At 41.9% G+C, this 72,089-nt stretch overlaps 1 protein-coding gene across 2 annotated transcripts; it reads right to left on the bottom strand.

Annotated features, from left to right (window-relative positions):
- Positions 1-41,937: 41,937 nt before the first annotated feature.
- Positions 41,938-68,707, bottom strand: LOC129548445 (solute carrier family 22 member 10-like). Of its 2 annotated transcripts, XM_055414967.2 has the most exons (10): positions 68,306-68,707; positions 58,260-58,363; positions 51,997-52,151; positions 51,727-51,895; positions 49,908-50,031; positions 49,225-49,340; positions 46,698-46,912; positions 44,095-44,203; positions 43,429-43,632; positions 41,938-41,998 (listed from the first exon to the last, which is right to left on the bottom strand). In XM_055414967.2, exons 1-10 carry the CDS (start codon positions 68,705-68,707, stop codon positions 41,938-41,940), a joined length of 1,659 nt encoding a protein of 552 aa, XP_055270942.2. The 2 variants fall into 2 exon arrangements, with proteins under 2 accessions (XP_055270942.2, XP_088688244.1); XM_088832118.1 differs by lacking the exons at positions 51,727-51,895; positions 51,997-52,151.
- Positions 68,708-72,089: the final 3,382 nt, after the last annotated feature.

The raw sequence follows: 72,089 nt of genomic DNA, 5'->3' as shown, positions 1-72,089 counted from the left end.
CGGGGATAAATGTCAGTTCTTGGACTCAGATCCAAAGACCCAGCTGCACATGGACGCAGTGAATGGGGGGGCGGGGGGAGAGAAAAGGCTTAGCAACCAACAGCACATGGGAGAAAAGTTGAGGGGTTTAAGCCGATGGAAATTTTGGTTAACATGAGCTGGCTGCCTAGATCAGCCTCGGGAAACCTGGGTGGTATTATTAGAGGCCTAATCCCTGGTGGCTCAGAGGTTAAAGCGTCTGCCTCCAACGCAGGAGACCCGGGTTCAATCCCTGGGTCGGGAAGATCCCCTGGAGAAGGAAATGGTAACCCACTCCAGTATTCTTGCCTGGAGAATCCCATGGATGGAGAAGCCTGGTAGGCTACAGTCCACGGGGTCCCAAAGAGTCGGACACGACTGAGCGACTGAACGGAACGGAACGGAATGCTCAGAAAGAGGGAGGCCATGGTGGTCAGCCAACCTCAACAAGATCAAGTGGGAATGAGGCCTCAAACCACACTGGGATGTGGTTGAAGGAGCCAGGGCACTGAGCCTGGAGAGAGAAGTCCATCAGGCCCACCTGGCAGCAGGTGTTCAGACCTCTCCACCTCCACTGGCTCTGGACAAGCAGTGACTGTTAGGTTCAGTTTTCTCATCTATAAACCGTGCAAGCCACAGGCTGGTGCCCGCTGGGCTCCTGGAGAAGAGCAGGACTGGGAGCCCGAGCCTCTCCGGACTCAGAGCCCCACCTGCCTCACTGGGCTCCTCCGTCGGTGGTTCCTGCTGGAGGGCGGCTGGCTGGGAAGCTGCACGTGGCCGGCGTCTGTTTCCTTTTGCAGGTTGGACGAAGGATGGCAGGGGTGACCCCTTCCACCCCGACCTCCTCTCTTTCCTCCATCTGAGGCCGATCCTATAGTTGAGTCGCTTTCCCCGCAGCCAGCTTACCTCTCCTCCGCATTTTTCTGGGTGTGGAATGTGCCTGCAAGAAGCGAAGCTGTATCCAGCCTGCTTTTCCCGCAACAAACCGCCAGGTGCCCGCGCAGCGCCCCTGCCTGGGAGGCTCTCTGTGCGCCCTCTGGTGTCCGCTTGTGGCATTGCGCTGGACTCAGCACCAACCACAATGGGGTTGGAATCAGACACTTTGATAGAAATCCTGGCCCTCCACCCACAGATGAATGGTTAAACACAGTGTGATGTACACGCCAGATAGACTATTCAGTTCAGTCGCTCAGTCGTGTCCGCAACCTTAAAAAGGAGGAGATTATGACACATGTTACAAATTGAACTTTGAAAACATTGTACTGGGAATATTTCCTGGTGGTCTAGTGGTTAGGTCTCCTGCTTTCTCTGCCGAAGGTGCAAGTTCCATTCTTGATGGGGGAACTAAGATCCTGCAAGCCCAGCGGTATGGTCAAAAAGAAAAAAAGTTGTACTAAGTGAGAAGAAAGTGCAAAAGGTGGGTTGAAACTCAACATTCAAAAGCTAAGATCATGGTATCCAGTCCCATCACTTCATGGGAAATAGAAGGAGAAAAAGTAGAAGCAGTGACAGATTTTATTTTCTTGGCTCCAAAATCACTGAAGACGGTGACTGCAGCCATGAAATTAAAAGATGCTTGCTCCTTGGAAGGAAAGCCATGACAAACCTAGACAGCGTATTAAAAAGCAGAGACATCTCTTTGCAGACAAAGGTCTGTCTAGTCAAAGCTATGGTTTTTCCAGTGGTCATCCTGTACAGATGTGACAGTTGGACCATAAAGAAGGCTGGACACCAAATAATTGATCCTTTCGAATTGTGGTGCTGGAGAAGACTCTTGAGAGTCCGCAAGGAGATCCAACCAGTCTGTCCTAAAAGAAATCAGTCCTGAATATTGTTGGAAGGACTGTTGCTGAAGCTGAAGTTCTAACACTTTGGCCACCTGATGCTAAGAGCCGACTCACTGGAAAAAACTCAGATGCCGGGAAAGGTTGAAGGCAAAAGGAGAAAGGGCTGGCAGAACGTGGGATGGTTAGATAGTATCACTGAGTCAAAGGACATGAATTTGAGTAAACTCCAAGAGATGGTGGAGGACAGAGGAGTGTGGCACGCTGCAGTCCATGGGGTCACAAAGAGTTAGACACAACTTAGCAACTGAACGACAACAACAAGTGAAATAAGCCAGGCACAAAAGAACACAAAAGATTCCACTTATAGGAAGTACTTAGAGGAGAAAATTCATAGAGCCAGAAAGAAGACCTCTATTATGGGCTACCAGGGGCTGGGGTAGGGGGACAGGGGAGCTATTGTTGAATGGACACAGAGCTTCTGTTTGAGATAAAACGATCTTGAAATGAATAGTGATGGTCATATAACATTGTGAACGTACTTAATGCCATTGAGTTGCACATTTAAAAATTGTTAAAATGTTAAGTTTTATGTTACGTATATTTTACCACAGTTAAAAAAGTACCCTCTGGAGAAGGAAATGGCAACCCACTCCAGTATTCTTGCCTGGAAAATCCCATGGACTGAGGAGCCTGGTGGGCTATAGTCCATGGGGTCGCAGAGTTGGACACAACTGAGCGACTAAGCATTAAAGTGCTTTTAGAGGTTGTGTTCTTTTTGCTTGCATTGAACATAGTATAAATGCCATAAGTCTTAATTCAGTACAAGTATTTTAAGTTATGATTTTAAATGTTTTAAGTATGTATTTATTAAGCTTATGTCATACCTGGGCTTACCAGGTGGCTCAGTGGTAAAGAATCCATCTCCCAAGCAGGAGCTGTGGGTTCGATCCCTGAGATACAAAGATCCCCTGGAAAAGCAAATGGCAACCCACTCCAGAATTCTTGCGTGGAGAATCCCATGGACAGATAAGCCTGGTGGGCTAGAGTCCACAGGGTTGTAAAACAGTTGGACACAACTTAGTGACTAAACAACAAATGTCTACAATCACAACTATTGTACTTAACATGGCACTGTAAAGTTTGATAATAAACATGTTTATATTGAAAAAAAAAATAAATAAATAAAAAGTACCTTCCATCCCCACCTCCTCCCCTGCCTCCCCCCAAAAAACAAATTCTGGACCTGCCACTTAAAGAAAGCTTGACCTTGGTCAAGTCACTTAAACTTCTCTGAGCCTCAGTTTCCCCATTTTAGAATGGGGGCAATAATGTCTGCCTCTGGGTACCATCTGGACCAAGCCACCATTCTCCCTTGACTGGAGGATTGCAAACAGCCTCCTTGATGGCTTCTGGGCTTCACCCTTAGCTCTCCCCTCAAGTATTTTTCTGGAGAAGGCAATGGCAACCCACTCCAGTACTCTTGCCTGGAAAATCCCATGGATGGAGGAGTTTGGTGGGCTGCAGTCCATGGGGTTGCTTCGAGTTGGATGCGACTGAGCGACTTCACTTTCGCTTTTCACTTTCATGCATTGGAGAAGGAAATAGTACCCCACTCCAGTGTTCTTGCCTGGAGAATCCCAGGGACGGGGGAGCCTGGTGGGCTGCGGGCTGCTGCTGCTGCTGCTAATTCACTTCAGTCATGTCCGACTCTGTGTGACCCCATAGACGAAAGCCCACCAGGCTCCCCCCTCCCTGGGATTCTCCAGGCAAGAACACTGGAGTGGGTTGCCATTTCCTTCTCCAATGTGTGAAAGTGAAAAGTGAAAGTGAAGGGCTGCGGGCTAGGGGGTCGCAAAGAGTCAGACACGACTGAAGCGACTTAGCAGCAGTAGCAGCAGGTATTTTTCACCTGAACAGCCAGAGGATCTAAAACTGTAAGTCCAATCAAGTCATTCTCCTGCTAACAATTCTCTCCAAATTGCTCCCTTGGCTGAGGGACCTGGGTCCTGACCACGTCTCCTCTCTCTGCACCTTAGAGCGCCTGCTGCTGTCTGACACGGTCTTGGCTTCCTCACCTGGCTGGTTTTCCAGGTAACTCTGTGTGAGCAGGAAGCCGCTTAATTTTCCTCCCACCACCCGAGCACTAGCTCTGTTGCATCTCTCTTCCCCCTCCTTGAAAACATTTCAACCAAATAGAGCTTTCATTTCTTTCAGGTAATAGATCCATTTCAATCTCAGGCTTTAAAAGGTCAGACTGTTCAGGAGATGTGCATTGAATGATCGAGGAGTGACATGTCGTGATGTCTGAGGCTTGCTTTCAAAGGGTTCAGTCAAACCAAGCCACATACACACAACATAATGTCAGCGATTTTTAAATCCAAGTGGTGAGTGTATGGGTTTATTGCTCTATTCTTTTGGCTTTTTTGTGAGTTTGAAAATTCCTACCAAAAATTGGTTTAAAAAGAAACTGTTTTTGCCAAGTTAAAAAACAAGCCAACAGTGACCAGGGTTCAGCAGGGCAGGGGACTGGATTCACAAGTCAGTTCATGGCAGGGACTTCCTTGGCGGTCTAGTGGGTTAAGTAAGACTCGCCCTTCCAATACAGGGGCCTTGAGTTTGATCCCTGGTCAGAGAACTAAGATACCATGTGCTGTGTGGCAACAACAACAACAACAAAAATCATGGCAAAGATAGGGAACAGACTTGTGGTGGTCAAGGGAGAGGCGTGGACTGGGAGTTTGGGGTTGGTTGATGCAAGCTGTTACATTTAGAATGGATAAACAGCAAGGTCTTAATGTCTGACACAGGGAACTATACTCAGTATCCCGTGACAGACCATAATGGAAAAAAATATAAAAAACAATGCAAATGCATGTATAACTGAGGCACATTGCCATAGACCAGAAATTGGCACAACATTGTAAATCAACTATGAAAGTGAAGGTTTTAGTTGCTCAGTTGTGTCCAACTTCTTGCCACCCCAGGGACTATAGACCACCAGGCTCCTCTGTCCATGGAATTCTCCAAGCAAGAATACTGGAGTGGGTTGCCATTTCCTTCTCCAGGGGATCTTCCCAACCCAGGGATTGAACCCAGGTCTCCCACATTGCAGGCCATCTGAGCCACTAAGGAAGAACTATACTTCAGTTAAAAAAAGAAATAATTAAAGTTCATGGCAAAGAAGCCAGATCAGCTCAGGTCCCTGGTCCTGCCTGGACTCAGCCTCACCCCTGCTCCTCCCACCCCATCAGAACCGGCCAGACCTGGTCTTAATTTTTGCTGAGTTGAGTCAGCTCAACCTGGAGGGTTAACCTGGAAAGGAAGATGGTCCAGAAAGCAAAGGCTAAGCAGAAGTGGGTGAGAGCACGTGTGCATACATGTTTGTGCACACGTGTAATGTGTGCGTGCGTGCGTGCGTGTGTGCCTGGTGTGCGTATGTCCTGCCATTGTGTCCATGGTGCCTAGTTTGCAGGGTCTGAGGCAGGGCTGGGCAGAGGGAGTGGTTTGAGGGGTAGTGAATGTTTGCTGTGACTGTGTAAGGGCAAACGCTAATTAAAAATAAGAAAGAGCTTAATTCTCCCTGAAGGGAAAAAAGGGAAAAGACTTCCACTCCCTTTTCTTAGAACATTCAGTTTAGAAACCTTATAATTGTAAGGTCTGCCTCTTTGAAATGTATGTAAATCTTTTCAAAAGCTAAATAAGCCCCTGGCCAGTTTACCATCCCAGGAATGTTTCTTCAGGGAAGTGGAAAGTGAAAGTGTTAGTCACTACTCTTTGAGACCCCATGGCCTGTAGCCCACAGCCAGGGTCCTCTGTCCATGGAGCTCCCCAGGCAAGGCAAGGAGCCATTTCCTTCTCCAGGGGATCTTCTGACCCAGGGATGGAACCCAAGTCTCCTTTCAGAGTCTTTACCATCTGAGCCATCAGGGAAGCCAAAGAATACTGGAGTGGGTAGTCCATCCCTTCTCCAGGGGATCTTCCCAGCACAGGAGTCAAGCCAGGGTCTCCTGCATTGCAGGCAGTTTCTTTGGTGGTGGAGCCACCAGGGAAGCCCTCAGGGAAGTGGATGCCCTCTGTTGGAAATGGAGTTGTCCAGGAACTCAGCAAAGCCACCTTCCACTTTCTGTGGAAGAGCAGAGTCTAACTTGAGCTAGTGCCTGGTTCCAGGTTGCAAGCCTACCTCCTGTCCTCAAGACAGGAGCAAGCAGTTTTCCTCTGCATAAATGCAATTATTAATAGCAAACACAGGTGGCCACTGGCATTGCCAGGCGAATGTAGCAGGAGCCTGACAGTGGTGCTGTCCAGACCTCCTGCTGGAGGGTTAGCTGCGGTTGATCTTGAGATGTGTGTGAGGGTGGTTATCTGCCTGGCTGTGTGAAAGGATGGTTGGATGGCATCACCAACTCGATGGACATGAGTTTGAGCAAGCTCTGGGAGTTGGTGATGGACAGGGAAGCCTGGCGTGCTGCCTTTCATGGGGTCGCAAAGATTCGGTATGAAAGGGTGAGAGTTCTTTGTAACCTCTTAGTGAATCGCCTGTGATGTGAAGCAGGTTCTGGTCCAATGCTTATTCCATATAAAACAATTCTTTCCCTCCTACTTTTTCGGAGGGGTTTTTCTGGGTTGGCAGATCTTGTGTCTAAGTTTGTACTTCCCCAGCAGGTGGCTGGGCGCCCTCCAGTTTTTGGTCCATGCGTGTGCATCTTTTCCAGACAGAGAGGTAGCAGGAAGTCTCCCAGTCGGCCTGGGCCCCCTGGACCACTGGGGCCTCCTGGGGTCAGCCATCCTGGAGGCAGGCACCTCTCTTGGAGGGGATGAGGGGCACCTCGTCCAAGGAAAGGGGGCGGAGTCTGAGGATTCAGAGCGACCGCAGCTGACCCTCGGCCGGCCTTGGGGCCCCGGAGAGCACCCGCTTGTGGACTCGCAGAGACTGAGCGGCGAGAACGGCAACCTTGCAGCCTACGTTGGGGCGCCGGCTGGGGAGGGCGCTTTGCTCCAGCCTGAGCTCCAAGCCCGCAGCCCCGCCTGCATTCGGACCCGCCCCGGGCTGGCTCCACAGCGACGCTGTGTGGCCGAGAGAGGGAACCGCGGCGGGAATGCTGCTTCTTCCCGCTCCGGAAAGCCAGAGTGACAGCCGCCCTCGGTCCGCACAGCGTCAGCCTTTGGGAGGAAAGAAGGATGAAGGCAATCGGGGGCTTGGTCAATCGTCTGGGGGAAAATAGAAGTTATCGTCTAACAGTTCCCGAACACCGACGGGTTATAATGCAGCAGGCACCCCTGAGCCGTTCTTCATCCCCGATCCCCACCTGGGTATGGGTCAGGGGTAGGGAAGGCAGCAGGGTGTTTGTTTCCCACATTATTATTTCTAAAGGCTTTGAGTCTTTTATTTATTTTATTTTATTTTTTTTCACAGCAGTACTATTTATTTATTTTTTTTTTAGGTTTTGAGTTTTCTTTTATTTTTTTTAAATTTTATTTTATTTTTTTATTTTACAATATTATATTGGTTGGTTTTGCCATACTTTGACATGAATTCGCCCTGGGTTTACATAAGTTCCCCCTCCTGAACCCCCCTCCCACCTCCCTCTTCCCTTTATCCTCCCTCTGGGTCATCCCCGCATGCCAGCCCTGAGCATCCTATAACATGCATTGACCCTGAACTAGTGATTCGTTTCACATATGACAACATACGTGTTTCAATGTCATTCTCCCAAATCATCCCACCCTCACCCTCTCCCATAGAGTCCCAAAGACTGTTCTATACATCTGTGTCTCTTTTGCTGTCTCGTATACAGGGTTATCATTTGCATCTTTCTAAATTCCATATATATTCGTTAGTATACTGTATTGGTGTTTTTCTTTCTGGCTTACTTCACTCTGTATAATAGGCTCCAGTTTCATCCACCTCATTAGAACTGATTCAAATGTATTCTTTTTAATTGCTGAGTAATACTCCATTGTGTATATGTACCAAAGCTTTCTTATCCATTCGTCTGTAGATGGACATCTAGGTTGCTTCCATGTCCTGGCTATTATAAACAGTGCTGCAATGAACATTGGAGTACATGTGTCTCTTTCAATTCTGGTTTCCTCGGTGTGTATGCCCAGGAGTGCGATTGCTGGATCATATGGCAGTTCTATTTCCAGCTTTTTGAGGAATCTCCACACTGTTCTCCATAGTAGCTGCACTAGTTTGCATTCCCACCAACAGTGTAAGAGGGTTCCTTTCTCTCCACATCCTCTCCAGCATTTATTGCATGTAGACTTTTGGATAGCAGCCATTCTGACTGGTGTGAAATGGTATCTCATTGTGGTTTTGATTTGCATCTCTCTGATAATGAGGGATGTTGAGCATTTTTTCATGTGTTTGTTAGCCATCTTTATGTCTTCTTTGGAGAAATGTCTGTTTAGTTCTTTGGCCCATTTTTTGATTGGGTCATTTATTTTTCTGGAATTGAGCTGCAGGAGCTGCTTGTATATTTTGGAGATTAATCCTTTATCCGTTGCTTCATTTGCTATTATTTTCTCCCATTCTGAAGGCTGTCTTTTCACCTTACTTATAGTTTCCTTTGCTGTGCAGGAGCTTTTGATTTTAATTAGGTCCCATTTGTTTATTTTTGCTTTTATTTCCAATATTCTGGGAGGTGGGTCATGGAGGATCCTGCTGTGATTTATGTCGGAGAGTGTTTTGCCTACGTTCTCCTCTAGGAGTTTTATAGTTTCTGGTCTTACATTTAGCTCTCTAATCCATTTTGAATTTATTTTTGTGTATGGTGTTAGGAAGTGTTCTAGTTTCATTCTTTTACAGGTGGCTGACCAGTTTTCCCAGCACCACTTGTTAAAGAGACTGTCTTTTCTCCATTTTATATTCTTGCCTCCTTTGTCAAAGATGAGGTGTCCATAGGTGCGTGGGTTTATCTCTGGGCTTTCTATTTTGTTCCATTGATCTATATTTCTGTCTTTATGCCAGTACCATACGGTCTTGATGGTTGTGGCTTTGTAGTAGAGCCTGAAGTCCGGCAGGTTAATTCCCCCAGTTCCATTTTTCTTCCTCAAGATTGCTTTGGCTATTTGAGGTTTTTTGTATTTCCATATAAATTGTGAGATTATTTGTTCTAGTTCTGTGAAAAATATCGTAGGTAGCTTGATAGGGATTGCATTGAATGTATAAATTACTTTGGGTAGTATACTCATTTTTACAATATTTATTCTTCCAATCCATGAACATGGTATATTTCTCCAGCTATTAGTGTCCTCTTTGATTGCTTTCAGTAGTGTTTTATAGTTTTCTATGTACAAGTCTTTTGTTTCCTTAGGTAGATATATTCCTAAGTATTTAATTCTTTTCGTTGCAACAGTGAATGGAATAGTTTCCTTAATTTCTCTTTCTATTTTCTCATTATTAGTGTATAGGAATGCAAGGGATTTCTGTGTGTTGATTTTATATCCTGCAACGTTACTGTAATCATTGATTAGCTCTAGTAGTTTTCTGGTAGAGTCTCTAGGGTTTTCTGTGTAGAGGATCATGTCATCAGCGAACAGTGAAAGCTTTACTTCTTCTTTTCCAATTTGTATTCCTTTTATGTCTTTTTCTGCTCTGATTGCTGTGGCCAAAACTTCCAGAACTATGTTGAATAGTAGTGGTGAGAGTGGGCACCCTTGTCTTGTTCCTGACTTTAGGGGAAATGCTTTCAGTTTTTCACCATTGAGGATAATGTTTGCTGTGGGTTTGTCATATATAGCTTTTATTATGTTGAGGTATGTCCCTTCTATTCCCGCTTTCTGGAGGGTTTTTATCATAAATGGATGTTGAATTTTGTTGAAGGCTTTCTCTGCATCTATTGAGATAATCATATGATTTTTATTTTTCAGTTTGTTAATGTGGTGTATTACGTTGATTGATTTGCGGATATTGAAGAATCCTTGCATTCCTGGGATAAAGCCCACTTGGTCATGATGTATGATCTTCTTAATATGTTGTTGGATTCTGATTGCTAGAATTTTGTTAAGGATTTTTGCATCTATGTTCATCAGTGATATTGGCCTGTAGTTTTCTTTGTTTGTGGGGTCTTTACCAGGTTTTGGGATTAGGGTGATGGTGGCCTCATAGAATGAGTTTGGAAGTTTCCCTTCCTCAGCAATTTTCTGGAAGAGTTTGAGTAGAATAGGTGTTAGCTCTTCTCTAAATTTTTGGTAAAATTCAGCTGTGAAGCCGTCTGGACCTGGGCTTTTGTTTGCTGGAAGATTCTTGATTACATCCTCTAGTTCCATGCTTGTGATGGGTCTGTTCAGATTTTCTGTTTCTTCCTGGTTCAGTTTTGGAAAGTTGTACTTTTCTAGGAATTTGTCCATTTCTTCCAGGTTATTCATTTTATTGCCATATAATTGCTGATAGTATTCTCTAATAATCCTTTGTATTTCTGTGTTGTCAGTTGTGATCTCTCCATTTTCATTTCTAATTTTATTGATTTGGTTCTTCTCCCTTTGTTTCTTGATAAGTCTGGCTAGTGGTTTGTCAATTTTATTTACCTTCTCAAAGAACCAGCTTTTGGCTTTGTTGATTTTTGCTATGGTCTCTTTTGTTTCTTTTGCATTTATCTCTGCCCTAATTTTTACAATTTCTTTCCTTCTACTGACGCTGGGATTCTTCATTTCTTCCTTTTCTAGTTTCTTTAGATGTAGAGTTAGGTTATTTAGTTGACTTTTTTCTTGTTTCTTGAGGTGTGCCTGTATTGCTATGAACTTCCCCCTTAGCACTGCTTTTACAGTGTCCCAGAGGTTTTGGGTTGTTGTGTTTTCATTTTCATTCATTTCTATGCATATTTTGATTTCTCTTTTGATTTCTTCTATGATTTGTTCATTATTCAGCAGCGTGTTGTTCAGCCTCCATATGTTGGCATTTTTAATAGTTTTTCTCTGGTAATTGAGATCTAATCTTACTGCATTGTGGTCAGAAAAGATGCATGGAATGATTTCAACTTTTTTGAATTTACCAAGGCTAGATTTATGGCCCAGGATGTGATCTATCCTGGAAAAGGTTCCGTGTGCACTTGAGAAAAACGTGAAATTCATTGTTTTGGGGTGAAATGTCCTATAGATATCTATTAGATCTAACTGGTCTATTGTATCATTTAAAGATTGTGTTTCCTTGTTAATTTTCTGTTTAGTTGATCTATCCATAGATGTAAGTGGGGTGTTAAAATCTCCCACTATTATTGTGTTATTGTTAATTTCCCCTTTCATACTTGTTAGTAATTGTCTTACATATTGCGGTGCTCCTATGTTGGGTGCATAAATATTTATAATTGTTATATCTTCATCTTGGATTGATCCTTTGATCATTATGTAGTTTCCTTCTTTGTCTCTTTTCACAGCCTTTGTTTTAAAGTTTATTTTATCTGATATAAGTATTGCTACTCCTGCTTTATTTTGGTCTCTATTTGCATGGAATATCTTTTTCCAGCCCTTTACTTTCAGTCTGTATGTGTCCCTCGTTTTGAGGTGGGTCTCTTGCAGACAACATATATGGGGGTCTTGTTTTTGTATCCATTCAGCCAGCCTTTGTCTTTCGGTTGGGGCATTCAACCCATTTACGTTTAAGGTAATTATTGATAAGTACGATCCCGTAGCCATTTTCTTTATTGCCTTGGGTTCGAGTTTATACACCCTTTCTGTGTTTCCTGTCTAGAAAAGATCCTTTAGCATTTGTTGGAGAGCTGGTTTGGTAATGCTGAATTCTCTCAGCTTTTGCTTGTCTGTAAAGCTTTTGATTTCTCCTTCATATTTGAATGAGATCCTTGCTGGGTACAGTAGTCTGGGCTGTAGGTTATTTTCTTTCATCACTTTAAGTATGTCTTGCCATTCCCTCCTGGCATGAAGAGTTTCTGTTGAAAGATCGGCTGTTTTCCTTATGGGAATCCCCTTGTGTGTTATTTGCTGTTTTTCCCTTGCTGCTTTTAATATTTGTTCTTTGTGTTTGATCTTTGTTAATTTGATTAATATGTGTCTTGGAGGATTTCGCCTTGGGTTTATCCTGTTGGGGACTCTCTGGGTTTCTTGGACTTGGGTGATTATTTCTTTTCCTATTTTAGGGAAGTTTTCAACTATTATCTCCTCAAGTATTCTTTCATGGTCTTTCTTTTTGTCTTCTTCTTCTGGGACTCCTATGATTCGAATGTTGGAGCGTTTAACATTGTCCCAGAGGTCTCTAATATTGTTCTCATTTCTTTTAATTTGTTTTTCTTTTTTCCTCTCTGTTTCATTTATTTCTACAATTCTATCTTCTAGCTCGCTTATCCTGTCTTCTGCCTCTGTTATTCTACTGTTTGTTCCCTCCAGAGTGTTTCTGATCTCATCTATTGCATTATTTATTGTATATTGACTCTTTTTTATTTCCTCTAAGTCCTTCTTAAACCTTTCTTCCATCTTCTCAATCCTTTTCTCCAGGTTATTTATCTGTAACTCCATTTTGCTTTCAAGATTTTGAATCATTTTCACCACCAAGATTCGAAATTCTTTATCAGGTAGATTCCCTATATCTTCCTCTTTTGTTTGTGTTGTTGGGCATTTATCTTGTTCCTTTACTTGCTGGGTATTTCTCTGCCTCTTCATCTTGCTTATAATGCTTTGCTTGGGGTGGCCTTTCCCTCTTCTGGCCGTTTGTGGAGATCTCTTTATTATGTAGTTTCCTCTCTGTGTGTGGGGTTGGACAGGTGACTTGTCAAAGTTCCCTGGTTATGGAAGCTTGTGTCCGTGTTCTGGTGGGTGCAGCTGGATTTGTTCTCTCTGGAGTGCAATGAAGTGTCCAGTAATGAGTTATGAGATGTCAGTGGGTTTGGAGTGACTTTGGGCAGCCTGTATATTGAAGCTCAGGGCTAGTTTCCTGTGTTACTGGAGAATTTGCGTGGTATGTCTTGCTCTGGAACTTGTTGACCCTTGGGTGGTGCTTGGTTTTAGTGTAGGTATGGAGACGTTTGATGAGCTCCTATCGATTAATGTTCCCTGGAGTCAGGAGTTCTCTGGTGTTCTCAGGATTCGGCCTTAAGCCTCTTTCCTCTGGTTTTTGGTCTTATTCTTGGAGTAGCCTCTAGACGTCTCTATCTGTCATTTCCAAGGTGGTTCCCTCTGTTTTAGTTTCTGTTTGCTGGTCTCTTCAGTGTCTAATTTCCGCCCTGATACTAGGGGGTGGGTGGATACTTTTTAAGGCTCAGTTGTTCAGTCCTGTTCTGGGAAGGGAGGAACGCTGCAGACGAATATCTCTGGTGTCTGTGGGGAGTGCTCGCAGCGTCTCGGCCACACTGGGTTTGCCCCCGCTCATAGCACGTATGCTGTCCCAGTCTATACTGCACAGGCTCTAGGTTGCTCTGCTGGGAGCTGTCCGTGCCCGGCGCCGGGTTGTATGCACTTCCCAGGTCTGAGCGGCTCAAGTTCAGGTTCTCAGGTACTCCACAAAGGCGCAGACTTGGTTGGGCCTGCGTTTTGTGCCTTCCCCGGTCCGAGCAGCTCAGGGGTCCAGGTGTTTGGCGAGCGCGGTCTCTGCGACTTATCGCCTCCCCAGTCCCCGCCACTCAGTTTTCTGGGTGTACAACCGGCGCACCTTCTCAGGGGGATATCGACCGGCCCGAGCCCAAGAAGTCCTGTATAGCAACAAGCCTGTCTGCAGTTTGTATCAGATGCCTTTCTGGGGCCGCGGTTGCCCGCTCCGGCTCTGGCTGCACTCCCTGCCTATCTCGGCGGGGAATGGGGGATGGGCCAGCCGCAGCCGGCTCGCTCTGCTCAGTCCTTTATTCTGTGAGCGGGGCTGGCCGAGTCATAGGTTAGAGCTTTCCGCCTTTTCGTGGGGAAGCTATCCCACAGTCTGCTTTGCTCTCCCCAGTTCTCTCAAATTGTTCTCGCGGCATTCAAGCCCAGTCCTCTCTCTAAGCAGTTCAGCCGGCTCCTCCCTGCTCAGCCCCCGCTTGCTAATGGCGTATGCAGGCGTCTGCGCTGCTTCTCCGCTGGGAGTTACCATTTGGCGGGTAATCTGTGGGTTTTTAAAAAATCTTAGAAAAAAAAGAGGGTTATGTGGCCCTCTGAGCTTCCAAGGCTCGCCACAGATTCGCCAGTGAGAGTGTTTCCTGGTGTTTGGAAAGTTCTCTCTTTTTAAAGCCTCCCTTCCCGGGACGGAGCTCCGTCCTTACTTCTTTTGTCTCGCTTTTTATCTTTTATGTTTTTTCCTACCTCCTTTCGAAGACAATGGGCTGCTTTTCTGGGTGCCTGACGTCCTCTGCCAGCATTCAGAAGTTGTTTTGTGGACTTTACTCCGTGTTCAAATGTTCTTTTGATGAATTTGTGGGAGAGAGAGTGGTCTCGCCGTCCTATTCCTCCGCCATCTTGTTCCTTCCTACTTCAGGCTTTGAGTCTTTTAAAAAATATTTATTTTTTTTTATTATCTTTTTAAATTTATTTAACTGTGCTGGAACTTAGTTGTGGCATGCAGGATCTTTAGTTGCAGCATGTGAAATCTAGTTCCCTGACCAGGGATCGAACCCCAAGCCCCTTGCACTGGGAGTGCAGAGTCTTAGCCACTGGACCTCTAGGGAAGTCCCCACATTACTTGCTAGTAAAGATGTAGATTGTTTAGTGGCTTGTCTCTGAGGCTGTGTTAGAATGTCCCTGAGACAATGTGGCAGCATCTCACACCCACTGGCTGCATCAGGAGTCCAGGAGCTTCCCAGGCAGCTCACCCTCTTCTCCACTCCCCCTCCATCATAACTGGTTCTTTCTCTGTCATTTTTCCAGGAAGCACCTTGCACACAGAGAGTCAGGGAAGTGGGACCCCTGACTGGGTAATGTGGTGGACCCTAGGGACACAGGCAAGTGAGGGTTGGACCCGCCCAAGCAAGAGGGTTCTTCTGATGTGTCCAAAGAGCAGAGAGCAGATATCTCTTCTGGGTCCAGAGAGCAGATACTCATGGCACAGGGATGACACATGGGTAATACCTTGGGTACTAGTTCCTGTCAATTAGTGCATGTTGGGAAGGATTCCCTCATGATGCTTGGGTTATAAGGGCAAGAGTCGCTGATTGATTACTGTGTGTTTCTTATTGTACTGCAACAAACTACTCAAACTTAGAGGCTTAAAGCAACACGAATTTATTATCTGGAGGTCAGAAGTCCACAGTGGGTCTCACTGGGCTTAAATCAAGGTGTCAGCAGGGCTGATACTTTCTGGAGGTTCTAGAGGAGAATCTGTTTCCTTGCCTCTTCCATCTTCTTGAAGCTGCCACATTCCCTGGCTTGTGGCCCCTCTCCATCACTTGCCTTGCTCTGACCCCTGTTTCCATGACAACATCTTCTCTGACTCAAATGCCACCTTCTTATAAGGACCCTCTTGATTACACTGAGCCCACATAGTTCATCAGGGATAATCTCCCCATCTCCAGACTGGCACAATTCTCTTTTGCCATGAAAAGGAGCAGGACCCTGTGATCCATGTCCTCTGCCTGCCTTTTGTCTGTGGGAAAACTTTAGCCAAGAATAAATTTAAGCAGAGAAGTGAGAAAATGAAGAAACAAAGGAAAATAATGCAAAACTAAAAATAGTTTAATCAAGGACCTTCAGTTCCTTCTCAAGGGCTCTAGATAATATTCTGAGCCATATCCTGTGAGCTAGCTCATAGATACTGAAACCTCCATCAGCTGGAAGACGTTAATCACACAATGACCAGATTGTAGCCATGACATAAGCTGCCTCAAATTCTGAGAACTGGTCTCAAAGAAATGGGAACAAACTGACCCCAGAACTGAAGATAAACTGTACTTGAAACAATCAAGATGACCCTGGTCATACCACTGATAACCAGTTTCAAGATGACTGGCAGAGCTGACTGTGCTGTTTCTGCACTTAGCCCCCTCCCTCTGCCTGTAAGAGCTGATGTCCACTGATTGTGGGTAGGAGGGGAGTTGGCCTTTGGGCAGAAATATGCCCCCCTCCCACCTCTGGTTGCCTGTATCCAAAGTAAAGCAAACTTTCCTTTCTACCAGGTTTGCCTCTTTGTTGGCTTCTGAGTGACAAGCAGCTGAACCCCACTTCCAGTTATGTTATTGAGCCCAAACTTGCTCTGCTGGCCACATAATAAATCACTGAATCTGAGATGAGGTGTTGGACTGGGAAGGGACTTTATTCGGGAGCCAGCTGACAGAGAAGGTGGCAGGCTAGTGCTTCAAAATAACTATCTTGTCAGGGCCTGGATGTCGGATTCTTTTATGGATCAGAGATGGGAGGAGGTGTGGCAACAAAGTAAAAAGACCATTTAATTCCTGCAAATTTCTCCTAGAATGCCAAGCCTCAGGTAGGGGGATGTGTTAGTTTCACTTCCTTGCAGTCATTTCACGGGTGTGAAATGGAATATCTCTTGTCATATCAACCAACAAAGATGTCGCATCTATCTGTGATTCAGGCCTCCCCAAATGTGAATTTCTGGGCTGCTCAGATAAGCAGTAGTTGAGGGGCACAGAGTTCGAGAACGTCACCGTCCTTCACAAGCGGGCAGGGTCAGGTTACCTCCCCAAGGCAGGCTTGTTCAGTTGCTCAGTCTCATTGGACTCTTTGTGACCCCCTGGACTGTAGCACGCCAGGCTTCCCTGTCCTTTGCCATCTCCTGGAGCTTGCTCAAACTCATGTCCATCAATTCAGTGATGCCATCCAACCATTTCATCCTCTGTCGACTCCTTCTCCTCCTGCCTTCAATCTTTCCCAGCATCAGGGTCTTTTCTAATGAGTCAGCTCTTTGCATCAGGTGGCCGAAGTATTGCAGCTTCAGTTTCAGCATCAGTCCTTCCTAAGAATATTCAGGATTGATTTCCTTTAGGATTGACTGGTTGGATCTCCTTGCAGTCCAAGGGGCTGTCAAGAGTCTTCTCCAACATCACAGTTTTAAAGCATCAAAGGCAGGCCATTATGTATGCCTACAAAAGCGGCAAGATAAGGGTTAAAGTCACAGAAGCAGATCCAGTGTAAATTCAAAATTAACCCTTCCTGGTTACAGTTACATCAACATATTCACAGGTTCTGGGGACTGGGATGTAGCATGCATGCACACACATAAGTAAGCATGTTGATCCTAAGATGAAGGTTTGAGTGCAAGTGGTTTATTCAGGAAGTGATCCCAAGACACCTAGAAGGGCAGTGGGGAAGTGGCATAGGGAAGGGAAGGGAAAGGGGAATGATAAAGGACGTATCATCAAGCCAGATGCCCCTGTGGACAGTTGGAGCTGGACCTCACTGGGGAGCTGAGGGAGACAGGATTGAGCACACCCCTCATCCTGGCTGGGGGAGCTGGAGTATTTTTACTTGAACTCTGGGCAGCCATGGGTTGAGGGCTGTTGTGCAGTGGTTAATTCTCCTGCACTTCCAGCCTGCCATGCTTGGGCAGAGCAGAATCTAGTGACCAGGAAAGACCATTGGTAAAGAGATGCAGGTGCTCGGCGTTAGGATGTCGACTTAAAAAATATTCACAACCTAGAAGTTTTTTATTCGGTGGGAATATTTCAAGCCCAGGAGGCAGCATCCCAAGTAACCCTGAGAGAACTGCTCTGAGGAGGTGAGGGGAGGAGCCAGGTTGTAGATAAGTTTTGCAACAAAGGGCAGGTAGTCTGAAAACCAAAAGATTATTGTTAATTAAAGAAAACCAGATATCCCAAGTAAAAGGAATTCAGCGCTTTTCTGTGTATGGGAAGATGCAAGAGTTTGGGCTCACTGAAATAATTTATTTCATATGCACCTCAGTTCTCTAGGGCCAGCATCCTGTTTTCACATCTTGAGTTTCCCTTCCTTCAGGCTGACCATGGCGAATAGCTATGGTCTGATGGCTGCTAGATAGCAGGTATTCCTCTCTTTCTTGTGTTACCTTAGGGCTCACAGGCTCACATTGGAGGGCTGTAACTCTGATGATTATGGCATCCTTGTTTACTGATATGGCAGGAAATATTCCACTTCTTAAGGAAGTCTGGTTGTCAGTCACTGAAATGGTAAAGGCCAGTGGGATGTGGTCTGGAAGTTGACAGCCTCTGCTGCTCCATCACAAGTATGGGGGGAGGGGGTAGTGACAGCATAGCAAGTTCTTATCTTTCTCTATTAAGGGCATGTGGCCAGGGCCATTGGGCAATCAATCCACCTGCTTTGCTTAACAGGTGGATGGCTAGCCAAGGGCACACCACCTTCCCCTCCCTCAGCCTGGACACAGCCACATTCTCCTTGGACCTCCTAGGAAACTGAGAGCCCTGATATTGTTACAGGGAAGAGCCAATTATGACTCCAGTTTGGATCTGTTACTTTAAATTTGCTTCCCTTTGCTTTTGTTTACTAAAAGGATACTGTTCATACATAGTAGCCTGTTTGGAGAACCCTGCCCCTCTGTCTGAATGTTAAACCAAAGTGCCTTTTCTCAGAACCATGTCACCTGTGTGTGGCTACAGGAAGACAGAAATTAACAATTCCCTGCCTGAGGCTTGCCATTCTAGGAGATATTTCCTAGATTGATGGCCTTTTTGCCTTATTTTCTCACCTCCCCCATCTCTGTTCTGTAAAAGAACCTGGCATCCAAACGTCATAAGATGGTTATTTTGAGACATTAGTCTGCCATTTTCTTGGTCATCTGGCTTTCTGAATAAAGTTATACTACTTGAGTCAACCCCTCCTTGTATTTAAGCTTGGACTTGGTGTCAATATGACTTTTGTTCACTCAGAAGTCAGGGTGAAAAAGCTTCTCTTCTAGGACCCAAGGTAGGAGGGAGGGAGTCTGGTGGTGGTGGGGGAATGTTGTGGAGAGATGTGTGAAGAGGTTGTATTGCTGGTTATGAACAGGATTTCTGAGAGTGGGGAAGCTCTCCCTGTCTGTCTGTGCTGTGCTATGCTTAGTCGCTAAGTCATGTCCAACTCTTTGTAACCCCATGGACTATAGCTTGCCAGGCTCCTCTATCCATGGGGATTCTCTAGGCAAGGATACTGGAGTGGGTTGCCATGCCCTCCTCCAGGGGATCTTCCCAACCCAGGGATGGAACCTGGGTCTCCCGTGTTGCAGCAGATTCTTTACCATCTGAGCCACCAAGGAAGCCAAAGAATACTGGAGTGGGTAGCCTATCGCTTCTTCAGGGGATCTTCCCAACACAGAAATCGAACTGGGGTCTCCTGCATTGCAGGTGGATTCTTTACCAGCTGAGCTATGTGTGTGTGTGTGTGTGTGTGTGTGTGTGTTTAGTTGTGTCCAACTCTTTGCTATCTCATGGACTATTGCCCCCCAGGCTCCTCTGTCCAGGGGATTTGCAAGTCCATGGGGTTGCAGAAGAATCAGACATGACTTAGCAACTAAATGACAACTATATATATAATATATGCATAGATATATTCCTTTTCATATTCTTTTCCATTATGGTTTATCCCATTATATTGAATATAGTTCCCTGTACTATTACAGTAGGACTTATTTGTCAATTCTATATACAATAGTTCGTACCTGCTAATCCCAAACTCCCAGTCCAACCCTCTTTCCCTTGGCAACCACAAGTCTGCTCTCTGTCTGTGAGTCTATTTCTGTTTCACAGATAAGTTCATTTGTGTCATATTTTAGATTCCACGTATAAATGATATCATATGGTATTTGTCTTTCTCTTTCTGACTTACTTCACTTAGTGTGATAATCTCTGTATAATAATCATATGCAGAAGTTTATTCTCCTACATTATGGAGGCCAGAAGTATGAAATCGAAGCGTCGGCAGGGCCACACTGCCTCCGGAGGCTGTACAGGAAAACGAATGCTTTGCCTCTTCCAGCTTTTGGAGCCTCGGGGCATTCTTTCACCTGTGGCTGCCTCACTCCAATTTCTTCTTCCTCCTTGTCTGCCAGTGGAATTTCCCTCCCTCTCACTCTTTTAAGGACACTTGTCAATGAATTTAGGACCCACCTGGATAACCCAGATAAGCCCTTCCTCTCAAAATCCTTAACTTAATCACATCTTTAGTCATACAAAGTAATATTTACTCTTTTAAAAAATACGTTTTCTTGTCTTTTTAAAAATTTATTTATTTCTGGCTGCACTGGGGCTGTGTTGCTGCGTGTGGGCTTTCTCTGTTTGTGGAGAGTGTGGGCTACTCTCTGGTTGCAGCGCGTGGGCTCCTCATTGCGGTGGATTCTCTCGCCGCAGCTTGCGGGCTGTAGGGCATGCCGGCTTCAGTAGTTGTGGCGGGACAGGGAAGCCTGACATGCGTCAGTCCATGGGGTCGAAAAGAGCTGGACGTGACTGAGTGACTAAGGATACATGTATATGTATAAATGATTCACTTTGCTGGACACCCGAAGCTAACACAACATTGTAAATCAACTATACTCTGATAAAAACTTTAAATAAATAAATATGTGCTTTAAGTCATTACATTGGGGGTAAATTTGTTACAAATAGCCTGTCAGACTCCTCTGTCCGTGAGATTCTCCAGGTAAGAATAATGGAGTAGGTAACCATTCCCTTCTCCAGGTGATCTTCCCAATCGCGGGATCAAATGTGAATCTTTACCATCTGAGCCAGTCTTTACCATCTGAGCTCGTACATATACATATATCCATTCTTTGTAAGATTCTTTTCCCAAATAAGCCATTACAGAATATGACATGAAGTTCCCTGTGCTATGTAGTAAGTCCTTATTAGTTATCTATTTAATGTATAGCAGTATGTATATGTCAATCCAATATCTCAATTTATCCTTCCCCCACTTACCCTCTGGGAACCTCTACAAACTTATATAACTCTATTTCTGCTTTTTAGATAACTTCATTAACCACCTTCCTTATTTTTAAGATTCCACATCTAAGTCATATCATATGATATCTGTCTTTCTCTGACTTGCTTCACTAAGTATGACAGTCTCTAGGTCCATCCATGTTTGCAGATGGTATTATTTCATTATTTTTTATGGCTGAGTAATATTCCATTGTGTATGTGTACCACATCTTCTTTATCCATGCCTCTGCTGATGGACATTCAGGTGGCCTCCATGTCCTGGCTGTTATAAATAGTGCTGCCATGAATATTGGGGTGCATGTACCTTTTTGAATTATGATTAAGACACATATTTATTAGCTCACAGTTTCTGTGGGTCAGGATTCTGGCTTAACTGGGTGCCTCTGGCTTGAGGTGTCTTATGCTAGGGCTAGGGTCTCATCTGAAGGCTCTACTGGCGGAAGGGATTGTGATTCTACATGGTTGTTGTCAAGCCTCTGTCCCATGACAGACCCTGCACATAGTGCTCTCACAGTGAGGCAAATGACTTCCTCCACAGTGAGTGATGAGAGACAGAGAGAAAGAGACTCAAGATGAAAGCCACTGTCCTTTATCACCGAATCTTGGAGCGGTTGCTTACCACTTTTACTGTTTTACTTTTTAATTATAATTTATTAAAATTAATAAATAATTTTATTGACTTATTTATTTATTCTTGGCTTCACTGGGTCTTCATTGCTGTGTGGGGTTTTCTTTAATTGTGGCAAGTGGGGGCTTTGTCATCTTGTGTCATCGCCACAAGATCTGGGGGATATTTCAGAACAGTGTTTAGAGGGGAGGTGTCGTAACACTTCATCTAGACATATGAGGAAGAGTTACTTATGGGAAGCAAGAGGAAGTTGCTTCAAGACAGGAGTTTCAGCCTATCTCAAGACACAGAGAGAACAGCACTGCCAGCCTTTGCCGCGGCTTCTGTGTTACGTTCCCGCTGCAGTCAGTGAGCCAAAATCTTGCGGGTTCCCACCTTGATTGCTGTGCCCCACATGCATGTGTGTGTGCTAAGGTGCTTCAGTCGTGTCTGACTCTGTGTGACCCCGTGGACTGTAGCCCACCAGGCCCCTCTGCCCACGGGATTCTCCAGGCAAGAAGACTGAAGTGGGTTTGCCATTGCCTCCTCTAGGGGATTTTCCCAACCCAGGGATCGAAGTGGCGTCTCTCAAGTCTCCTGCACTGGCAGGCGGGTTCCCGGGTGCCGCCTGGAAGTCGTGCCTCGCATGCCTCCTGTGTCCCACTGTAATAAGAACGCATTTCTAGAAAACCTGGGTGCTTAGTGAAGTGGCCCCGAATTGTATTAAGAAATAACTGTGGCTATAATTTGGCCATTTGACCTTGTGAAAACACTCTTTAGAGGTAATATTTGAAATCATATAAGGAAACTAATCTATAGACCTCAAGTGTCATAATTTCTGATATGAGCGTTTTGGCTTATCCTGTGCCTGGCACTGTCCACCCTGAAGTAAGAGACAACCATGGCAGCCAGATACTCAAGTCTTTCATAGGTGAAATGGGAGACTCTAAGTAACATTTATCCCCTACCCCTCCAGGTGAAAACTGTGAATGCTGAATATATCACCCTGAGTGTGATTTGTAAACTATATCAGAGTCCGAGTGTTCACGTTGACCAGTCTTATGACTGAACCCTTTGTAATGATTCATGATAATGCTAATTGATCAGTTTAGATGCACATAGGGTAATAGATTTTTTTTCAGTTTCTGTGAAGAAATGGGATTATGACAGATGTCGAGAATAGAAAATTTGGTGAAGAAGAGGGAGATGTATACCTAACCTAAAGATTTTGAACTAAACATAGGCAAAAAGCTTCTTATAGCTAAGAAGAAGAATTATAGATCGACATAATTCCCAATTCTTTATTTTACTTTCATTGACTGTGCTTTTGTGGCCAAGGTCAATGTCCAGAATATTTCTTCATAGCAAAGTAAGTGATCAACAAAAGGAAATGGAAACCTACAGAATGGGAAAAATATAGATTTAATATCTGAAACATACAGGGGACTGCTGCAACTGATAGGAAAAACTCACAAATAACCTACTCAAAAATGGCAAAGGAATTCAATAGGTATTCCTCCATAGAAGACATGGAAATTGTTAACAGGAGTATGAAAATGTGCTTAATTTCACTAATTATCAAGGAAATACAAATCAAAACCACAATGAGATATATCTTCATGCCAGTTTGGGTAGCTATTATATAAAAAATCATCTTTAAGACTGATGTCAGGGAGTTTTTCCCTAGGATTTTTAGCGTTTCATGGCTAATGTTTAAGTCTTTAACCCATTTTGAGTGAATTTTTTTGAATATTGTCGGTAGAGTACAAATTCATACTCCTGCATGTTCTCATTTCATTTTCCCAACATTATTATTGAAAAATTGTATTGTCCCCTCTTTAATATTACTGGTTTCTTTATCAAATAATATATATCAAGGGTTAATTTCTTGAATCTTGGTTCTTTTTGTTGGTTTATGTATCTTTTCTTAATGTCAGTACCATACCATTTTGATCCCTATTGTTTTGTAGTATAGTTTGAAATCAGAAAGTAGGGTGTTTCTAGATTGGTTCTTTGTCAAAATTGACTTTGCTTTTGGGGGTCATTTGTGATTTCATATAGATTTTGGGATAGTTTTTTTTCTATTTCTGTGAAAAATGTCATTGGAATTTTAATAGGGATGGCATAATTGTAGATGGGGCTTCCCTTGTAGCTTAGTTGGTAAAGAATCTGCCTGCAATGCAGGAGACCCAGTTATGACTCCTGGATTGAAATCCTAGAGAAGGAAATGGCAATCCACTCCAGTATTCTTGCCTGGAGAATCCCATGGACAGAGGAGCTTGGAGAGCTACAGTTGGCGGGGTCACAAGAATCAGACACAACTTAGCAACTAAACCACCACCAATCAATCTATAGATGACTTTGCGTAGTATGTGCATTTTGACAATACTAATTTTCCAGTCCATGAATATGGGTTATTTTTCCATTTATTTGTATCTTCTTCCAGTTCTTTCATCAAAGTCTTGTTTTCAGTGTCCAGATCTTTATCATCTCCTTGGTCAAATTTATTGTTGTTGTTTAGTCACTCAGTCATGTCCGACTCTTTGCAACCCCATGGACTGCAGCACACCAGGCTTCCCTGTCCATCACCAACTCCCAGAGCTTGCTCATATCCATTGAGTCAGTGATGCCATCCAACCATCTCATCCTCTGTCATCCCTTCTCCTCCTGCCCTCAATCTTTCCCAGCATCAGGGTCTTTTCCAATGAGTCAGCTCTTTGCATCAGGTGGCCAAATTAATGTATGACTATATCTACTTGTTTTAAGGGCTTCCAAAATGGCTCAGCAGTAAAGAATCCGCCTACCAATGCAGGAGATGCAGGAGAGGCGGGTTCAGAAGGTCCCCTGGAGCAGGAAATGGCAACCCACTCCTGGGAAAAATTTTTACCTGGGAAATTCCATGGACAGAGGAGCCTGGTGGGCTACAGTCCATGGTGTTGCAAAGAGTTGGACACGAGTAAGTGGGCACAGACTCACACTTGTTTTAAACTGGTAGTCGTTTAAGTACAGACACATTCTAAAAGTTCTGCCTTTTAAAACCCCGTTCATCCACGTTTTGTATTTTTGACATTGTATTTTAAATCTTCATGTTTATGCTCTGTTTTTTCTGTCTATAGTAGCTGTTACAGTTTCTTTTCATCTTGTAATCTATGTACTGGCTTATTTAAGCAGTAAATCCTCAGCCCTTAATGTATATTTGCCTTTTCTAGTGGGCTTTTACCCTCTGCCACCCCCACTCTGTTGTAGAACAGCTCCACAGGGCTGCTGTGGCCTGTGAGGACTCTCAGCAGGTATCAGGTGGTTAGCTGTCGGGAGCAGCTGCTGTCAGGGATCTGGGAGGTTTCTGAGGTGTCGCCTGAGTAAGTGTCAATGATGGCTGCTCCACCCCACCCAGGCTCTGCCCTGGGACCAGGTTGCCTCTGTGTCCCATGGTCAAGTCTTTCTCCTGGTTGTGGATACCCCGGATCCAGTGCAGGGCTATGGTGTGGGTGAGTGGGATGGGAGAGTTCCCTCAGAGCTGGGATGTGCAGCAAGGCAGCAGTGGGAACCTGGCAGCCTCTAGGGAAGCTCCCTCTATGCCCTGCTGTGGAGGCTAGCCAGCACACACGTGCTCCCCACAACCTGAGCCCAGGCTCCCCACAGTCCTTCAGTTATTCCCAGCAGTCCAAGGAGATCAAACCAGTCAGTCCTAAAGGAAATCAACCCTGAATATTCTTTGGAAGCACTGATGCTGAATCCGAAGCTCCAATTCTTTGGCCACCTGATGCAAAGGGCTGACTCATTGGAAAAGACCCTGATGCTGGGAAAGATTGAAGACAGGAGGAGAAGGGGGTGACAGAGGATGAGATGGTTGGATGGCATCACCGACTCCATGGGCATGAGTTTGAGCAAACTCTGGGAGATAGTGACGGACAGGAAAGTCTGGGAAGCTGCAGTCCAAGGGGTCACAAAGAGTTGGACGTGACTGAGAAACTGAACAACAATAAGTCCTCCTACCAGCCACAGGGGATTGTTCCCTTCACATATGCCCCAGGACTGGGATGCCCAATCTGTGGCCTGACCTGCTCAGTCCCCAGGGTAGGTGTCCTCCTATGTCATCTCCCTTTTCCTCTGAGTCCTCTCCCAGGAGTGCAAGTCTGGACCTGATTGTGTTTCCTTCCTTCCTACCTGATTACATGTGTATCTTACATCCTTTGTTTACATAAGTCATTCTGCCAGTTTCCAGTTAGTTTTGGTGAGAATTTTTCCATATATGGATTTTTTTTTAATTAAAAAAATTTTTTTTGGCTGTGTTGTGTCTTTGTTGCCGCATGTGGGCTTTCTCTAGTTGCGGCAAGTGGGGCCTACTCTTCATTGTAGTGTTCGGGCTTCTCATTGCAGTGGCTTCCCTGGTGCAGAGCATAGGCTCTAGGCCCATGGGCTTCAGAAGCTGTGGCACCTGAGCTTAGTTGTTCCATGGCATGTGGAATCTTCCTGGACTAAGGATTGAACCCATGTCCCCTGCATTGGCAGGTGGATTCTTATCCACTGCACCACCAAGGAAGTCCTGTAGATGTATTTGATGTGTTAATGGGGGAAGGTAAACTCCATATTCTTTTACTGCCTCATCCAGATCTTTTCCCAGGGTTATGGTGGTCTTATATTCTGTTCTCCCCTGGAGAAGGGAATGGCTACCCACTTCAGTATTCCTGCCTGGAGAATTCCATGAACAGCGGAGCCTCATGGGCTACAGTCTTTGGGATCGCAAAGAGTCTAACACAACTGAGTGACTAACACTTTCACTTCATATTCTGCTCTAGATAAAGCACATTGCTTGAGGCCTATAAACTCAGATTCAACAAAGACTGACCCTTACAAAAACCTTCAACAACTTTGAGTATTGTCCCACTGATCTTCTGCAACAGTTTAACCTTGCCTGTCTGGTCCTAGAGACCCAAGTACACTTTCAGCTCTCTTGTGTTCTGGACACAGTACCGACTCTCTACTATGCTAAATACATATGTTAGTATACTGGGAGCTTATAGTATATTACAGTTTCCAACACTGTAATTTCTTTTATATGATATATCACTTGGTGTCAAAGTCCAAGTGATCAGAGGGTAAAGTTTTGGTATTAGTGTATATTGCAGACAAGGAGTACTACTTTGAGGAGATCTCCATCGTTGATTTAGCTTTTGAGTTTTCAAGCTTCCAGGTTCAAAGAATCACTTGGAATCTAGAAAGACAGTACTGATGAACCTATTTGCCAGGTAGCAACAGAGACAGACACAGAGGATGGACTGTGGACACAGTGGAGGAAGGAACGGGTGGGACGAATTGAGAGAGTAGTCTGGAAACATATATATTACCATATGTAAAATAGAGAACCAGTGGGAATTTGCAGTGTAACTCAGGGAGCTCAACCCAGGGCTCTGTGACAACCTCGAGGGGTGGGATGGGGTGGGAGATGGGAGGGAGGCTCAAGAGGGAGGGGACGTATGTATGACCGTGGCTGATTCATGCTGATGTATGGCAGAAACCAGCACAGTATTGTAAAGCAATGGTCTCCCAATTTGATGTTTTTGAACTGTGGTGCTGGAGAAGACTCTTGAGAGTCCCTTGGACTGCAAGGAAATCCAACTAGTCCATTCTAAAGGAGATCAGTCCTGGGTGTCCATTGGAAGGACTGATGCTAAAGCTGAAACTCCAATACTTTGGCCACATCATGCGACGAGTTGACTCACTGGAAAAGAGTCTGACGCTCGGAGGGATTGGGGGTGGGAGGAGAAGGGGACGGCAGAGAATGAGATGGCTGGATGGCATCACCGACTCGATGGACATGAGTTTGAGTGAACTCCGGGAGTTGGTGATGGACAGGGAGGCCTGGCGTGCTGTGGTTCATGGGGTTGCAAAGAGTCGGACACGACTAAGCGACTGAACTGAACTGAACTGATCTCCCAATAAACAATGTATGGCAAAACTAATACAATATTGAAAAGTAATTAGCCTCCAATTAAAATAAAAAATAAAATTAGTAAACTAAAAAGCCAAATCATAAAAAAGGACAAAACCATTATGAACATTAAAAAAAATTTCTCTATTTTTCAGAGTAGGCTTTGTTTTAACCACATTAGACTGCTCTCACAGTCTAATCTGCCTCTCTGTTTCTTAGGTTTGGGCAGAAGTTGATTCTCAGGTGCTGTTTGCTCCAGCTCGCCATCTCTGGGACCTGTGCAGCCTTTGCTCCCACCTTCCTCATTTACTGCTTGCTACGCTTCTGGTCAGGCTGTTCTGCTGTGGCCATCATGTCAAATAACAGTATGCTCAGTAAGTCGACAGTTTTAGGCTTCTCCATTCTCCAAGTCCGGAAATTGGCCTTGAAATTTCACGCTTACCTGACAATAATATCCCAATTGGATTTTCTTTCAGTTGTACAGTGGATAAGGTCCCAGTCAAAAGCCACGGTAATCACACTGGTATCCTGTGCCCTTAGTATTGGACAGATGATACTGGGAGGACTGGCTTTTGTCTTTCGAGAGTGGCGCACCCTGCAGCTGGTGGTGTCTGTACCTTTCTTTGTCTTCTTTCTCTCCTCAAGGTATGAGCCTTCTCTCTCACTCTCTTGTGGGAATCTGGGATGAAAATGCACATTGTATCTGAATATATTCATTTTTTTATTCCTTAGACCCTTTTTTATTGTTTGAACTTAAAACCTTTGTTTATCATCTGTTGCTCTGTGCAATTTGTGAAATAGAACATTGACTAACAGTGACCCTTTTCCTGGGAGTTCTAGGTATTTTCTGCCATCTTTCTTCATAGTCTTACTTAGTATAGTGGTTGGAGGGCTATTCCAACATGATTTTTGTTAATATAAAATATAGACTCAAATATTTTGAAAAGAAGTAACTTTAATTCTTTTTTTGTTTTTGGAATGAACCAGGTTATGGCAAAATTTTCCATGATTTTCATTGTTGTAGGTGAATTGAATAAAGGGAAGATGCAGCAACTTTATTCATAGAATAATCTGACAAAATAGCCATGTTCAAGATGGGGAACACATGTACACCCGGGGCAGATTCATGTCAATGTATGGCAAAACCAATGCAATATTGTAAAGTAATTAGCCTCCAATTAAAATAAATAAATTAAAAAAAAAAGCAGAAACATTACTTTGCCGGCAAAAATCCATCTAGTCAAAGCTACGTTTTTTCCAGTAGTCATGTATGGATGTGAAAGTTGGACCATAAAGAAAGCTGAGCACTGAATAGTTGATGCTTTTGAACTGTGGTATTGGATAAGACTCTTGGGAGTCCCTTGGACTGCAAGGAGATCCAGCCAGTCAATCCTAAAAGAAATCAGTCCTGAATATTCAATGGAAGGACTGATGCTGAAGCTAAAACTCCAATACTTTGGCCACCTGATGTGAAGAACTGACTCATCTGAAAAGATCCTGATGCTGGAAAAGATTGAAAGTGGGAGAAGAAAGGGACAACAGAGGATGAGATGGTTGGATGGCATCACCAACTTGATGGACATGAGTTTGAGCAAGCTCTGGGAGTTGATGATGGACAGGGAAGTCTGGCATGCTGCAGTCCATGGCGTCACAAAGCGTCAGACATGACTGAGGAACTGAACTGACTGACTGATCTATTTTATGTTTTTTTGGCTGTGTTGGGTCTTCATTGCCTCATGCAAGCTTTCTCTAGTTGTGGAGAGTGGGGGCTACTCTCTAGCTGCAGTGCATGGGCTTCTCACTGGAGTGGTTTCTCTTGTTGCAGAGTGCAAGTCTCTCAGTCGTGTCCGACTCTGCGACCCCATGGACTATACAGTCCATTGAATTCTCCAGGCCAGAATACTGATGTGGCTAGCCTTTTCCTTATCTGTGGGATCTTCCCAACCCAGGGATCAAACCCAGGTCTCCCACATAGCAGGCGGATTCGCTACCAGCTGAGCCATCAGGGAAGCCCAAGAATACTGGAGTGAGTAGCCTATCTCTTCTCCAGCAGATCTTCCCGATCCAGGAATTGAGCCAGGTTCTCCTGCATTGCAGGTGGATTCTTTACCAACTGAGCTACCAGGGAAGCCCATGTTGAGGAGTACAGGCTCTCAACCCTAGGGCTTCAATAGTTGTGGACGGTGGGCTCCAGAGCACAGGTTCAGTAGTTGTGGGGCACAGGCTTAGTTGTCCATCAACATGTGGGATCTTCCAGGACTAGGAGTTGCATCAGTGTCCCCTACATAGCAAGGCAGATTCTTAATCACTGGACCACCAGGGAAGCCCACTCATCTACTTTTTGCTATTGACTTTAGACATGTAAATATATTACTGTAATATACTTTCACAGTCTAAAATAGTTGTTTCATACATTGTTTTTTCAGTTCTCAATGTGCATTTAATGAAAGAGCCCAGATGTAGTATGCTTACTCTATCTTTCCTAACATCAGAGCCATCCTCCTCTCCTAAGGAAAGCTCTGTACCACAGCAAACTAGTAATATATATTTAATTTTAGTATATAAGGTGTATATATGAGTGCCTTTTAAAAGCTGTTTTCTGTAGATAATTAAGTTTTTAAAAAGATAAAGTAAGGAATAGGACAAAAAGAAAGTGGACAGGAAGCAGAGAAACACATAAAGTTTGGTACTAGAAAGAAAAAGCAGATGAAGAGGGAGAAATTATGAAACCAATGGAAGGTGGACACTTAACAGAACTCATTGAGTGTGTCTTATAGAACAGCAGCAGATAAGGGAACAACTTCTCACAAACCCCTCTGCTTGTAACCTGCCTTTACTGATCAAACCTACTTTAGTTGATTTTCCCCCTTTCTCTAATTCATATTCTCCAAACTTCATGAACCCTAGGTAATTTATCATCAGATTTCTAACCATCCCTATAGACCATGCTTCTGATGCATGAGTCACTGCAGTAATGGGGGCTTAAGTTGTTTTCCAAAAGTTTGGAATCAACTCCTGCCCAATACACCTGGCTAAAACTAGTTGAGCCCACTAACCCTAAACCTGGGCCTGCAGAGAAATGAATGACCTCACCTCACCTCCAGTCCCCTTTCCAAATGCCTGAGACCACTCTGCTTCTTTGTATCATAAATATCTCAAGCCTTTGGCCTTTGAGGATGCAGTTCTGAGATCTGTTCTGTGTTCTCAGTTGGCTGCCTCATGAAAAAAATCGTTCTCTGTTGGAAACCTCAGTGTTTATCTTTCTGTGATAATAAGCAAACAAGCCTGGTTTGTTTACAGACTTGGTCAACAAGCTAGGAGATAAGTCCAGATTTGCCTGTGCTTCCTTAACCCCTTGCCAATATTGATAGCCTGTTAGTGAGTCCAAATGGCTGTCTGATATGCAGCCTCCTGGATGTTCTGAGGCCCCAAAAGATCAGTGTTTCCAAGTATCTTAGGTGTATCTCAAAGAAGTTTTCAGGAGTAGAAAAATATTTAGCACCCAAGAAGTTGAAAGTCACAATGCTTGCCTTCTGTCAAAAATTACCAAGTAAGTAAAGAAAATGGGATCTATGATGAGGAGAGAAACTATTCATAAAGACATAAACTAAATAGTCTCTATCTATTTCCAGTGGCTCAGTGGTAAAGAATCCTGCCTGCCAATGCAGGAGACACAAGAGACACGGGTTCGATCCCTGGATCTGAAAGATCTCCTAGAGAAGGCAGTATTCTTGCCTGGAAAATTCTGTGGACAGAGGACCCTGGCAGGCTACAGTCCATGGGGTCTCAAAGAGTTGGACTTGACTGAGTGACTAAGCACACACATGGCATAAGTTTTTTTAAATTTAAACATTCTCCCACAAAGGAAACTACAAGTATCTTCACTGAAAATTTTCACCAAATACTTAAGGAAGACATAATTCTAATTTCACATACTCCTTCAGGAATAGAGGAGAAAATGTTTCTTAACGTTCTATGTGGGTAACATCACTGGGATACCAATGCAGATGAAGATAAACTGAGAAGTAATCTAGAGAACAGCAACTCTCATTAACATAGATTCAAAGCTTCTCACTAAAATTTTTAGCAAATCAAATAAAACTATGTGTTAAAAAAGGTTACTGTATCTTGAATGTGTAGGCTTACCATAGTGGCAAATCACTTTAACACCGTAAAATATATCAATGTAATTCACCATTTCAACAGAGTAAACAAGAAAAACTGTCTGTTATCTCAATATATTAGACAAAATCTATTGGGAGAAGCAAAGAATTGTAGAACTGCAAAGTGGACAGGAACAGAGGATGCTCTTCAGGAGACCTAGTAATCTTTTTGAGCAGAAAAACGAAAGCCCCTTCTTTGATATCTCACCTCTAACTCTGGCTTTGTAGAAAGAATTTTGATGCCTCAGATGGAGAGATTTTGAGATAGATGCACTCAAAATAATTCTGGAATCCTGCCAACTTAGAGAGACTTGAGCGTCTATGTTAAAATCACAGACTTGTAGAAAATCATAACATGACACCTTAACTGCATTTGTGAACTCTCTTATAGTCTGATTTTATGCTTTTTGTCTCATCAAATCTATCCACAGGAACAAGTCAAGTCCTTTGTATGTTATATATGCACAACAAGGGTTTGCTGAACAAAAAGTGAGATAAAACTCTTAATATAATGTCAGCTGTTTTGGGCAGCTTCACAGAGCATGTTTGATTTTTAAAAATTATACCATGTTTTCATGTATACGATTGTCCATTGCAGTGTACCCTCACCCACAATAAGAATTATTAGTACTTTTGAGTCTGTTGTTTTTAAAGTGAAAACTTACATTTCAAACTGGGTTTGTCTTAAATTATTATTAACAACTTATCCTGTTTGAATTAGCTATGACACTTGGAATATAGCTTTCCCCCCCCCACTGAATCATACAGTTTATTATTAAAATTTTTTTTATTGGAGTATAGTTGATCTACAATGTTGTGTTACTTTCTGCTGCACAGCAAAGTGAATCAGATATATGGAAAAATACATTCACTCTTTTTTTGAATCTTTTCCCGTCTAGTTCATTAAAGAGTAGTGAATAGATTTCCCTGTGCTGCTATACAGTAGGACTTTGTTCAGTTCAGTTCAGTTCAGTCGCTCAGTCGTGTCCGACTCTTTGTGGTCTTAGTTATCTACTTATACATAGTAGTGTATATATGAACTTATTTACAAAACAGAAATTGAGTCAAAGATGTAGAAAACAATTTTATGGTTACTAGGTAGGAAAAGGGAGAAGGAATAAATTGGGAGCTTGGGAGTACAGCTTTTAATTTGTAGTGATTTTACAAAATGCACACACATTTTGAAGTTGCATATCCTTCAATTTTGATGTCTTAAAAATGTTAAAATTATATATGGTAATTGTTGAAAAAATGAAAAGAGAAAATTGCAAAGTAATAATCTCTTGAAAACACACCATTAAATGGTCACCATTGCTATAATTTCAATGAATGATTTCCAAAGATTACATGGTCTTTGTATTTGCAGATTATTTATGATGTCAAGAACTTCCCAGTTGGCTTGGTGGTAAAGAATCCGCCTGACAAAGCAGAAGCTACAGGAGATGTGGATTCTATCCCTTGGTGGGAGGGTCCCCTGGAGTAGCAAATGGCAGCCCACTGCAGTATTCTTGCTTGAAAAATTCCATGGACAGAGGAACCTGATGGGCTATAGTCCATGGGGTAGCAAAGAGTTGGACAGGACTGACTGCGCCCATGCACGGGGGTATGATGTCAAAAGTATCATGTTCAGTTCAGTTCAGTCTCTCAGTCATGTCAGACTCTTTGTGACCCCATGGACTGCAGCTCGCCAGGTTTCTCTGTCCATCATCAACTCCCAAAGCTTGCTCAAACTCATGTCCATCGAGTCAGTGATGCCATCCAAACATCTCATCCTCTGTCCTCCCTGTCTCCTCCTGCCTTCGATCTTTCCCAGCGTCAGGGTCTTTTCGAAGGAGTCAGTTCTTCACATCAGGTGGCCAAAGTATTGGAGTTTCAGCTTCAGCATCAGTCCTTGTATCTAAGCATATACATATTGGGTTTCTGTTTCCAGATTTCTTTCAACGTCCAGTTGCATATGTTATGCTGTTAAACATCTTTTCATGTGTTTGTTAGCCATCTATATGTTTTCTCTGGAGAAATATCTGTTTAGGTCTATTGCCCACTTTTTGATTGGGTTGTTAATTTTTCTGGAATTGAGCTGCATGAGCTGCTTATATATTTTGGAGATTAATTCTTTGCCAGTAGTCTCATTTGCTATTGTTTTCTCCCATTGTGGGGGCTGTTTTTCACCTTGCTTATAGTTTCCTGCGTTGTACAAAAGCTTTTTAGTTTACTTAGGTCCCATTTGTTTATTTGTGTTTTTATTTCCATTGCTCTGGGAGGAGGGTCCTAGAAGATCTTGCTGTGATTTATGTTAGAGATGTGATTAACTTTCCGTTATTGCGGTTTTCGTTTTGCAGGCAGTGGGACTGTATTTTTTCTTGCTTCTTCTGTCTGCCCTCTGGTGGATGAGGCTAAGAGGCTTCCTTTTTATTCTGTTGATCATTTTATTTGCTGTGCAGAAGACTTTTGGTTTTACATAGTCCCCTTTGCCTATTTTTGCTTTTGATGTCAATTCTCATAAACTTTTTACCTATTTTTAGTTTAAAATACTTAGCTTAGCTACAAGGTTCTCTCGTCATCAAAATTTCCACTCTTATCTCCTATCCTAACTCACATAGACGCACAGACACACCCATCTGTTACTCTATGCTCATCTAAATTCATCAATCAGCATTTTATTGTGAACCATCATAAAAGGCTCAGACTGGTCAATACGAGCACTCTGAGCATGAAATCTTTAATGAATTACATTCAGGTGATATATTCAGAGTTCATAATTTTCAGCTTAAGGTTAAATGATATTACACTTATAGATGACAAGGAATATTTTAGGTTTCTCATTTCCCCTATGAGAGACTTGAGTGTGTAGCTGCGTTTTTTGTTCTCTTACTTTGAGGATTACCACTGACAGGCCCAGGACAACCCAAACTTCTCACAACACAAATTGAAACACGAGGCCTATAGATTAATTACTGTATATGGTTGCAAGTATTACCCCTAATTAGGTTTTTTTTTTTTAAAGACAAAACCGTAAACTATGTTACAGCTGTAATGATTTCTTAAACTGAACTTCAGTACCATCTTACAAATCATGCAGGTTTCATAGAAATGAATACTAATTACAGTGAGGTTAACCATGACATGAGGACCAAGGTGGGAACCTGAAAGTATTTAGCTCACTGAATCTGTGAGGGACTTAACATAGAATTTATGACGAAGGGCTATAGTGCTGTTTCTTCAAACAGGCTGAATCGCCTACTTTGAGGCACTTTTTTCTTATTACCCAATGTGTTCATTGGAAGGACTGATGCTAAAGCTGAAACTGCAATACTTTGGCCACCTCATGCGACGAGTTGACTCACTGGAAAAGACTCTGATGCTGGGAGGGATTGGGGGCGGGAGGAGAAGGGGACGACAGAGAATGAGATGGCTGGATGGCATCACTGACTCTGTGGACATGAATTTGAGTGAACTCCGGGAGTTGGTGATGGACAGGGAGGCCTGGCGTGCTGTGATTCATGGGGTCGCGGAGAGTCGGACACGACTGAGCAACTGAACTGAACTGAACTGAACTCCTCAACTTTATAAATTAATTTTTCCTGTAACTTGCCTCTAAAAACTTCTCTGCAATACCCCCAGATCTTAGGTAGATGTCATTTCTGTAACCAGTACAGAGAACTCTGTGGAAACAAAATCACATTCATCAAAATGAGTCTAATTCTGCATTTCCATCTATAGCTCCCTGGGAATCAAGGCAACCACCAACAGTATAAATCACATACTGGAACTCAGTAAAGACTTCTTCATGAAATAATTAAGTACAAACTGTGAAAATACTACAGAAGAAGGGTAACAGTGATGTGGAAACACTTACCTGTCTGCAAGACGGCCATATATGAGGCCTCCCACCAGCATTCCAGCCATGAATAGGGACTGAACCACTGATTTCTGTCATTAATAATCACATGCAAGGTCCCACTGGAAGAGAAGGAAGTCATAACAGAGCAGCTTCACACCATCTAACAGCCCTCAATGTTCACTCACTTCAATAGCCCTCAGTGAACACACTCTCTGGTTTCCTTTACCACATTTACTCGTCTGTATCATTCAAGTCTCAACTTCAATAGCTTTCTCTAGAAGCCCTCAGCTAACTCCTTTAGGTTATATCAGGGCCAATCCTCATATTCACTTAGAACTGCATTCCTTGGTGGTTCTAAATCTTTGCCACACATTAAAAACTTAAGGACGTTTTTCATTAATGAAGTCTGGGTGTTACACTTAGAGTGAAATGCACTCTGATATGTTTCTCTGAGAAGTAGCCAGGACATGGAAATTAAAAAAAATTAATACCACTATTTAGAAGTAAGAACTATTCCCTAATAGTTCTTAGCCTACTAAGAACATTAAGAACATTTGACCAAGGATAATTTTTCACTCATTACATATTGTGTAACTGTAAACCTTAACACAATTTAAAGTTTTGTGATACTAAGATTTATTTCCAGTTTGTTTTTCCACTACACTCAATTGTAATGAAAAATAAAGTGCTTGGTAATTAAAAAGATAACCACTACTTACTAAAAGAATGAAAGGCAGCTGGCTACACTATCTACTCAGTAATTGAAAACTTGAGCCCTGTTTAATTTATGTTATTCTAAATGGATGGAGGAGCCTGGTAGGCTGCAGTCCATGGGGTCTCTAAGGGTCAGACACGACTGAGCGACTTCATTTTCACTTTTCACTTTCACACATTGGAGAAGGAAATGGCAACCCACTCCAGTGTTCTTGCCTGGAGAATCCCAGGAACGGGGGACCCTGGTGGGCTTCTGTCTGTGGGGTCACACAGAGTCGGACATGACTGAAGTGACGCAGCAGCAGCAGCAGCAAACATAGAGATCATATAGTTACAAGAGGTAAACGAGGCCTTTATCTCAGTCACAATGGTGGAAGAGAACAAGCTGAGGTCATAACCCAGCTGTCCACACAGGGTTCTGTGTTCTGCTCACTCATGTTGGGGAAGGTCCCATTCAGGTGAAGGAGCTGCCACTGGGGGTGGAGTATGTGATGACATTTCTCTGGCTTCAAGTTAGAATCCAAGGGGATGGATATTCTCAGGAGGACATCAGGGCTGAGGATCCCAGTGTCATTATCTGAGACAGTGGCATTATCAAGAATGTGGACCCAGCAGCGATGACCAGGAATAGCTGCAGTGAAATTTTTCAACAGCATATGACAGACTACTATCATGAGAGAAGGGAGAATTAAAACCATTTGAAAAAGTAAAAGTTACTCAGTTGTTTCTGACTCTTTGGGAGTCTATACAATCCATAGACTTCTCCAGGCCAGGATACTGGAGTGAGTAGCTTTTCCCTTCTCCAGTAGATCTTCCCAAACTAGGAATCGAACCAGGGTCTCCTGCATTGCAGGCGAATTCTTTACCAACTGAGCTATCAGGGAAACCATTTAAAGCATCTGGAATTTCCCTAGGCCACCAATTTCATCCAGGAATTCCTCAAAGGCTATTGGGAACAGGTGGTATTCAAGAGGAGTCAAAATGACTTTATGGAGAGAAGTTTAAAGAAAGGGAAATATTTTCTTTCATTAACTCACAGTACATCTATGTGACCTCATGGCAGTTTCTCATCCATGGGTCTAACCCACTTCACTACTGCAACAGATCAAAGGAATCAGTTTCCCTAGTTCCTTTGTGAACATGGGGGTGTTTGTTTTCATAAAGTCAGAGAGAAAATTATTTACCAAAAATACTTGTATCTGATGAACATTAAATCTGTTTAAAGATTTACTGTCTGAATGTGTTTGTCCTCAATGATTCTATGAAACCAGCATAGGACTTTGCCATGTACTTGACCTTTGAGTAATCTATAATAAGCCTGCTACACAGTCTTCAGTCATTTACAGAAAATGGAATTTGAGAGACGAAAGGGTAGATGCCCTGTGATTTTTCTGAGAAAAGAACAGAAAGCAAGTGTTTCATTGTTTGTACTGTAACAACAAATAATTAACAAAATACAATCCTTTGCTTTTAACTAAAGCAAAGTGGAATGTGGTGCATTTTCTGTTTCCAAACTGGGAAAGGAGACAAGGCTGTATATTGTCACCCTGCTTATTTAACTTATATGCAGGGTATATCAGGTAAAATGCCAGGCTGGGTGAATCACAAGCTGGAATCAATTGCTGGGAGAAATATCAACAACTTCAGTATGCAAATGATACCACTCTAAAGGCAGAAAGTGGAGAGAAACTAAAGAGCCTCTTGATGAGGATGAAAGAGGTGAGTGGGAAAACTGGCTTGAAACTCAGCATTCAAAAAACTAAGATCATGGCATTCAGTTCCATCACTTTATGGCAAACAAGGCGAAAAAGTGGAAGCAGTGACAGATTTTATTTTCTTGGGCTCCAAAATCACTGCAGGTGGTGACTGCAACCATGAAATTAGAAGATGTTTGCTTCTTGGAAGGTAAGCTATGACAAACCTACACAAGGTATTAAAAAACAGAGATGTTACTTGGTCAGCAAAGGTCAATATAGTCAAATCTATGGTTTTTCCAGTAGTTGTGTATGGATGTGACAGTTGGAAAGAAGGCTGAGCACCAAAGAACTGATGCTTTGGAATTGTGGTGCTGGAGAAGACTGTTGAGAATCTCTTGGACGGCAAGGAGATCAAGCCAGTCAATCCTAAAGGAAACCAACACTGAATATTCATTGGAAGGACTGATGTTGACGTTGAAGTTCTAATACAGTGGCCACTTGATGCGGAGAGCTGACTCACTGGAAAAGATTCTGATGCTGGGAAAGATCAAAAGCAAAGGAGAAGGAGGCAGCAGAGCATGTGTGATGGTTAGGTAGCATCACTGACTCAAAGGACATGAATTTGAGCAAACTCCTGAAGATAGTGGAGGACAGAAGAGCCTGCATGCTGTAGTCCATGGAGTCAGATACAACTCAGTGACTGACCAGCAACAAGAACAACAACCCAAGGATGTATTATGCAACATGAGAGAATATAGCCAATATTTGGATTATAATTCTTGGAATGTAAATTTTATGTTCTTTGTATCTTCAGTTCAGTTCAGTTGCTCAGTCATGTCTGACTCTTTGTGACCCCGTGGACTACAGCACTCCAGGCTTCCCTGTCCATCACCAACTCCTGAAGTTTGCTCAAACTCATGTCCATCGAGTCGGTGATACCATCCAACCATCTCATCCTCTGTCATCCCCTTCTCCTCCTGCCTTCAGTCTTTCCTAGCATCAGGGTCTTTTCAAATAAGTCAGTTCTTCCCATCAGGTGGCCAAAATATTGGAGTTTCAGCTTCAGCATCACTGCTTCCAATGAATATTCAGGACTGATTTCTTTTAGGATGGACTGGTTGGATCGTCTTGCAGTCCAAGGGACTCTCAAGAGTCTTCTCCAACACCACAGCTCAAAAGCATCAATTCTTCAGCACTCAGCTTTCCTTATAGTCCAACTCTCATATCCATACATGACTACTGGAAATACCATAGCCTTGACTAGATGGACCTTTGTTGGCAAAATAATATCTCTGCTTTTTAATATGCTGTCTAGGTTGGTCAGAGCTCTTCCTCAAAGGAGCAAGTGTCTTTTAATTACATGGCTGCAGTCACCATCTGCAGTGATTTTGGAGCCCAAGAAAATAAAGTCTGTCACTGTTTCCATTGTTTCCCCATCTATTTGCCATGAAGTGATGGGACCGTATGCCAAGATCTTAGTTTTATGAGTGTTGAGTTTTAAGCCAGCCTTTTCAGTCTTTCACTTTCATCAAGAGGCTCTTTAGTTCTTCACTTTCTGCCATAAGGGTGGTATGCTCTGCATGTCTGAGGTTATTGATATTGAATCTCATCACTGTAAAATGGAATCAGAAAAATGGGCAAAGGAACTGAATAGGCATTTCTCCAAGGAAGAGAAACAAATGGCTAACAGGTGTATGAAAAATTGCTCAACATCATCAATCATCAGAGAAATGTAAATCAAAACTATACTGGGGTAGGTCACACCTGATGGAATGGCGATGATGTAATAAAATTGTTTTTTTTTTAAGGCTGGACTTGAAAATTGAAGCATAGCATATTCCTGGCTCTTAATTGGTCCCTCCTTAATGTGCATCTATGTTAGACATTAACCAGACCTTCTCTGTGGTTTGCATGCTCAACCAAATCGGGGATGCAAGCTCAACCGAAATGGGTCATGGTGATCCATTCTCACTTGTCACATTCAGAACTGGACAAATGTCATTGTGACACCTTGATATATGATTCTTTTTCTTAAAGCATTTATTATTTTGGTTTCAACTTCTAACAAACAGAACAGACTTCAGAATTTTCTGGAAGTCTGTCTTCTGGATTATAATGACCAGGTTGGCTTGAAAAGATGCTCCGTTTCTCCTTTTGATTGACTATTGGTTTTCATCCATAGCTATCATCAAGAAGATAATAGATAATAAGTACTGGGGATAATGTTGGGAGAAGGGAACACTTGTACACTTTTAGTGCTGATGTAGATTGATGCAGCCATAATGAAAAGCAGCACTTGGGGGCTTTCTCTAGTGGTAGCGTGTGAGGGCGACTCCTGGTTGTCATGTGTGGGCTCCTCATGCATGGCTTTTCTTGTTGTGGAGCACAGGCTCTGTGTGCCCTCACTTTAGTAGTCTCAGTGCAGGGGCTTTAGCTGCTGCTCATGGACTCCGGAGAGGGGATAGCCCACCCATTCCAGTATTTTGGGGCTTCCCTTGTGGCTCAGCTGATAAAGAATCCACCTGCAATGTGGGAGACCTTGGTTTGATCCCTGGGTTGGGAGGATCCCCTGGAAAAGGGAATGGCTACCCACGCCAGTATTCTGGCCTAGAGAATTCCATGGACTGTATAGTCCATGGGCTCACAAAGAGTCGGACACAACAGAGTGACTTTCACTTTCACTTTTCATGCACAAGTGTTTGCTGAACTAAAAAATTGAGTAGAACTCTTAACATAATGTCAACTGTTTTTGGCAGCATTAGAGCATATTTGCTTTTTAAAACTATATCATGTTGTCTTGTATATGAATGTCTATTGCAGTGTACCCTCAACCACAATGAGAATTGTTATTACTTTTGAGTCTGTTCTTTTTAAAATGAAAGATTATTTTTCAGACTTGTTGTGTCTTAAATTGCTATTAACTTTTCCTATATGGATTAGCCATGACACTTGAAATACATTTTTTTCCCATTGAATCATACATTTTGTTATTTTAAAAAGTTTTTATTGGAGTATAGTTGATTTACAGTGTTGTATTATTTTCTGCTTCACAGCAGAGTGAATCAGTTATACATACACATATATCCAATCTTTTTTAGATTCTTTACCCATCTAGATCATTATGGATTATTGAGTAGAGTTACCTGTGGTATAGAGTAAGTCCTTATTAGTTACCTGTTTTATATTTTGTAGTATGTATATGGAGCTTCCTGGTAGCTCAGCTGGTAAAGAATTCTCCTGCAGGGCAGGAGACCCCGGTTCAATTCCTGGGTTGGGAAGATCCCCTGGAGAAGGGATAGGCTACCCACTCCAGCATTCTTACATGGAGAATCTCCATGGACAGAGGAGCCTGGGTGGCTACAGTCCATGGGGTCATCTAGTTAGACACAGCTGAGCAACTAAGTACAGCACAGCACAGTGTGTATATGAACTTATTTACAATTCAGAAATTAAGTCGCAGATGTAGAAACCAGTCTTATGGTTACTGGGGGAAAGAAGGGGAGGGATAAACTGAGAGACTGGGAGTATAGGTTTTAATTTGTAGTGATTTTATTAAATACATACACATTTTGAAGTTACTTATACTTCAATTTTGATGTCTTAAAATACTAAAATTATATATGCTAATTGTTGAAAATACGAAAAGAGAAAATCCAAAGAGAAAGTAATAGTCACTTAAATCCCGCCATTAAAAAAGTCACTATTATCATTTCAGTGATTGTATTTTCAAAGATTGCTTCCCAGGTGGTGCTAGTGGTAAAGAATCAGCCTGCCAATGCAGGAGATGTAAGAGATGTGGGTTCGATCCCTGGGTCAGGAAGGTCCCTGGAGAAAGAAATGGCAATCTGCTCCAGTCTTCTTACCTGGAAAACTCCATGGACAGAGGAGCCTGGTGGGCTACAGTCCATGGGATCACAAAGAGTCAGGCATGACTGAGCTCACACACACCAGATATTCAAGGATCACATAAGCTTTCTTTTGAGGGAGATTTATGATGTCAAATGTATTATGTTAAGCATATACATATTGGGTATCTGTTTCTGGATTTCTTTCAGTGTCCATTTGCATATGGTATAGTGTTCTGATTTTTGTAAATTTTTTTAGAGTTCACCATATGCTGTTCCATATATCAACCAGTCAGATCCTAATTCCATGGTGTTTTTTTGTTTCTGAATCATCTTGTCTATTAATAATTTATTGATAAATTCAAAACTTTTAAAACTACTTCTCCCCAAATTGAACTGTTCATGAAATTATATGTTCCAATAAAGTATATGATAAAGTGCAAATTAATATAATGATTGTAAATGAGATACATTTTCCAGTATATTTTCTTGCTAGTTGTGGATAAAAAGGAAAATTCATATTTGTTCTTCATATTTTTCTTTTCTTCACCAATAACTCCTTAAAACTTTGTCACTTTTATGTAGAAATCTTTTTCACTTACTTTTCTTGAGAATTTTTTGCTGGAAAAACAAGACAGAAACAACCAATCCACCAACCAATAAGTAAATGAAAAACAACCTTTGAAAAATAAAATGTGAAAATAGGTTTGTGTGCCCTCCATATATAAGTACAAATTGTTCCTCTCCATCATCTTTTTTAATTCAACAAAATCTATGGGATTGACACTTATGCTGGAATACGCTCTGCTGACTGTGGAGATTCTAGAAAGTTGCTACTATCTTTTGGTCTCTTTAGAGGTCTGGCCAGTGATGGAAGAAAGGCAAGAGGTGGACTGAAAATCCTAAGGGAGTTCCCCATTTGTTATGGGTTGAGTCATGTCTCTCCTAAAATTCATGTGTTCAAGTTATAATTCTTAGTACCTCAAATGTAAGGTTGCCATATTCGGAAACAGGGCAGTTGCAGATAAAATGAATTAAGATGAGGTCATATTGGGCTAGGATGGGCCCCTAATCCAATGACAGGTGTCTTTACACAGAGGGAACATCAGGACCCAGGTGTGCAGGGACATGCTGTGTGAAAATTGGAGTTATGCTGCCACAAGCAAAGGAACTATTGAAATGTAAGAGAGACCTGGAACAGACCCTTCCCTAGAGCCTATAGCGAGGACATGGCCCTGCCAACAACTACAGCTCAGACTTCCAGCCTATATAATTGTGAGACAATAAATTTCTGTTGTTTAAGTAACTCAGTTTGAGTCACTTCATTATGGAAGCTGTAGATCAGTAATGGGCTTCCTAGGTGGGGCAGTGGTAAAGAATCCACCTGCCAATGCAGAAGACATAAGGATTTGGAGTTCATTCCCTGGGCCAGGAAGATCCCCTGGAGTAGGAAATGGCAACCCATTGCAGTATTCCTGTGTGAAAAATTCCATGGACAGAGGAGTCTGGTGGGCTACAGTCCATGGGGTTGCAAAGAGTCGGACATGACTGAGTGACCGAGCTTTTTTCTTATTTACAAATATTTTTTACCATTTTCTTGTTTTCCTTATCCTCAATATTTCCATTATTTATGGCAGCAAAATTGCCTAGTCTTATAGGCACCAATATAAGATTTATCTCTCTAGTATCTTTTCAAAGAAAGACTTTAATTTTTATGGATCTGAAGACCATGAAACATGATCAACAATGTATGTCTCTCATGAGGGCAGGTAAGATGTGCCCTAAGATATTAGTAGAGCTAATATCTTCTCTTCAGCACTAAAACTACCAAAGAGAACAGGGCAGAAGGGATCCCTGCAGTCTAGATTGAAATTCACTTTGAATAGAAATGACCTTGCTACTTATGAAGGCAATGGGCCGAGATGGGAGTATCCCTGGCAAGGTTCAGCCTCCCCAGTGATCTGAGGGACCCACGCGGTGTGTTGCCTTTCTCACCCACAGATCCAAAGCACACAGTCCCTCCCAGGGGGATGGTTAGAAGGTTTACTCACTTATTTTCCACATCCTGGATGGTGTCAGGCAGAGGCAGATTCCTAGTTTCGGGTAGGAGAAGGAGAACAGGAGCAGCAATGATGGGACACACTCCATAGATGATCCAGGGCAGAGTGGGTAGATACACCACTACGATCATCAGCAGGGGAGCCAGTGCTGCCCCACACCTATTAGCCAAAAAATCTAATCCTGCAGCTTTTGCTCTGAAGGGTAAATGACAATATATAATAATCCAGTTAAATTCTGGACTTTGATTTATGATCTATTATTTTGACTTTATTTTGAACCAGAAAACTCCACAAGTATTAAATCATGAACTTGATGAAAAAAGTCTTGCTTTTTGTCATTTGCTCTGTGATTTGTTAGATGTCTTTGTCAAGGTCAATATGAATTACTCTTTAAACAGAGTGTTATATATTGTGACTAGTCTGAAAAATCTTCTAAAAAGTTAAGAGAAGATGCATTGAAGTACTGCTTAGCATGGTACATGGCACAAAGTCAGCATTTGCAGTAATTTTGGTTATAATTATTTTTAAGGTACTATTACAAATACTGATAACAGCTTTATAATTAACAGATCTTATTATGTTTATTCCCTTGCATAAGCACTAGCTAGCTGGGAAATTTCTATTATGGGCCTTGGCAGAGTATTCATAAACTCATACCTGACAATAGTTGGGAGGAGTTCAGTTTGGTGGACAGAAAAACAGGTGTGAGAGGCAGCAACACAGCTGATTCCCACACTTGCCAAAATCACACGCAGGGTCTGCATATCTGGAAATGAGAAGATCAGTGAGATTAAAAAATCTGGGCTGAAGGAATCAACACCCACAAAATTTAGTCAGTAAAAAAACTGTATAGGCTGTTTGTATTTTTGAAATATATTGTAGATTTATCTCTGGGCTTTCTATCTTACTCCAGTGATTTATATTTCTGTTTTGTGCCTGTACCATACTGTGTTGTTTACCATAGCTTTGTAGTGTAGTCTTAACTCAGGGATCATGATTTCTTGAGCTCCATTTTTCTTACTCCAGGTTACTTTGGCTATTGGGAGTTCTTTGCGGTTCCATACAAATTTTTTGTTCTAGTTCTTTGAAAACGCCATCGGTAATTTTATGGGAATTGTATTGAATCTGTAGATTGCTTTGGGTAGGATAGAAAGTCCAGACATAAACTCATGAACCTATGGTTACCTAAACTTTGACAAAGGAGGAAAGAAGAAACAATGGAGAAAAGACAACCTCTTCAATATGTGGTGCTGGGAAACCTGGACAGCTACACATAAAAGAATGGAATGCGAACATTTCCTAACCCCATTAAAAAATAAAATGGATAAAAGTCCTAACTGTAAGGTCAGACACTATAAAACTCTTAGGAAAACATAGGCAGAACACTCTTTTGACATAAATGACAGCAAGATCCCCTAGCTGTACCTCCTAGAGTAATGAAAATAAAAAAGAAAACAAACAAATGAGACCTAATTAAACTTAAAAGCTTTTGCACAGCAAAGGAAACCATAGACGAGATGAAAAGACAACTTTCAGAATCTGAGAAAATAATTGTGAATGAAGCAACTGACAAGGGATTAATCTCCAAAATATACAAGCAGCTCATGCAGCTCAATATAAAAGAAACCCAAACAGCCCAATAAAAAATGAGTGGAAGACCTAAATAGATATTTCTCCAAAGAAGACATAAACATAGAGATGGCCAACAAACACATGAAAAGATGATCAACATTGCTCATTATTAGAGAAACGCAAATCAAAACTACGATGGAGTATCACCTCACACGTCATAATGGCCATCAACAAAAAATCTATAAGCAATAAATGCTGGAGGGTGTGTGGAGAAAAGGAAATCCTCTTATACTGTTGCTGCTGCTGCTGCTGCTAAGTCACTTCAGTCGTGTCCGACTCTGTGTGACCCCATAGACGGAAGCCCACCAGGCTCTCGAGTCCCTGGGATTCTCCAGGCAAGAACACTGGAGTGGGTTGCCATTTCCTTCTCCAATGTGTGAAAGTGAAAAGTGAAAATGAAGTCGCTCAGTCGTGTCCGACCCTTAGCGACCCCATGGACTGCAGCCTACCAGGCTCCTCCATCCATGGGATTTTCTAGGCAACAGTACTGGAGTGGCTTGCCATTGCCTTCTCTGTATACTGTTGATGGGAATATAAATTGATACAACCACTATAGAGAACTGTATGAAGGCTCCTTAAAGAACTAAAAATAAAACTACCATGTGCATGCATGCTCAGTTGCTTCAGTTGTGTCCGACTTTTTGCAACCCTATGGAAGGTAGTTCACCAGGCTCCTCTGTTCCTGGGATTTTCCTGGCAAGAATACTGGAGTGGGTTGCCATGTCCTCCTCTGGGGCATCTTCCTGACCCAGGGATCAAACTGGGGTCTCCTGCATTGCAGGTGGATTCTTTACCAGCTGAACTACCAGGGTAGCCCCATCATATCTGGTACTGAGCCAAAACAGGGTGAGTGACCATACTATGTTTTCACCTGGGATATAATTGCAAGATATCACCCCTCCATCCTTGTTATTAAAAGTGTGAATGGCAACTGAACAAGTCCTGTCCTAGAGGAACTGTTAGGACTAATGGTACCAGTTTACAGACAACTTTCACTACATATTGATGATAAATAGATGTCTGAACTGCCACTTGTTGATCTCTGGTTCTTTTTCTAAAATCTTATTAGAATTTCTCATAAAGTCTTTGATTGGTTTGGGTAGGACTTAGACTTTAATTGGGCTTCCCTGGAGCCTCAGTTGATAAAGAATCCACCTACAGTACAGGAGAGTCTTGTTTGATCCCTGGGTTGGGAAAAATCCCCTGGAGAAGGAAATGGCAACCCATTCCAGTATTCTTGCCTGGAAAATTCCATGGACAGAGGACAGGGGAGCCTTATGGGCCACAACATGGGGTTGCAAGAGTCAGACATGATTTAACAACTAAACCACCACCTGTTCCATAGACAGAGTGTGGCTGTCTCTGAAGGCAAGAGTTTCGGCCCCAGGGTTTGGGGTCATGGTCTCTGATAGGGCACTGCACTGGGAGAAATATGCTCCATAGACAGAATGCTGTCTGATCTACCTTAAAAGGCCCTGAGGTGCAGGGGTGGTTAGTTTTTTGTTTTTTTTTTCTTTCCCTTTAATTGAGACCATTCTTTACAGCTGGCTCCAGACAGTATGACCCAACACAATCCATGGTGGTTTGAAAAAGACATTTCCTTTCCCCAAATTCCAATCTTCTCTCACCTTGAGGCACAAACATGTTGATCAAAATGGAAAGTCCCACCAGGAACATGAAAAACATCTGGGTTGGTCGACGGCCCACATTGTTCAGTGGGTAAAGTGCAAGACATCGGACTAAGGTAGTGAGAGCTCCAAAGATAACCTGGAACAGGAAAATATTGCTTCCAAAGTGCTGTAGATTGATGATGATGCCAAAAAGGGATATTGAGCTTGCAAATCTGTAGTGAACAAAAGAAGACACAAGCAGTAAGATTAGAGCCCACTGCTGTCATTGATGATTATGTTGACCCAGGCAGTCAATGGTCAAGGTTAAAGAATAAAGGCCCAGTCTGATTTCTATAATACTTCATTTTAAGGTGATAAAGATACAATAAAAAATTACTTGTCTGTATATGAAAGTGAAACTCCCTCTGTCATTTTTTTTTTCTGAGTCCCTAAGCATAGAGTTGACAATGACAGGAATACATAATCTGGCCCAGCCCACCAAAGTGGACTGGTTTAGAGAAATTGAATACAGAATGATTAAGACATAAATTGGAGAAGGATTTCTTTTTGTGGGTTGTCTGTATAAATGTACGTATGTATGTATGAATTCTGTGAATCCTCCCTCTTGTCCCCCAACACCAGTACTGGGAAGAATTCCCTTTTTCTCAACTATGATTGAAGTTGCAAAGAGATTACCAGTGTCTCCTGGACCTGGGAACAGTATCCTGGAGTCTAACGGAATTCTGGGGAATTTAAACTTTGTATATGATTTCTTAGCACCAAGAGAAAATGGAAGAATTCAGAAAGCAAATGTGCACCAACTGTACCATCAGAAATGTAATGAAATATTGCCACCGGGGATCTACATCTTACACAGAAAGCATCTAGACCTGAGTCCACTTTAAAGATCTACTACTGGACACTAAAAAAAAATTAAAAAAATAAATAAAGATTTACTACAACCAGAGATGGTGGCTCAGAGGTTAAAGCGTCTGCCTCCAATGCGGGAGACCCGGGTTCGATCCCTGGGTCGGGAAGATCCCCTGCAGACGGAAACGGTAACCCACTCCAGTATTCTTGCCTGGAGAATCCCATGGACGGAGAAGCCTAGTAGGCTACAGTCCACGGGGTCGCATAGAGTCGGACACGACTGAGCGACCGAACGGAACGGAACGGACAACCAGAGAACGCTACACTTAGAACTTACAACAGAAGAAACACCACAGATCACAGCAATTTTAAGCAAGGTCTTTCCAGATCTATACTTTTTTCTTCCGTTCTGATTGGGTAGGATTCCAGAACATAAATCTGTGTTTCCTAGTGAGTAAAGAAATGTTGAAACAGCCCAATGCATTTAAATGTAGACATCTACTAGGATATGTCTGGAAAGAAGTAAATTGTTCAGCTTAGTAGTTACTCCTTAAGACTGGCAGTGGGTATGCATTTTCCAGTGGCTATGTATGTGTAAGTCTTCAAAAGTTCAGAACTGTGTTTAAAGTTTCTCCTCCTGACTCTATCAAAGTTAGTAGCTACATCTCCTTAAGAAATAATGAACAAGATTTGCTACAGAAGCCCTTGTGCTAGCACACAAACTGTATCCAAAATGGAAACAAATAAAGTCCACCAAGTTTGAAGTACATACAGACATTGCAGTGTATTCATTTTGGAAACTAAAACACTGGGGAGAACAGTTTACCAGTACAAGCAACAGAATGGGTGAATCTTCATGAATGAGCCTGCAGAAAGAAGAGCTGTCCAGGAACCCTTCTGTCGTTTATTATGTGGAGGTTAAGATCAGGCCACACTCATCTGTAGCGATGGAGAGAGAACAGTGCAGTGGAGAGCAGTGAGAAGCGGTGAGTGTGGGGTAGGGGTGGAGGTGGTGGTGGTTATATGGGTTACGTGAGCAGAACTCCTGGGGAACTAGGATTGTTCTGTCTTGATTTGTATGTTGGTTACATTACTAGACATTGAAGCATTCATTGATGTGTATTTATTTGTGATCTCTTCATATTACAGTGTGCCAGATTTGCTTCAATTAAAATTCAAAGACTAAGTGAAGAAAATTAAGTGCCAAAATCTGTACTGTGAGGGAAGTTCTCAACCTCAGTCTCCAGTGAAGAGACTGACAGTGTGATATGACTGAACTGTCATCATAAAATCAGTTCCACATGAGTCTTACTTGGCCTGTTTTCCTCATCTTTTAAATGCAAATGTGTATATTACCATATGTGAAATAGATCACCAGTCCAGGTTCGATGCATGAGACAGGGCGCTCAGGGCTGGTGCACTGGGATGACCCTGAGGGATGGGATGGGGAGAGAGATGGGAGGGGGGTTCAGGATGGGGGACACAGGTACACCCATGGCTGATTTATGTCAATGTATGGCAAAAATCAGTACAATATTGTAAAGTAATTAGCCTCCAAATAAAATAAATAAATACATTTTAAAAATGCAAGTATGCCCTTCCTCTCATGATACTGTTATAACATTTGAAATAAATAGGTTCACGTTTCTTCTCACATGTACTGTTTGTAGCCCACCTCACAAAGGACAGGAGATAGATCCTTTTTCGCAGGTTGGCTGTGCGGAACAAGTCAAATATAGTTGTTTTAGTCCGTGCTGTCTCCAGCTCCTCCTGCATGGTCGCTCTCAAACCCTACAACGACAACAAACATGTATCGTTTGCTAACATAGTGCCAGGAATTGTGATGTGCACTGGACACAAGAGGACAAGAGACATGTGTTCTCTCTCATATCATATTATACATACAATCACATGTGAACACGAAATGAAGGAAGATGTAGGGAGTTAAGTGAGACTCCAGGAAATTAAATGTTAAAATGCTATTTCGAAGAAGAGGCCATAGACAGAGGTAGGGTGACTCAAGACTAGAAAAGTTCTAGATTCAGATCAGGAAGTGAGCTAAAGGATACTTCTATATGTATCCCTGAATCCCCATCGCTGTTCACCTGAATCTGTCACAACATTGTTAATCAGCAATAGTCCAACACAAAATAAAAAAATTTTAAGAAGAATGAAGTAGCTGCACAGTGCTCAAAGCTTCTTTTCTATTAGATGCCCTTGAAGACTAGGGAATTTCCATTCTCAACTAGCTGTCTTTGTTAGAAAAGCAGCTTGTCTATCTCAAGAAGGAGAAGGCAGATATCAGTTTATGATTTCCCTTCAACCAAGTAACCATTTTCCCTTCCCTTTCCCACTCACCTCCAAGTTCAGGGTTTCGTCAACATTCTTCATTCCATTTCTGTGTGCAACTATTTTAAGTTCCTTTAAGCCCTCATCTAGTTTATTGGTGATAATCAGCCATCGTGAAGATTCCACCAGCCACCTGATGAAAGATGAGCACACAAGTGCAGTCAGTTGTGCTCGGTCGCTCAGTCCTGTCCTACTCCTTGAGACCCCAAGGACTGTAGCCTGCCAGGCTCCTCTGTTCATGGGATTCTCCTGGCAAGAAAACTGGAGTGGATTGCCATTTCCTTCTCCAGGGGATCTTCCTGCCCCAGGGATCGAACCCACATCTCTTGCGTTGTCTCCTGCATTGGCAGGCAGAATCTTTACCACTAGCATCACCTGGGAGGCCACTGATTATTTATCACATGTCAATTGATAATAGTTGCATTTTGCTTTCCATCTAAAATCTACCACTTCACTTGTTGGATCAGTTAGTTAGTGTTAGCTGCTTAGTCGTGTACGACTCTTTGAGACCCCACTGACTGTAGCTCTCCAGGCTCCTCTGTCCATGGAATTCTCCAGGCAAGAATACTGCTATTCCCTTCTCCAGGTGATCTTCCTGACCCAGGGATTGAACCCAGGTCTCCTGCATTGTAGGCAGATTCTTTACCGTCTGAGCCACCAGGGAATATGAGAAATTCCAGATCTATTATACAAATACTAGGAGAATATGAGACTAACCACTCCACACCAGTGCACTTGAAAATTGTACTCCTAGTAAGGAACACAGACTTTGGAGTCAAATTGCCCCTCTGCTTACTCACTAGGAGAATTTATAAGAAGCTTGACAAGCTTAATCTTGAGAGTCCCTCACATGATAATTTCCTTCCACCATGACATGGGACAAACAACTTTTTGCATATGATATATATTTACAATATCTATTCCTTTAAAAAAGAAGCCCCCAAATTGTCAGCTTAAAGCCTAACAATGACTACAATTACTCCTGCTACTAGTTATGTTGATAACTAATTATCCAATTACTAATACCAATTAATAACTAATTACTTCTTTACATCTGCCTCGGTTTTCTCATTAATAACATGGGTACAGTAGTGCTAGCTTCCTTGTAGTGTTGTTACAAATATAGAATGACTTAACAGATGAGCTTGACATGGATTATACTGTCTTCTCTCTCTGAACTCATCTCGCTCTATAAAACCTGTGTTTTCCTAAATCTGTGTTCTTCTAAATCTGATTTTCCCTAGATTGGTTTTAGTGTGGGAATGAAGTTATCCATCAATAATTATTTGTTAAAGTTACATAAGGGAAGAAAGAGGGCTGAATTCATAATGTAAATCATCTAATCTGCATGCAAATTTAACTAGTGGAAAATCTTGTTGCTATTTTGTGAAACAGCTCTGTGAATAAATTTGTTGCATCTTTTTCATCCAGTTCCATCTGCAACAGAGCAAATCACTGAAAGTTTTTTCTGTGACCTGATTCATTCCAAAGCCAAAATAGAATTAAAGGTATTTCTTTTTTTTTTTAATAAAAAATTGAGTCTGTATTTTATATTAAGGAAAATAATATTGGAATAGCTCTATGACCTTTATATTGGGAAAGACTTAGGAACCAGATGGCAGAAAATACCTAGAACTCGCAGGCAGAAATATTATTGTTACTCCATGTTATATTTCTCAAAACTCAAGTTGCCCCGAATGAACAGGTGAGAGACATGGATTTCAGGTCCAAACAATAAGAATGTGTCAGGGAATAAGAAAATCAATATATCCCAATTCAGCATGCATTTTATCCCAGATTTCCTTAAGAGAGAGAGAGCACTTCATACCTTGAGGAAAGAAAGAAGATAAAGAAAGGTACAGACACTACCAGCTGCAGGGTGCGCCACTCTCGAAAGACAAAAGCCAGTCCTCCCAGAATCATCTGTCCAATACTAAGGGCACAGTATATCAATGTTAATACCATGCCTTTCGATTGGGATCTTGTCCACTCTACAACTGAAAGATATTAAAACTATGTTATCATGTCAAATAAGTGTGAAATTTCAAGCTCAAATTCAAGGCTAAGAAGATGGATTAGATCAAAATTGTTGACTTACTTAGAAAACAATTGTTTGCTATTATGACTGCAATGGAACAGCCCGACAAGAAGCGTAGTAAGCAGTAAATGAAGATGTTGGGAGCGAAGGTTGTACAGGTCCCAAAGATGGCAAGTTGGAGTAAACACCACTTGAGAATCAGCTTTCGCCCAAACCTACAAAACAGACAGTCAGCTTAGGTGATGTGAGTAATGATAATTTATGGTAACAAATTAAGAAAGCAAAAATATACTCTGAAATTTTAACAAGAGAATCATGTACCTGAAAGCTTGAGTAAACAAGAGCTAAAACAACAATGCAAATCTCCATAAAGCAAGAATCTTTGACTATATGCTAACAATACAAAAACTTCATCATACAAACACCAGAAGCCTCTGACACCATATAAAAGAAAGTGTGCATTTGTGTCTTTATTTCTGCTTTGCAAATAGGTTCATCTCTACCACTTTTCTAGATTCCACATATATGTGTTAATTTATAATATTTGTTTTTCTCTTTCTAACTTTCTTCCCTGGTGTTCCAGTGGTTAGGACTCCATGCTTTCACTGCTGAAGGCATGGGTTCTGTTCCTGATCCGGGAGCTAAAATCCTGCAAGCCATGTGGCACGGCCAAAAATAAAAATAACTTTTCACAGAAGAAACCATGGTGTTGGAAATTGTAACACTTCTGTAAGCAGTCATGTATTAACATATGTGTTTAACCTGGTATATAGTCTCTCAAGTGTCTGAAACACAAGAGAGCTAAAAGTGTACTTGGGTCTCTAGGATCACACAGACAAGGCTAAACTGATGCAAAAGATCAGTGGAATAATGCATGAAAGTTGTTGAAGGGTTAGGTAAGAGTCACTCTTTGTTAAATCTGATTTTATTGGCCTAAAGCAATATACTTTTCTAGAACAGAATATAAGAGCACCATAATTCAGCCAGGGGCTGTTATATAAATATCTCAGAAGAAACAATTACCTAAGATGGAGAATGAAGGAAAAAGAAGGTGCAAAACAAATATGGAAAAGTGAATTCTCTGTTTCATCAAGCATCAAGAAAAGAGAGCCTTAAGATACATGCATCCCAATGTTCATTGCAACTCTATTTACAATAGCCAGGGCATGAAAGCAATCTAATTGTTCACTGATGAATGAATGGATAAGGAAGATACAGTACCTATCTACAATGGAATATAATTCAGCCATAAAATAGAATGAAATGATGGCATTGGCAGCAACATGGATGGATCTACAGATTGAAATACTGAATAAAATGTCAGACAGAGGAGGAGAAACCTCATATGACATTCCTTACATGCAGAACCTAAAAAGAAATGATAGAAATGAACTTATTTACAAATCAGAAACAGACTCACAGACTTAAAGAACAAACTTATAGTTGTCAGGGAGGAAGGGATAGTTTGGGCATTCCAAATGATGATCTCAAAAGATGAAAAAATCTTTTGATATAATATAATACCCTTTCATGATTAAAAAGAATACTCAGTAAGGTGGTATAGAAGGAATATAACTCAACACAATAAATGTGATGTAGACAACCCTTCAGAGAACATCATACTCAGCAGAGACAGTTTGAAAGATTTTCCTTTAAGTTCAGGGAAGAAAAATTGCCCACTCACACCAGTTCTGTCAACACAATTCTGGAAGTGCTAGTTAGAGATATCAGGAAAGATAAAGAAGAAAAATGTAACCATACTGGAAAGGAAGAATTTCATTTTCTTTGCTGCAGATAATATGAACTTGTATATACTAATAGAAAATCCTAAAGATTCAACCAAAGAATTTGCTAGAATCAATCTACAAATTCAGTAGATACAAAAATCAACATATGAAGTTAAATGCATTTCTATACACCAAGAATGCAATGTCTGAGAAATTTAAAAGGTAGCAATTCCACTTACTATAGCATCAAAATTATAAAATAAGTATCAGTTTCATGAGGGAGATGAAATATATAGACACTACAGCAAGACTTTGATGAAAGAACTTGAAGAAGACACAAATAAATGGAAAGATAACCCATGTACATGGATTGGAAGAATTAGTATTGTTTAAATGTCTATAATACCAAAAGCCATCTATAGATTCAATCGATCTCTATCATAATTCCAATGGTAATCTTCCCCACTATCAGCATCAAGGGTCTATGAGAAGTCTCTGTACTTTCTGTTCAATTTTGCTATGAACCTAAAACTACTCTAAGAAATAAAGTTTACTAAATAAAAAGTCTTGGGGTTTGAGTTCTGACTCTGCAGCTTACTAATTAAAATGCCCTAGGCTAATTAACATATTAGACATTGTAAACTGCTGGTACAAGTGGTATTTACTTCCCAGGCTTGCCAAAAGATTGCAATGAAAAAAATTCCAATGGCATTTTTCACAGAAATAGCAAAAGCTATTCTAAAATTTATGTGAAATCATACATGTCCCCAAATAGCCAAAGCAATTATGACAAAGAAGATACAAGCTTAGAAGCATCACACTTTTGATTTCAAGCTATACTATAAAGCTACAGTAAGAAAAAGATTATGGTACTGGCATAAAGATGGACACATATAATAATGCTCTTATCATGATTCCAGAAATTAATTCTTCAGATATCACATTTGATAAAGGAGCCAGTAATGTTCTTTTCAATAATGATATTGAGAAACTGGGTAATCACATGCAGAAGGATGAACTTTGATCCCTATTCATACCATTCAAAATTTCATTTAAGATGGATTAATAACTTAAACATTACCCTGAAACAGTAAACTCCTGGAGAAAGCATGAGGAAAAAGCTCTTTGACTCTGGGATTGACAGCAGCATTTTGGATACAATGTCCATCCAAGTGGTGTGAGGCTCTGTCTCATTATTGTTTTGATTTTTCTAGCAAAGTAATGCTCAAAATTCTCCAAGCTAGGTTTCAACAGTACATGAACCTTGAGCTTCCAGATGTTCAAGCTAGATTTAGCAGAGGAAGGGGAACCTTCCTCTGGAAGAGATCAAATTGCCAACATCCGTTGGATCATAGAAAAAGCAAGAGAATTCCAGAAAAACATCTACTTCTGCTTTATTGATTATGTCAAACCCTTTGACTGTGTGGATCACTAGAAACTGTGGAAAATTCTTAAAGAGAAGGGAATACCAGATCACCTGACCTGCCTCCTGAGAAATCTGTATGCAGGTCAAGAAGCAACAGTTAGAACCAGACATGGAACAACGGACTGGTTCCAAATTGGGAAAGGAATACATCAAATCTGTATATTGTCACCCTGCTTACTTAGCTTATATGCAGAGTATGTCACGCGAAATGCCAGGCTGGATGAAGCACAAGCTAGAATCAAGATTGCCCGGAAAATATCAATAACCTCAGATATGCAGGTGACACCACCTTTATGGTAGAAAGCAAAGATGAACTAAAGAGCTTCTTGATTAAAGTGAAAGAGGAGAGTGAAAAAGCTGGCTTAAAACTCAACATTCAAAAAACTAAGACCGTGGCATCCAATCCCATCGCTTCATGGCAAGTAGATGGGGAAACAATAAAAACAGTGACAGACTTTATTTTCTTGGGCTCCCAAATCACCACAGATGGTGACTGCAGCCATGGAATTAAAAGACACTGGCTCCTTGGAAGAAAAGCTATGACCAACCTAGACAGCATATTAAAAAGCAGAGACATTACTTTGCTGACAAAGGTCCGTATAGTGAAAGCTATGGTTCTTCCAGTAGTCATGTATGGACGTGAGAGTTGGACTATAAAGAAAACTGAGTGCCAAAGAATTAATGCTTTTGAACTGTGGTGTTGGAGAAGACTCTTGAGAGTCCCTTGGACCGCAAGAAGATCCAACCAGTCGATCCAAAAGGCAATCAGTCCTGCATATTCATTGGAAGGACTGATGCTGAAGCTGAAACTCCAATACTTTGGTCACCTGATGTGAAGAACTGACTCATTGGAAAAGCCTCTGATGCTGGGAAAGATTGAAGGCAAAAGGGGACGACAGAGAATGAGATGGTTGGATGGCATCACTGACTCCACGGACATGAGTTTGAGCAATCTCTGGGAGTTGGTGATGGACAGGGAAACCTGGTGTGCTGCGGTCCACCGGGTCACAAAGAGTCAGACATGACTGAGCAACTGAACTGAACTGAACTGATGATCAGTGATGTTAAGGATCTCTTCATATACCTGTTGACTACTTCTTTGTCTTTTTTTGAAGAACTATCTACTGAGCTCCTTTGCCCAATTTTAGCAACAGGTTATTTATGTTTCTTTTCTATTGGTTGTCGTAATTCCCTGTATGTTTTGGATATTAACTCTTTATCTGATACGTGGCTTTCAAATATTTTTCTCTCATTCTATGTATTTCCTTTTTATTTTGTCAATCATTTCTTTTGCTATGCAGCAGACTTGTTTTGACATAGTCTCCATTACCTATTTGTACTTTTGATGCCAATGCTCATAAACTTTTTGCCTATGTCAGTTTAAAATCCTCTGCTTAGCTACAATGTTATCTCTTCACCTAATTTTCCACTCTCAACTCCTATCATAACTCACACAGACACACAAACCCAGACATCTATGACTCTATGTCCATCTAAACTCTCAATCAGCATTTTATTATGAATAGTCATAAAAGGCTCAGTCAGTAGGCTGGTCCAAATGAGCACTCTGATCTGGAAATTTTGACTAATTACACTGAGGTGATACAGTCAGAGTCCACAATTTTCAGCTATAAGATTAAATGATATTAGCTTTACAAATGACGGGGGATGCTTACTCTAAGCCTCCCATTTCCCCTATAGGAGACTTGAATGTGTAACTGCCATGTTTGTCCTATTGCTTTAAGAATGTACTTTAAGAATGATCACTGTCAGGTACAGGATAACCCAAACTTCTCATACCACATATTGTGACACGTGAGGTCTATGGATTAGTTAATTGTCTTGCATGGTGGCAAATATTACCTTAAGTAGGCTTTTTCTTTTAACATAATCACACAACCAGATTATAGACACAATAATTTCTACTCCAACTTCAGTACCATCCTAGAAACAGAAGTTTCACAGAGCACTATTTACAGTAGGGTAATACTTTGCCAACAAAGGTCCGTCTAGTCAAGGCTATGGTTTTTCCCGTGGTCATGTATGGATGTGAGAGTTGGACTGTGAAGAAAGCTGATTGCTGAAGAATTGATGCTTTTGAACTGTGGTGCTGGAGAAGACTCTTGAGAGTCCCTTGGACTGCAGGGAGATCCAACCAGTCCATTCTAAAGGCGATCAATCCTGGGTGTTCATTGGAAGGACTGATGCTAAACCTGCAACTCCAATACTTTGGCCACCTCATGCGAAGAGTTGACTCACTGGAAAAGACTCTGATGCTGGGAAGGATTGGGGGCAGGAGGAGACGGGGATGACAGAGAATGAGATGGCTGGATGCCATCACTGACTCGATGGACATGAGTTTGAGTGAACTCCGGGAGTTGGTGATGGACAGGGAGGCCTGGCATGCTGTGATTCATGGGGTTGCAAAGAGTCGGACACGACTGAGCGACTGAACTGAACTGAACTGAAGAGAACCGTGATATGGGCTTTCTAGGTGGCTCCGTGGTAAAGAATCTGCCTGCCAGTGCAGGAATGCAGGAGACATGGTTGATCCCTGGGTCAGGAAGATCTCCTGGAGGAGCAAATGGCAACCAAGTCCAGTATTCCTGCCTGGAAAATCCTGTGGACAGAGGAACCTGAAGGGATACAGTCCATAGGGTCGTAAAGAGTTGGACACCCTGAGTGACTAAACACACACACACACAAGACCATGACATGAGGACCAAGTAGGAACCTACAAGCATTTAGCTCACTGGTCTGTGAGGGACACACAGACTTCATGGCAAAGGGCTACAACTCTGTTTCTTTAAACAGGCTGAACCACCTATCTTGAAAACACCTTCTCTTTTCTCATTGGTAACTCCTCATCTTATGAGGTCTCTCAAATTTTATGGCAACTTGCCTCTAAAAATTGTTCCAAAATGCCCCCTGTCCTTAATCTTATGGAAAGGTTATTTCTGTGTTAAAACAGAGAGATCTGTGGCAACAAATCGCATTCATTACAATGAGTCTAATTCTGAGTTTCCATCCACAGCTCCCTGGAAACCAAGGCAGCCCGCAATAGCATAAATTGTATCCTGGAACTAATGAAACATTTCCTTATGAAACAAGTAATCATAAACTGTGAACACACCACAGAGGAGGGGCAGCAGTGATGTGGAGACACTCACCTGTCTGAGAGATGGCCATAGATGAGGCCCCCCACCAGTGTTCCAGCCATGACTAGGGATTGAATCAACGGTTTCTGTGACTGTTGATCACATACGAGGTCCCACTGGAAGAGAAAGAAATCAGCACAGAGGAGCCTTACAGTATGCTATATCCTTAAATATTTGCTCACTCTAATAGCCCTTTAATGCCAACTACTCTCTGGTTTCCTTTACAACCTCTACTTCTCCATATCATTCCAGTCACAGCATCAGCATGAATTTTTCAGATCCTCAGCTAAATCTCGTAGGTTATATCAGGGCCAGTCTTCATATTCACTTAGCACTGCATACATCAACGTTTCTGTCTTTTGTTTCGTTGTTCAGTTGCTAAATCAAGTATGATTCTTTGTGATCCCATGAACTGCAGCACACCAGGCTCCTCTCTCTTACACTATCTCCTGGAGTTTGCTCAAATTCGTTTCCATTGAGTCACTGATGCTGATCTAACTATTTCATCCCCTGCCACTCTCTTCTGATTTTGAGTTCAATCTTTCCTAGCATCAAGGTCTTCTCCAATGAATCAGATCTTCCCATCAGGTGGCCAACGTACTGGAGCTTCAGTTTCAGCATCAGTCCTTTCAATGAGTATTCAGGGTTGATTTCCATTAGGATTGACTGGTTTGATTTCCTTGCAGTCCAAGGAACTCTCCAGAGTCTTATTCAGCGCCACAATTCAAAAGCATCAATTGTTGGGCACGGACTTCTTGATGATCCAATGCCCACATCCATACATGACTACTGAAAAAATCATAGCTTTGGCTGTATGTACCTTTGTTGGCAAGTGGTATCTGCTCTTTAACATGTTGTCTTTATTTGTCATAGCTTTCCTTCCAAGGAGCAAGCATCTTTTAATTTCATAGCTGCATTCACTGTCTGCAGTGATTTTGGACACACTAAATACATTTTTTTAAAAAATTATGATGCCTGGATTTTACATTTAGGGTGAAATGCACTCCGATTTCATTTTTTGACAAGTAGCCAGGACATGGAAATTAAAAATTAATACACGTATTTCCAATTTGCAAGTAAGGCAAGAACTTTCTATCAAGGGTAGTTTTCACATATTATATCTTTTCTGACTGTACACCTTCACACAATTTAAAGCTTTGTGATACTAAAATTCATTTCTAGTTTGTTTTTTCACTACATTTAACTTTGAAAAGCAAAGTGCCTTTTTCAATTCTGGTTTCCTCAGAGTATATGACAAGCAGTGGGATTGCTGAGTCTTATGGTAGTTTTATTCTTAGATTTTTTAAAAAAAGAATCTCTATATTGCTTTCCATAGTAGTTGTATCACTTTGCATTCCCACCAACAGTATAAGAGGGTTCCCTTTTCTTCACACCCTGGCCAGCATTTATTGTTTGTAGACTTTTTGATGATGGCTATTCTGACTGGGTTGGGAAGATCCCCTGGAGAAGGGAAAGGCTACCCACTCCAGTATTCTGGGCTAGAGAATTCCATGGACTCTTTAGTCCATGGGGTGGCAAAGAGTTGGACACAACTGAGCGACTTTCACTTTCATATTCTGACTGGTATGAGATAATACCTCATTGGGGTTTTGGTTTGTATTTAATAATGAGCAATGCTGATCATCTTTTCATACATTTATTAGCCATCTCTATGTTTTTGGAAAATATCTGTGTAGGTCTTCTGCCCACTTTTTAAAAAAACTTTACTATTTTTTAGTGAAGGATAAAGCTTCACTACGAACAAAGTTAGTGGAGGTGATGGAATTCAAGTGGAGCTATTTCAAATCCTGAAAGATGATGCTGTGAAAGTGCTGCACTCAATATGTCAGCAAATTTGGAAAACTCAGCAGTGGGCACAGGACTGGAAAAGGTCAGTCTTCATTCCAATCCCAAAGAAAGGGAATGCCAGAGAATGCTCAAACTACCGCACAATTGCTCTCATCTCACACACTGGTAAAGTAATGCTCAAAATTCTCCAAGCCAGGCTTCAGCAATACGTGAACCGTGAACTTCCAGATGTTCAAGCTGGTTTTGGAAAAGGCAGAGGAACCAGAGATCAAATTGCCAACATGCACTGGATCATGGAAAAAGCAAGAGCGTTCCAGAAAAAAACATCTATTTCTGCTTTATTGACTATGCCAAAGCCTTTGACTGTGTAGATCACAATAAACTGTGGAAAATTCTGAGAGAGATGGGAATACCAGACCACCTGACCTGCCTCTTGAGAAACCTATATGCAGGTGAGGAAGCAACAGCTAGAACTGGACATGGAACAACAGACTGGTTCCAAATAGGAAAAGGAGTACGTCAAGGTTGTATATTGTCACCTTGCTTATTTAACTTATATGCAGAGTACATCATGAGAAACGCTGGGCTGGAAGAAGCACAAGCTGGAATCAAGTTTGCCGGGAGAAATATCAATAACCTTAGATATGCAGATGACACCACCCTTATGGCAGAAAGTGAAGAGGAACTCAAAAGCCTCTTGATGAAAGTGAAAGAGGAGAGTGAAAACGTTGGCTTAAAGCTCGAAATTCAGAAAACTAAGACCACGGCATCTGGTCCCATCTCTTCATGGTAAATAGATGGGGAAACAGTGGGAACAGTGTCAGACTTTATTTTTTTGGGCTCCAAAATCACTGAGGATGCTGATTGCAGCCATGAAATTAAAAGACGCTTACTCCTTGGAAGGAAAGTTATGACCAACCTAGATAGTATATTAAAAAGCAGAGACATTACTTTGCCAACCAAGGTCCGTCTAGTCAAGGCTGTGGTTTTTCCCATGGTCATGTATGGATGTGAGAGTTGGACTGTGAAGAAAGCTGATCACCGAAGAATTGATGCTTTTGAACTGTGGTGTTGGAGAAGACTCTTGAGAGTCCCTTGGACTGCAAGGAGATCCAACCAGTCCATTCTAAAGGAGATCAATCCTGGGTGTTCATTGGAAGGACTGATGCAAAAGCTGAAACTGCAATACTTTGGCCACCTCATGCGACGAGTTGACTCACTGGAAAAGACTTTGATGCTGGGAAAGGTTGGGGGCGGGAGGAGAAGGGGACGACCGAGAATGAGATGGCTGGATGGCATCACCGACTCTGTGGACATGAGTTTGAGTGAACTCCGGGAGTTGGTGATGGACAGGAAGGCCTGGCGTGCTGTGGTTTGTGGGGTCGCGGAGAGTCGGACACAACTGAGCGACTGAACTGAACTGAAGGGTATGGCAACCAGTTTTGGCCAATACACTCCAATATTCTTGCCTGAAGAACCCCCTCTCTGACAGAGAAGCCTGGCAGGCCACAGTCTACAGGGTCGCAGAGTCGGATGCGACAGAAGCGACCTTGCGTGCATAGACGCAAGACTTTTTTAAAAAAATTTTTATTGGAGGCTAATTACTTTACAATATTGTATTGGTTTTGCCATACATTGACATTAATCCACCACGGGTGTACATGTGTTCCCTGTCTTGAACCCCCCTCCCACCTCCCTCCCCATCCCATCCCTCTGGGTCATCCCAGTGTATCAGCCCCAAGCATCATGTATCATGCATCGAACCTGGACTGGCGATTCATTTCACATATGATAATATACATGTTTCAATGCCATTCTTCCAAATCATCCCACTCTCGCCCTCTCCCACAGAGTCCAAAAGACTGTTCTATACACCTGTGTCTCTTTTGCTGTCTCACATACAGGGTTATCGTTACCATCTTTCTAAATTCCATATATATGCGTTAGTATACTGTATTGGCAACCCACTCCAGTGTTCTTGCCTGGAGAATCCCAGGTACGGGGCAGCCTGGTGGGCTGCCATCTAAGGGGTAGCACAGAGTAGGACACAACTGAAGCAACTTAGCAGCTTAGCAGCATTCTGTATTGGTGTTTTTCTTTCTGGCTTACTTCACTCTGTATAATAGGCTCCAGTTTCATCCACCTCATTAGAACTGATTCAAATGTATTCTTTTTAATTGCTGAGTAATACTCCATTGTGTATATGTACCACAGCTTTCTTATCCATTCGTCTGCAGGTGGACATCTAGGTTGCTTCCATGTCCTGCCTATTATAAAACAGTGCTGTGATGAATATTGGAGTGCATGTGTCTCTTTCAATTCTGATTTTCTCGGTGTGTACGCCCAGGAGTGCGGTTGCTGGGTCGTATGGCAGTTCTATTTCCAGTTTTTTAAGGAATCTCCACACTGTTCTCCATAGTGGTTGTACTAGTTTGCATTCCCACAAACAGTGTAAGAGGGTTCCCTTTTCTCCACACCCTCTCCAGCATTTATTGTTTGTAGACGTTTGGATAGCAGCTATTCTGACTGGCATGAAATGGTTCCTCATTGTGGTTTTGATTTGCATTTCTCTGATAATGAGTGATGTTGAGCATCTTTTCATGTGTTTGTTAGCCATCTGTATGTCTTCTTTGGAGAAATGTCTGTTTAGTTCTTTGGCCCATTTTTTGATTAGGTCGTTTATTTTTCTGGAATTGAGCTGTAGGCGTTGCTTGTATATTTTTGAGATTAATTCTTTGTCAGTTGCTTCATTTGCTATTATTTTCTCCCATTCTGAAGGTTGTCTTTTCACCTTGCTTATGGTTTCCTTTGTTGTGAAGAAGCTTTTAATTTTAATTAGGTCCCATTTGTTTAATTTTGCTTTTATTTCCAATATTGTGGGAGGTGGGTCATGGAGGATCCTGCTGTTATTTATGTTGGAGAGTGTTTTGCCTATGTTCTCCTCTAGGAGTTTCATAGTTTCTGGTCTTATGTTTAGATCCTTAATCCATTTTGGAGGACAGTGTGGAGATTCCTTGAAAAACTGGAAATAGAACTGCCATACAATCCAGCAATCCCACTCCTGGGCATACACACCGAGGAAACCAGAATTGAAAGAGACACATGTACTCCAGTATTCATCACAGCACTGTTTATAATAGCCATTTTGAGTTTATTTTTGTGTATGGTGTTAGAAAGTGTTCTAGTTTCATTCTTTCACAAGTGGTTGACCAGTTTTCCCAGCACCACTTGTTAAAGAGATTGTCTTTTCTCCATTGAATATTCTTGCCTTCTTTGTCAAAGATAAGGTGTCCATAGGTGCGTGGATTTATCTCTGGGCTTTCTATTTTGTTCCATTGATCTATATTTCTGGCTTTGTGCCAGTACCATACTGTCTTGATGACTGTGGCTTTGTAGTATAGTCTGAAGTCAGGCATGTTGATTCCTCCAGTTACATTCTTCTTTCTCAAGATTGCTTTGACTATTCGAGGATTTTTGTATTTCCATACAAATTGTGAAATTATTTGTTCTAGTTCTGTGAAAAATACCGTTGGTAGCTTAATAGGGATTGCATTGATTCTATAGATTGCTTTGGGTAGTATACTCATTTTCACTATATTGATTCTTCCGATCCATGAACATGGTGTATTTCTCCATCTATTAGTGTCCTCTTTGATTTCTTTCACCAGTGTTTTATAGTTTTCTATATATAGGTCTTTAGTTTCTTTAGGTAGATATACTCCTAAATATTTTATTCTTTTCGTTGCAACGGTGAATGGAATTGCTTCCCTAATTTCTCTATTTTCTCATTATTGGTGTATAGGAACGCAAGGGATATCTGTGTGTTTATTTTATATCCTGTAACTTTACTATATTCATTGATTAGCTCTAGTAACTTTCTGGTGGAGTCTTTAGGGTTTTCTATGTAGAGGATCATGTCATCTGCAAACAGTGAGAGTTTTACTTCTTCTTTTCCAATTTGGATTCCTTTTATTTCTTTTTCTGCTCTGATTGCTGTAGCCAAAACTTCCAAAACTATGTTGAATAGTAGTGGTGAGAGTGGGCACCCTTGTCTTTTTCCTGACTTTAGGGGAAATGCTTTCAATTTTTCACCATTGAGGATAATGTTTGCTGTGGGTTTTTCATATATAGCTTTTATTATGTTGAGGTATGTTCCTTCTATTCCTGCTTTCTGGAGGGTTTTTATCATAAATGGATGCTGAATTTTGTCAAAGGCTTTCTATGCATCTATTGAGATAATCATATGGCTAGGGTTAGGGTTAGGGTTAGTTTTGTTAATTTGTTAATGTGGTGTATTACACTGATCGATTTGGGGATTTTGAAGAATCCTTGCATTCCTGGGATAAAGCCTACTTGGTCATGATGTATGATCTTTTTAATGTGCTGTTGAATTATGATTTCTATAATTTTGTTAAGGATTTTTGCATCTATGTTCATCAGTGATATTGGCCTGTAGTTTTCTTTTTTTGTGGCATCTTTGTCAGGTTTTGGTATTAGGGTGAAGTGTGGCCTCAGAGAATGAGTTTGGAAGTTTACCTTCCTCTGCAATTTTCTGGAAGAGTTTGAGTAGGATAGGTGTTAGCTCGTCTCTAAATTTTTGGTTGAATTCAGCTGTGCAGCCATCTGGACCTGGGCTTTTGCTTGCTGGAAGATTTCTGATTACAGTTTCAATTTCCGTGCTTGTGATGGGTCTGTTAAGATTTTCTATTTCTTCCTGGTTCAGTTTTGGAAAGTTGTATGAATTTGTAAAAATGAATTTTATGAAAGTTGTAAGAATTTGTCCATTTCTTCCAAGTTGTCCATTTTATTGGCATATAATTGTTGATAATAGTCTCTTATGATCTTTTGTATTTCTGTGTTGTCTGTTGTGATCTCTCCCTTTTCATTTCTAATTTTATTGATTTGGTTTTTCTCCCTTTATTTCTTGATGAGTCTGGGCTAGTGGTTTGTCAATTTTATTTATCCTCTCAAAGAACCGGCCTTTGGCTTTGTTGATTTTTGTTATGGTCTCTTTTGTTTCTTTTGCACTTATTTCTGCCTTAATTTTTAAGATTTCTTTCCTTCTACTAACCCTGGGGTTCTTCATTTCTTCCTTTTCTAGTTGATTTAAGTGTAGAGTTAGGTTATTTAGTTGGCTTTTTTCTTGTTTCTTGAGGTGTGCCTGTATTGCTATGAACCTTCCCCTTAGCACTGCTTTTACAGTGTCCCAGAGGTTTTGGGTTGTTGTGTTTTCATTTTCATTCATTTCTATGCATATTTTGATTTCTTTTTTGATTTATTCTGTGCTTTGTTGGTTATTCAGCAGCTTGTTGTTCAGCCTCTGTATGTTGGAATTTTTAATAGTTTTCCCCCTGTAACTGAGATCTAATCTTGCTGCATTGTGGTCAGAAAAGATGCTTGGAATGACTTCAATTTTTTTGAATTTACCAAGGCTAGATTTATGGCCCAGGATGTGATCTGTCCTGGAGAAGGTTCCGTGTGCGCTTGAGAAAAAGGTGAAATTCATTATTTTGGGGTGAAATGTCCTATAGATAACAATTAGGTCCAACTGGTCTATTGTATCATTTAAAGTTTGTATTTCCTTGTTAATTTTCTGTTTAGTTGATCTATTCATAGATGTGAGTGGGGTATTAAAGTCTCCCACTATTATTGTGTTGTTGTTAATTTCCCCTTTCATACTTGTTAGCAATTGTCTTACATATTGCAGTGCTCCTATGTTGGGTGCATATATATTTATAATTGCTATACCTTCTTCTTGGATTGATCCTCTGATCATTATGTAGTGTCCTTCTTTGTCTCTTTTCACAGCCTTTGTTTTAAAGTCTATTTTATCTGATATGAGTATTGCTACTCCTGCTTTATTTTGGTCTCTATTTGCATGGAATATCTTTTTCCAGCCCTTCACTTTCAGTCTGTGTGTGTCCCTCATTTTGAGGTGGGTCTTGTAGACAACATATATGGGGGTCTTGTTTTTGTATCCATTCAGCCAGCCTTTGTCTTTTGGTTGGGGCATTCAACCCATTTACACTTAAGGTAATTATTGATAAGTATGATCCCGCTGCCATTTACTTTATTGTTTTGGGTTCGAGTTTATACACCCTTTCTGTGTTTCCTGTCTAGAGAAGGTCCTTTAGCCTTTGTTGGAGAGCTGGTTTGGTGATGCTGAATTCTCTCAGCTTTTGCTTGTCTGTAAAGCTTTTGATTTCTCCTTCATATTTGAATGAGATCCTTGCTGGGTACAGTAATCTGGGCTATAGGTTGTTTTCTTTCATCACTTTAAGTATGTCTAGATGCAAGCCATTTTTTGCCTGTGGCAGCTCTGCCCCAGTGAGAGCTGAGCGTGAAGGTGGCACAGCTGCTTGGCTTGTGGGGACCCTGCTGGTGCCAGTGTGCAGGGACACGGACTGCCTCTGTCACAGGAATTATGGCCCTATCAGAGTCTTTCTTCGAGCCTCTTGTAGCTGGCGATCAGAAGGCCTCTTTGGCCAGTTTTTCTCCATAGCTCCGCCCATTCAGGCACTTAGAGGGCTCCATCGCCTGGGTCCTTCTCTGTTGTTCAGTGAGTCAGGCACGCAGAGGGCCGCCTTGACTGGGGTCTTGCTCTGTAGTTTGGCGCATCAGTCACTGAAAGGAGTATCCTGGATGGGTCCTGCTCTAGTTCAGCGCATTGGGCGTTTGATGGGCCCGCCTCTCTATCGTTCAGCCTCAGATGTTGGCGTGTGGGGAGAGAGAGGCTGTGGTGATGGCTTCACCCCCTACGTGTGACTCAGCAGTATCGCCTTGCTTCCACAGCTGCCGGGCTTTCCTCCACTGGCATTTCCTCCCTCACACCCCCTCAGTCTGTCTCTCCGCAGTCAACAGCAGCCCTCACCCTGGGATTGCTCCACAATCCCTAAACTCCAGCTCCCAGCTGCTGCACCTTCCAGAAGACCAGCGTTCCTGTCTGGAGTATGTATGGCTATGGCACGGACTGTCTGATTCTCATTCCATTTAGGCTGCCACAGATCAGCTGTTTCACTCGCAGCCTTAAATGTTTCTCCTCTGACTCAGACAATTGCCCTGCTATGGGGATCAGACCCCTGCTTCAGTTCCCCCACCCGCTGAGGGCGGGTCCAGTCCTACAAACACTCCCATTTATCCCCCTAGTTCCTTCATCCTACCAAGTTTTGTGTGGTTCTATATATTCTTTGCTGCTGGTCAGGTACTCCTGCCTGCTCTCAGCTGGTGTCCTGCATGGACTTCTGTATCTGAAGCTGTAGTCCTGATATATCCGTGGAGAGAGATGTACTCCACATCCACCTACTCCTCTACCATCTTGTTCTCAGACTCTGCCCACTTTTTGATTGGGTTGTTTTTTTTTCTGGTATTGAATGGCATGAACTGCTTGTGTATTTTTAAGACTAATTCTTTGTCAGTTGTTTCATTTGCTATTATTTTCTCCCATTCTGAGGGCTGTCTTTTCACCTTGCTTATAGTTTCCTTCTTTGTGCAAAAGCTTTTAAGTTTATTTAGGTCCCATTTGATTATTTCTTTTTTTTTTTTTAATTACCATATGTAAAATAGATAACCAGTGTGAGTTTGATGTATGACACAGGCCATGAGAAGCCAGTGCTCTGTGACAACCTGGTGGGATAGGGTGGGGAGGAAGGTGGGAGGGGGCTTCAGAATGGAGGGGACACATGTATACCTGTGGCCAATTCATACTGATATATGCAAAAATCATCACAATATTGTAAAGTAATTTTCCTCCAATTAAAATAAATAAATAAATTAAAAAGAATATAGTGCTTGGCAATTAAAAAGATAATCAATCACTACTTACTAAAAGTAAGTAGTAAAAAAGTATGTAATACTAAAATACTAAAAGTATGAAAGGAAGCTGGCTACATTATCTACTCGTGACTGAAGACTTGAACCCTGTTTAATTTACGTAATTCTAAACAGGATAGGAGCACTCCCTGGTTGCTCAGTTGGTAGAGTCTGCTTACAATGAGGGAGAACTGGGTTTGATCCCTGGGTCGGGAAGATCCCTTGGAGAAGGTAATGGCAACCCACTCCAGTATTCTTGCCTGGAGAATTCCATGGACAGAGGAGCCTGGTGGGCCACAGTCCATGGGATTGCAATGAGTCAGACACGACTGAGTGACTAACTTTTACTTTCAAACAGGATATGATGCAAGACACGACTATATGTTCAGGACATGACCGAGCATACACCTACGCTTATAAGAAGTAAACAGGGTCTTTACCTCAGTCACGATGGTGGAGGCAAACAAGCTGTGGTCATACACCCAGCCGTCCACACAGGGCTCTGTGTCCAGGTCAGTCATGTTGGGAAAGGTCCCATTCAGGTGAAGGAGCTGCCACTGGGGGTGGAGGAAACGACGACACTTCTCTGGTTTCAAGTCTGAATCCAGTGGGATGGAGATTCTCAGGAGGACATCAGGGCTGAGGATCCCAGTGTCATTATCAGAGACAGTGGCATTATCCAGGATGTGGACCCAGCAACGATGACCAGGAACAGCTGCAATGAAGTTCTCTAACAGTGAGTGACAGACTATCATCATGAGAGAAGGGAGAATTAAAGCCATCTGAAGTATCTGGAATTTCCCCAGGCCACCAACTTCATCCAGGAGCTCCTCAAAGGCCATTGCAAACAGGTGATACTCAAGAGGAGTCAAAATGACTTTACAGAGAGAAGTTCAAAGGGAGAAAATGTTTTCTTTAATTCACACTAAGTCTATGTGACCTCATGCCAGTTTCTCATGCCTGGGTCTAACCCACCTCACTACTGTAGCAGAGCAATGGAATCAGTTTCCCTAGTCCTTTTGAAAGCATGGGGTGGTTGCATTTTAGCAAAGTTATAGAGAAAATTATTTACTGAAGATATCTGTATCTGATGAACATTAAATCTGTTTAAAGATTTACTCTCTGAGTGTGTTTGTCCTTTGTGATTCTGTGAACCTGGCATAGGACTTTGTCATGTACGTGACCTCTGAATAACCTTAAAGTAAGCTACACAGTCTTCAGTCATTTCTGAAAAATGGATCTTGAGAGACACAAGGACTATTCTTGGAAAGAGCAGAAAATAAATAGTTTTTTCTTCTTTGTTCTGTAACAACACACTACTCAAGAAAATACAATTCTTTGCTTTTAATTAAAGTGGCACAAGGTGCAGTTTCTAACTGGTTCAAAGTTGGGAAAGGAGAACAACTGGACTGTATGTTGTCACTCTGTTTATTTAACTGATATGCAGAGTACATCATGTGAAATACCAGTCTGGATTAATCATGAACTGGAACCATGACTGCTGGGAGAAATATCAATAACCTCAGATTTGCAGATGATACCACTCTAATGGCAGATAGTGGAGAAGAACTAAAGAACCTCTTGATGAGGGTAAAATTCAGTTCAGTTCAGTTCAGTCGCTCAGTTGTGTCCGACTTTGCGACCCCATGGACTGCAGCACATCAGGCCTCCCTGTCCATCACCAACTACCGGAGTTTAATCAAACTCATGCCTATTGAGTCGGTGATGTCATCCAACCATCTCATCCTCTGGTGTCCCCTTCTCCTCCCACCTTCAATCTTTCCCAGCATCAGGGTCTTTGTAATGAATCAGGTCTTCCCATTAGGTGACCAAAGTATTAGAGTTTCAGCTTCAGCATCAGTCCTCCCAATGAATATTCAGGACTGATTTCCTTCAGGATGGACTGGTTGGATCTCCTTGCAGTCCAAGGGACTCTCAAGAGTCTTCTCCAACACCACAGTTCAAAAGCATCAATTCTTTGGCACTCAGCTTTCTTTATAGTCCAACTCTCACTTCCATACATGACTACTGGAAAAACCATAGCTTTGACTAGATGGACTTTGTTGGCAAAATAATGTCTCTGCTTTTTAATATGCTATCTAGGTTGATCATAACCTTCCTTCCAAGGAGTAAGTGTCTTTTAATTTCATGGCTGCAGTCATCATCTGCAGTGATTTTGGAGCCCCCCAAAATAAAGTCAGCCAATGTTTCCACTGTTTCTCCATCTATTTCCCATGAAGTGATGGGACCAGATGCCATGATCTTAGTTTTCTGAATGCTGAGCTTTAAGCCAACTTTTTCACTCTCCTCTTTCACTTTCATCAAGAGGCTCTTTAGTTCTTCTTCACTTTCTGCCATAAGGGTGGTGTCACCTTCATATCTGCAGTTATTGCTATTTCTCCCATCAATCTTGATTCCAGCTTGTGCTTCCTCCAGCCCAGTGTTTCTCATGATGTACTCTGCATACAAGTTAAATAAGCAGGGTGACAATATACAGCCTTGACATACTCCTTTTCCTATCTGTCTAACTCAATGAAACTATGAGCCATGTCGTGTGGGGTCACCCAAGATGGACAGGTTATCGTGGAGAGTTCTGAGAAAATGTGGTCCACTGGAGAAGGGAATGGCAAACCACTTCTGTATTCTTGCCTTGAGAACCCCATGAACGGTATGAGGGTAAAAGAGGAGAGTGAAAAAGCTGGATTGAAATTCAACTTTCAAAAAACTAAGATCATGGCATCTGGTCCAGTCACTGCAAATTGAAGGGGAAAAAATGGAAGCAGTGACAGATTTTCTGATTTTGGTCTCCAGATTCATTGTGGACAGTGACTGCAGCCATAATACTAAAAGATGATTGCTCCTTAGAAAACTATGAAAAACCTTTTGTTGTTTTTCGTCACTAAGCTATGTCCACTTTTTGTGACCCCATGGAGTGCAGCTCTCCAGGCTCCTCTGTCTATGGAATTCTCCAGGCAAGAATACTGGAGTGGGTAGCCATTTAATTTACAGGGGATCTTCCTGACCAATGGAACAAACCAGTGTCTCCTGCATTGTAGGAGGATTCTTCACCAACTGAGCCACCAGGGAAGCCCATTATATTGAGGTAATTTCCCTCTATGCCCATCTTCTGAAGTGTTTTAATCATAAACCTGTGTTGAATTTTATGAAAAGCTTTTAATGTATTGAGATTTTTAAAAAAAATTTAATTTGTTGTTGTGGTGTATCACAGTGATTGATATGTGGATACTGAAAAATTCTGCATACCTTGTATAAATCCCATTTGATCATAGTGTATGATCCTTTTATATGTTGTTGGATTCAGTTTGCTACTATTTTGTTGTGGATTTTTGCATCTATGTTCATCAGTGATATTTGCCTGTAATTTTTTCTTTTGTATGTGTGTGATGTTTGTCTGGTTTTGGTATCAGAGGGATGGTGGCATCGTAGTATGAGCTTGGGAGTGTTCCTTCCTATATAATTTTTTATTACTTTTTTTTTGTCTACACTGTGTGGCACGTGGGATCTTAGTTCCCTGACCAGAGATGGGACCCGAGCCCTCTGCAGTGGACGCACAGAGTCTTAACCACTAGACCACCAGGTAAGTCCCTTCCTCTACAATTTTTGGGAAGAGTTTCTAAAGGGTAGGTGTTAACTCTTCTCTAAATATTTGATAGAATTCATCTGTGAAGTTATCTCTCCTGGACTTTTGTTTGTTGGGGGATTATTAATCACAGCTTCAATTTCAGTACTTCTAATTGTTCTGTTCATATATTCTGTTTCTCCCTGGTTTGTCTTGGAAAGCTGTACCTTTGTAAGAATTTGTCAGTTTCTTCCAGGTTGTCCATTTCATTAGCATACTGTTGTATTTCTGTGGTGTCCCTTGTAGCTTCTAATTTTATTGGTTTGAGTCCTCCCCCCGCTTTTTTTTTTTCCTTGAGGAGTCTTGCTAAAGATTTATCAATTTTGTTTATTTTCTCAAAGAACCAACTTTTAGTTTCATGGATCTTTGCTTTTGTTTTCTTTGTCTCTATTTCAATTCTGTTGTGATCTTTATGATTTCTTTCCTTCTACTAACTTTGAGTTTTGTTTATTTTTCCTTCTCTAGTTGGTTTAGGTGTGAGTTTAGGTTGTTTATTTGAGATTTTTCTTGTTTCTTGAGGTTAGATGGCATTGCTATAAACTTCCCTCTTAGAACTGCTTTTGCTGTGTTTCATAGCTTTTGGA

The sequence above is a fragment of the Moschus berezovskii genome, chromosome 25 (genome assembly GCF_049115385.1).
Source record: "Moschus berezovskii isolate FMDL1 chromosome 25, NW_MosBer_1.0, whole genome shotgun sequence".
NCBI classification, from domain to species: Eukaryota; Metazoa; Chordata; class Mammalia; order Artiodactyla; family Moschidae; genus Moschus; species Moschus berezovskii.
This window is presented reverse-complemented; position numbering and strand designations above follow the sequence as displayed.

Coding starts and splice junctions, on each gene's coding strand:
- LOC129548445 (XM_055414967.2), bottom strand. CDS start 68,707: ATGGCCTTTGAGGAGCTCCTGGATGAAGTTGGTGGCCTGGGGAAATTC. Junction 52,152..58,259: donor TATGGCCATCTCTCAGACAG/GTGAGTGTCTCC, acceptor TCTGTTTTGTAG/GTTTGGGCGAAAGCTGATTC. Junction 51,896..51,996: donor AGCAAACAATTGTTTTCTAA/GTAAGTCAACAA, acceptor AATATCTTTCAG/TTGTAGAGTGGACAAGATCC.